Source organism: Struthio camelus, chromosome Z, assembly GCF_040807025.1.
Source record: "Struthio camelus isolate bStrCam1 chromosome Z, bStrCam1.hap1, whole genome shotgun sequence".
Lineage (NCBI taxonomy): Eukaryota > Metazoa > Chordata > Aves > Struthioniformes > Struthionidae > Struthio > Struthio camelus.
In genome coordinates this window covers 3,179,180-3,251,268 of record NC_090982.1, presented here as the reverse complement: position 1 = coordinate 3,251,268, position 72,089 = coordinate 3,179,180, and the positions used below count along the sequence as shown (strand labels likewise).

The 72,089-nt window shown below is 41.3% G+C and overlaps 2 protein-coding genes across 2 annotated transcripts; one reads left to right on the top strand and one right to left on the bottom strand.

Annotated features, from left to right (window-relative positions):
- Nucleotides 1-53,627: 53,627 nt before the first annotated feature.
- Nucleotides 53,628-54,437, bottom strand: LOC104145353 (tetraspanin-36). Its single transcript, XM_009676829.1, has one exon. The coding sequence runs from the start codon at nucleotides 54,435-54,437 to the stop codon at nucleotides 53,628-53,630; it is 810 nt and encodes a 269-aa protein (XP_009675124.1).
- A 10,994-nt stretch (nucleotides 54,438-65,431) lies between these two features.
- LOC138064382 (uncharacterized) lies at nucleotides 65,432-68,891 on the top strand. Its single transcript, XM_068926576.1, has 2 exons — nucleotides 65,432-65,644; nucleotides 66,037-68,891. Exon 2 carries the CDS (start codon nucleotides 67,976-67,978, stop codon nucleotides 68,672-68,674), a length of 699 nt encoding a protein of 232 aa, XP_068782677.1. The 5' UTR covers nucleotides 65,432-65,644; nucleotides 66,037-67,975; the 3' UTR covers nucleotides 68,675-68,891.
- Nucleotides 68,892-72,089: the final 3,198 nt, after the last annotated feature.

Genomic DNA, 72,089 nt, shown 5'->3' with positions numbered 1-72,089 from the left:
GAAGCTAACACAAAAGAAAAGTATGAGTTCATATGTATTTACCTTTGTCTGCTGAGATATTGATAGGCTAGTCTATTGAAAAGACTACTTGCCAGGGGTGTTCTTTTTCTAAGCGCTGGCTGCACACATAACACAAAAGGAACACAAAAAGTCAAGAAAAAACATTTGTTCCAATCATTTCTTATATGAAGTTTCTTATCCATTTCAGTGTAAGTAGTATTAAAGGAAGATTCTCAGTGCAACAAGTTAGGGATCCTAAATCTATAAATTCATGAGCATCTAGAAGGAAGAGATTAATAGCCAGCCTGCATCAAACCAGCTTGACTTCTCATCCAAGTTTCTCAAAGCTCTGTTCTCTCTCATTGTTCTAGTCTCCCTTCTCTTCAGTCATTCTAACTTGTGAGTCACTGACACTTAGCTGTAAAGGTTTATTATCAAAAGCATTTAAACATAATTCTCATTTATTTAAAAAAATTCTTAGAAGGAGAAAACAAGAACTGAAGCATTTAACGCACTTGGCACTCACAAATTTTATATTTAGGGAGTTAACAAATATGAGTCATTTCAACTTGGAGCATAACTGAGACTGTGAGGAGCTTGACACAGCACATCTTCTCCTGGCTAAAATGAACAAGCAAGGGCAGGTGAAGTCAGGAGAGCCACTTCAGCTTCCACTCTCTGAGATTACACCTCTAATCACTATTATGAAAGTAGAATAACCACAGAGTAACCATCATTTTACAGCAGTTGCTACAAGAGTCCCTGGAATAATACAGCATCCAATCTTGAAAGAAATACTGCAATACTCTGCCTGAGGAATAAGAGGAGACAAGGGTTTGGTTTGTATGTTACTTTGCATGACAGCTAAATTTCTTTTCCAAATGGATCATTTGATGAATTTAGCTCAAGGCAAAGAGACTTTATTTCAAGAGCAGGAGAAGTCTTTTTAAAACTGAGGCTTGGTCTTGCCTTGACAAGCATTAGGTTGTAATTGTCCCTGACTGAGGAAGCCAGATATACGGTACCACAGTGAAGGTGGCACTCACGAGAAAGGAGGGTAGGGACCTGCAGGAGGTAATGGGTTATCTATGAAGCTTCCAGGCATTTCACTAATGAATGATGACAGAGACATCTGAGACAGTGAAGCTAGGTAGCCTGAGTGGACACAAGCAACAGCATGGGAGAAGTATGCACTGTGGGCCTCAGACTGAAGACACCACAGCAAGATGTGATACACCACAGTACTGTGTGATACACATCTGGTCCCAAGTGATGTACATTTAGTCAGTCTCCAGAGGCTGCCGAAAGACTGTCTCCCTTCCGGTACACAGTTGCTGCCAAAGTTCAGCACTCCTACTGTTATATCAGAGATCTGAGGCATAACTGCTGATTAAGATGCTTACTGATTAATGACCACACCATGAAGAAATTCATAGAGCAGCAATACAATAAAGGTCTAGGCAGTCACAATTATATAATAATGCAGACTATTATGCTTGACTATGAAGCTATTAATTATAGCTCTTAAGTCTAAGCAAATGAATCAAATATATGATCACTATTGAATTACAGTTCCGTGAGGATGGAAGTGCAGATTTATATCTCCCTGCACCAAGCCTTATGGACATAGAATGGTGGTCTCTCCAGTGTCCTGGTGGGCTGGGGCATGCTGGTCAGCCTCACTGCTGTCTATAGACAAACTTTTTTTACTGATTTTATACCTTATTCCCTATTTTTATGAGCTTAGGTTCACCTTCTCGCCATCCTTGAACTGTCCTTCTTCCTTCAAGCTCTTCCCAACAGCCCACCCCTGTTTGAGTTTTCCCTATTGCTAGTGGTTTTGCTACACCACCTAATTTGCAATATTGGCCATAAGTGGCTTTACTGTAAGGTTTATTTCAGTGTAAGTGGCTCTGTGCCCCAAAGCAGCTCCCCTGTCATTACCCATTTCAGACTGGTTGGATTTAGTTTACCTTATTAAATTACTAGACATAATTATTTCACTTTAATGTTAATTTTCTACATAACACCTATCAAGCAGATTCTCATCATACATGCCAATAGTTTACATTACCAGGGCAGCAAAGTAACTTGTCCATGCTCCTGCTGTGGGCTCCCATGGTTCCCTGTCAGGGTCTTAGCTTCTGTGGGGCTGTGTGCTCCAGCAGGAACTCATACCCATAGAACAGTTTAGACTTTGTTAACTCCAGCAGCAAAAGGAACTCAAACCTTTAAAAGAAACAAGTTCTCTTAGCATAATTCTATCACTGTAACAAACAAAAACTCCCTTTGAGCGCAGCCATGTGCCCAACCCAGACCTACATGCTTCCATTTCCTTCTCCTCCAAGCAAAGCCAAAGTTATCTTCAGACCTTGAAGACTACATTCAAAGTCTGAAGATGTTCCAGACCTTGCACCCTTTTCATGTGACAGGATTTTATCCCTTCCCCTCAAAAGAGGTTTCCCCCTCCTTTGTCCAGATCTGTCTTCCTTCTGCAAGCTATCTTAATTCTGACCTCCATCAATACCTCACCAAATTATTTTCCTTCACAGAATGTCCTTTATTCTAAAATTAGGACAGTTAAGGTTTGTGTTGTTTGATTTTTTTTTTCTCCTGAATTTATCTTTCCTAAGCAACCAGGCTTCATTTTTACAATAAGTTTTAAAGTGCTCATTTTCCTAAGGGATCAATGAATAATACTGTATTATTTCATGGTCTAGTTTTCTCAGGTGGTTGAAAACTGCCTTATTCCTATGTTCTCCCTGAATGACACCAAAAAAGGCTGTTAAGTCATTTTATAACTGTATAGAATAAAAAGATGATTTGTTTAAAAAAAGTTTGACTTTTTTTTAAATTCAGACAACTTCTTGGTGGATAGAGCAAAACAACATAATTAAACTGATCACCCTTTCTTGTGCAATTTCTATGTTTAGTGGTACAGAAAATCATTTTACCTAAAACATGTATTATGCATTGCACATACTCACAGACCAGATTACTGCTTGTAGTCTGCTAGGCAGCTACTGCACCTCTAGAATCTCTGTCAAAATTCTAGGCTAACTTGTCTATTCTGTTTGCTAACTTTGGTATAGAAGTAAGATATATTGCAAGTAGGCTTTGTCTTGAAGAAATAAATACCCTTTTCTTCCCTGCAACCTCAAATAAATCAGAAGCATTTTCTGTTACCATGTCAGAGAAGACTCTTTGTGTCCATTTCACACAGTGCAGGGTAAGGGCATCCCAACTGGGCTCTGCATTCCAGCTGGAGATGTTTCTGAATCTCAACAAGGGGACATGAGAGTGCTTTCCAGGTTCAGAAATATGCCTCATCTGTGTCCCAGATATGATATGGAAACACAAGGCTGGCACTGCTGGAGTGAGTTCAGCAAAGGGCTATCAAATGATTAAGGGACTGGAGCATCTCTCGTTTGAAGAAAGCTGAGACAGCTGGGGTTGTTTAGCCAGGAGAAAAGAAGGCTCAGGGTAAGTGCATTAATATCTGGAGGGAGTGCATAAAGAAGACACTTTTCTTAGTGCACACTCTTCTTAGTGATGCCTGGTGACAGGACAAGAGGAAACAGGCACAAACTGAAACACAGGAAGTGCCACCTGAACATGAGGAAAAACTTTTTTTATTGTCAGGGTGACAGAGCACTCAGAGAGGTTGCCCAGAGAGGCTGTGGAGTCTCCTTCCTTGGAGATATTCAAAAGCCATGTAGACAGGGTCCTGGGAATCTGTCTAGGGAAAAGATATACAGTCTAGATTGGACCTTTAGTCTTGCTAAATATTCATTTGGCAAAACTAGACCTAAAGCTGCATTATAACATGCGTTCAGAAGTTAGCACAAACTCTGTGCTTCTATTTCCTGTCTATTAATTGGGACCATGACTGCATCCTAAGTTAGCCAAGATCTACCTAAATCTCCTCCTAAGGAGGAGGGCAAAAAGCCAGTTCAGTAAGATAGATTTTGTTAAAATGCAATCTGAGAAGTTTAACCTTTTAAGCAAAATGAGAATGATTAGGTCAGACAGTAGAAATACAAAGGGTTCACAGAATCACAGAATCGCAGAATGGTTGAGGTTGGAAGGGACCTCTGGAGATCATCTAGTCCAACCTCCCTGCTCAAGCAGGGTCCTCTAGAGCATATTGCCCAGGATCACATCCAGACGGCTTTTGAATATCTCCAGCGAAGGAGACTCCACTACCTCCCCGGGCAACCTCTTCCAGCGCTCTGTCACCCTCACTGTAAACAAGTTTTTCCTCAGGATCAGACAGCACTTCCGGTGTTACACTTTGTGCCCGGTGCCTCTTGTCCTGTCACTGGGCACCACGGAGAAGAGCCTGGCCCCATCCTCTCGGCACCCTCCCTTCAGATACTTGGACACACTGATCACATCACCTCTGAGTCTTCTCTTCTCCAGACTGAACAGGCCCAGCTCTCTCAGTCTTTCTTCACAGCAGAGATGCTCCAGTCCCCTCATCATCTTTGTAGCCCTCTGCTGGACTCTCTCCAGTAGTGCCATGAACACACAGCTCTTACAGCATAGTCCTTATAAGAAGGGCCTTGCTTCTACAGTCTGATCTGGAACAAAATGCCCAGCTCCTTCCAGCCTCTCTGGAGATTCTATCTATCCTGGCCAAGGCCTCTCTACTTCTCTGCCTCTTACTCTCATCTTGTCTATCACAATCTGACCTCTGGAAACTCTCGCTATGGAATGATTCAGTTTATTTCTTCAGTCTTCTTCCCCTTACTTTACCTCACTTTCCAGATCCAGTTGTGGCTCTTAGAAGAGCACTAAGACTGCAAAAAAGGAATACCATCACCCTCAGTGCTTCTGCATCCATGATCTGACAGGCCTGTTGAGACTGTGTGTTAATCTAGCCTGAAGATAGCTCAAATGGTGGTCATAACGCAAGATTTTATAATAAATATTGAGAGGAGATGTAACCTTCCTCGTCTCTGTATTTTCTTTATTGCTATATGCGACATTTGCAGTGCAAAAAAAGGGAATACTTTTCAGAATTTAGAAGCGGAGAGTCAACTCCATTATGCTAATGGAAAACCAGACCTTAGCAAACAACTTAGGGTCCCAGAACCAGTGTAGGACCATGTTGTCCTGTTCTTTTTAGGCTGTATTAGAAGCATCATCACAATTTATACTGACTCAGGCTGGTCGAACAGTGACATTCTTTTCCTTCCTCCCCTGCTGCCTGTACATTCTTGGTCCCTCCTTGGTTCTCAGTTTGACCCACAGGTGAGTTGCTTCCAGAAGATAAACAAGCTGAGAAGATAAATCCTTACAAAACAGAAGTGAGCATGCAGGACAACTGCACTAATTTAAATGGCCCAAGCAGTCATGGAACTGCAGTACGCACCATGTAGCCAAACTTTCGTTCTGTTGTTGGATTTTATCTCCTTCACCCGTGTCTTTCCTGTTATCTATGATGCCTTTATTTTCTGTTGGACTCAGAGGAGGACTTTATCTTTAGTTTTCCAAGTTTTTTTCCTTTTCAGGAACAGTCTAACTAGATTGTTTCAAAACCGGATAAGCAATTAGTTCCACCACCAAATTTAGAGGATGTAGTGAGAACATCTGTGGAAGATCTGGCGACAAGTAAGTGATTGGCAGAGTACACGGTAATAAGTCCAGCGTGTGAAGCTAGCTACACATTGACCAAATTCCCAGCAGGGCCAGGCATGCCTATTCTGTTCTGTCAACAATGTCTAGCTTCTTCCTGGACAATAGTTTCTCAAGGTTAGCACAGCTGAGATAAGGGAATAACTTTAGTAGATTTAAGGGGTCCATAGGACAAATCTTGCCTGCGTGTCTGACCCATGTGTCCGACCCCTGCCTCCGGCAGCCTGGACCCACTCTATCATTCCACCTTGCCCAGCGTGCACGGATGAAGCATGGGCCTGTCACAGCTGGAATGGATTCAAGCCCTGCATAGATGCAGAAGCAATCTAGGTTGTCCCTTCTCTTCCATTCCTGCAGTGCCAGAGTGGGAACTAATAAGCAAATCGAACTCAGGCCAGAAATAAGAACAAAAATACTGTTTAAAAATATGCTGCTGTGGGCTGAGGTAGCATCATCAATGTCAAAACAATACCTATACCTATAAACAGAGTATCTGATGCTATGTGTCTTTTCAGTGTTATCCTTTTGGTTACAGCATTGGCAACACAAAACTGAGCTTTGAATTTATTGCTTTCTGAGAATAACTTTTTGTGCCATATCTGAGAAAAGCTCAGCAAATTCTCTTTCAGTTTGGTTTTTCCAGAAGAGCTTTTCTTACTCTTAGCTACATTAAAAAGATGTATTAAATAAGGTTTCTCCTGCTTATTTGTGGGCTCTTCCAGTACCCACTGAACTCTCTAATAAGTCTTTGAAGAATATCTTTCTTATCGCTCTTGATTTTGTATCTTTTTTTTGCATTTCTTATCTTAAATGCATCAGGCCAGAAGCTATACTTTGTTCTAATCTCTGGCTCTGTGTGAGTGGAAGTCTTGGGGATATCTACAAGTGGATTATGCCTTCCCAGTGCATAAAAGAAGGACAATATGTATGCAAACTCTTTCTTGTCCTTCTTCCATAGAATTGTTCCTCTGGGGGAAAAAAGCTTTCTATTCATGCTGCTGGGTATCGTTGAAATAGAATCACAGAATGGCCAGAGTTGGAAGAGACCTTTGGAGAACATCTAGTCCTAATCCCCTGCTCAAGCAGCGTCACCTAAAGCACATTGCCCAGGACCCTGTCTAGACGGCTTTTGAGTATCCCCAAGGAAGCAGACTCCCAGGCAACCTCTTCCAGTGCTCTGTCACCCTCACTGCAAACAAGTTTTTCCTCAGGTTCAGACAGCACTTCCGGTGTTACACTTTGTGCCCGGTGCCTCTTGTCCTGTCACTGGGCACCACGGAGAAGAGCCTGGGCCCGTCCCCTTGACACCCTCCCTTCAGATATTTATGCACATTGATAAGATTCTGCTCCAACCCTCCCCCAAGTCTTCTCTTCTCCAGGCTGAGCAGCCCCAGCTCTCTCAGCCTCTCCTCACAGCAGAAATGCTCCAGTCCCTTCATCATCTTTGTAGCCCTCCACTGGACTTGCTCCAGTAGCACCATGCCTCTCTTGTACTGGGGAGCCCAGAATTGGACACAGTACTCCAGGTGCGGCCTCCCCAGGGCTGAGGAGAGGGGCAGGATCACCTCCCTCCACCTGCTGGCAACACTCTGCCTAATGCACCCCAGGGCATCCCATTGGCCTTCTTGGCCACAAGGGCACATTGCTGCCTCTTGCTTGACTTGCTGTCCACCACGCCTCCCAGGTCTCCTCCTCTGCAGAGCTGCTTTCCAGCAGGTCAGCCCCCAGCCGCTACCGGTGCATGGGGTTATGCCTCCCGAGGTGCAGGACCCTGCACTTGCCTTTGTGGAACTTCAGGAGGTTCCTGTCTGCCCATCTCCTCAGCCTGTCCCGGACCCTCTCAAAGGTGGCAGCACAGTCTTCTAGTGTGTCAGCCACTCCCCCCAGTTTAGTATCATCAGCAAACTTGCTGAGGGTGCACTCTGTGCCTTCATCCAGGCCATCGAGGAATAGGTTGAACAAGATTGGAGCCAGGACAGACCCCTGGGGGACACCACTAGCTACAGACCTCCAACTAGACTCTGCACCACTCTGCCATCCAGCCAGGTCTCAATCCGCCTCACCATCCACTCATCTAACCCACACTCCGTGAGTTTACCTATGAGGATGTGATGGGAGACAGTGGCCAAAGCCTTGCTGAAGTCCAGGGAGACAACATCCACTGCTCTGCCCTCATCTACCCAGCCAGTCATTCCATCCAAGAAGGCTATCCGATTGGTCAAGCATGATTGCCCTTCGGTGAATCCGATGGGAGACAGTGGCCAAAGCCTTGCTGAAGTCCACGCAGACAACATCCACTGCTCTGCCCTCATCTACCCAGCCAGTCATTCCATCCTAGAAGGCTATCAGGCTGCTCAAGCATGATTGCCCTTCGGTGAATCCGTGCTGACTACTCCTGATCACCTTCTTGTCCTCCACATGCTTAGTGAGGACCTCCAGGAGGAGCTGTTCCATCGCCTTGCCAGGGATGGAGGGGAGGCTGACAGGCCTGTGGTTTCCTGGCTCCTCCTTCTTGCCCTTTTGGAAGACTGGGGTGACATTGGCTTTCTTCCAGTCCTCAGGCACCTCTCCTGTTCTCCAGGACCTTGCCAAGATGATGGAGAGTGGCCTAGCAATAACATCCGCCAGCTCCCTCCACTGTGGTGGCTGCATCCCATCAGGGCCCATGGATTTGTGGATGTCACGTTTGCCTAAATGATCTCTAACCTGATCCTTCTAGACCATGGGAAAGTCTTCCATGACTTCCTGTCTTGTCCCCAGGTCCTGGGACTCCTGAGGACTGGCCTTAGCAGTAGAGATTGAAACAAAAAAGGCATTCAGTATCTCTGCCTTCTCTATATCCTTTGTCACCAGGACCCCTTCAGGCCCCTTTCAGTAGCTGTCCCACATTTTCCCTTGTTTTCCTTTTGTTTCTGACACATTTAAAGAAGCCATCTTGCAACTAATTCTTCCTTGTTTGTTACTGCAAGGCCCAGCAGTGCACATCTTCTCATTAGTTCCTCTATCACTTGTGTCAGAAAATTACCATCAATGTTCTCCAAGAACCTCCTGGATTGCTTGTGCCTCGCTGCGATGTCCCTCCAGCACATGTCAGGGTGGTTGAAGTCTCCCATGAGAACCAGCGCCCATGATCATGAGGCTACTTCCAGCTGTCTGTAGAAGGCTTCATTGACTTCCTCTTCCTGATCATGGTGTCACCCATGTTAGTCTGCCCTTTAATCCTTACCCAGAAGCTCTCAACCCACTCTTCATCCACCCCTAGACAGACCTCAATACGTTCCAGTTGCTGCCTCACATAAAGAGCAACTCCACCACCTCACCTTCTTGACCTGTCTCTCCTAAAAAGCATGTAGTCCTCCATGGCACCATTCCAGTTATGTGAGCTATCCCACTATGTCTCTGTAACTGCAATGAGATTATGGCCCTGCGACCACGCACAGATCTCTAATTCTTCCTGTTTATTCCCCATGCTGCACGCATTGGTGTACAGGAACTTCAGAGAGGTATTTGAGCATGCTGATTTCCCAGAAGGGATGCAAGAGGATTCCCCTTAGTCTTGTCTTGTAGATATTTCCTTAGCTGCATGCACTTGCTTCAGGTAACCCAACTTGAGCCCTGTTTTGCTGACTTCAAGGTCTTTATAAGTCTCCCCTTCCTCCATCTTTCCTCCTTACCCAGTTGGCCAGCCTGTTGGCAAAGAAGCGCATGCCCTGCTTCGTGAGGTGGATCCCATCTCTCCCCATCAGTTGTCGCTCTTCAAACACGGTTCCGTGGCCATAGACACCAAAGCCCTGTTGCCAACAGCAGCGGCGCAGCCAGCTGTTAACTTGGAAAACTCGTCTACTCCTCTTCCCGTCCTTCTCCCTCACACGCAGGACCGAGGAGAAAACGACCTGGGCCCCCACACTCCTGACCATCACCCCCAGAGCTCTGAAATCCCATTTGATACTTTCAAGCATAAAAAGGCTCAGGCTGGTGCTGGATGGGCTTTTGGAGAAGTACAGGGAAAGCTCCTAAAAAATATCCTTCTGGTTGCTATCCACGGGAAATGAGATAACAAGTTTCCTTTATTCCTGGTTTGTAGAAATGCAAGCAGATTGGGAATGTTTTTCTTGCCAACAGTTCGGTGAGTAGTAGCTAATGCTATCCTTTCTTCTCCTCTTCCCCTCTTCCCAGTTCCTTTTCAAACCATGATTTTCTGAGCACAATCTCATTCTAGACCTTATTTTACTAATGGGAACAAATGACTAAGGAAGAAGAATGAATAGCCTACCAGATTGACCCTGGACAAAAAGGTGCAGTAACTAAAAAACTTCTATTCACTTCTAAGCTCATAGAGACCTAAGAAAGGTACCTGCTTACAAAAGTGATACATATTTTTTAAGGGACAAAAACAAAACAGAGAACCCACCTGAATATGCTGCCATCCAGTCTGGAAGCTGAAAATGAGTGCTGGCTAGTGTTCATCAGGAAATTTCACAGGAAGAGTGGAAAGACAGAGCTGCCTGTCTTTCGTTGTCCATTTTTAATTTTCTTTCCTCCTGTTGAAAACTGCAGTACTCTATGGAACCAGAGGTCTCTCCTTTTTTAAACTAACTCATAGGGAATGGAATTATTTAGACACAAATAGCACATGAGGAGCAGAGAAAGGAAGAAACAGACAGCAAGGGAAAGATGCAGTCCTCTGGACAGAATATTCTAGGAAATAAACAAGACAAAGCTGGAAAAATCTGACTGAGATGAATGCTGTGGATTTCTCACATATGCCTAGCATTTCACTGTTTGATTCACATCTCCCATATGTGACCAAAAAATACTAGGTGATAAAATGTAATATTTCCCCACAAAATTAACCATTGATCTTCAAAAAAAATGTAACTCTTGAAGGGAGAGGGGTTAAAACCCCTTCAAAGGATCACACCTTGTGTTTCCTTGTTGTGTGTGTGGACATCTCTCCTCTGTGTCATACCTCTGTCAAAGCCTTTACCTGCTACGTTCACAGGTTACACTTTGTCCACATTTGTAGATACACTAACAAACTGTAGGTACTTAAATATTATCCCCACTCCTTTGTTCCAAACTAAGCACTCTCCTTGATTCAAATCACTTCATTCTGCCTCCAACTTCCACTGTAGCTACCGCATTTAATGCTTTTTATCTGTTTGGATTGTTTTTGTAGTATTACAAGTTTGTTTCAAATTTTTTATTAAAGGGATTCTTTGGAAGCTGTTTTTATTTGTTTTTCTTTTGCTTTGCTTCAATATAAGCATTAAAACTGCCTTCCTGGCAGCTTGTGTGCTGGTGGTGAGGAACAGCTGAAACTGTTCAGAGCCCAAGGGGTGATTGCTTAGCCTGTTCAACTCTCCAGGAAGAAGGGAAAATAAGAAATGGAACACAGCCTTCCTTCTTTTCAGCTTTTTCTTTTTTTGCTTGTGAATAACCCATTCTTTGCTAGCGCATATAATCCCGCTTTACTGGCTGGTTCTGTTCCCAGAGCGTTCCTAATTCTGCCAAGAATACAAGGGTATATTGCCTCCTTTACTTACCATTTTTTATCCACAGAGAGATAATAGGACACCTCTTTCATTTTTGGAAATTACTCTCATTTTACCCTCTGTGATTTAGTCTGTAAGTCCACCTAAACTTTAAAAGAAGACAGCAGCCCTTAACATTATGCTTTGAACTAAGAAATGCAAGCTTATTTCAGTTTTCCTATATTGGAACACATTTCCTGGTACTCAGAACTGAGAAGCAGAGGGGGAAACAGTCACATTAGGCTTATTTAAAATGTGAATAGTGACTTGTATGCATTTTTATGTCTGAAAGCTCTTTTCATTAAGGCTTGTAACACCATTTGACTAATAGAAGACGGTCTATAATGTTAAAAGTAGCTATTGTAACTCTAGCAATGGCATAGTTTATTGAGACAGGTGTTCTTTGAATGAGCAGGGCATAAGGAAAGAAGTCATTGTTTTGATGCAATTTAAAGGGCAAGCTAAGGCCAGTCAGGATAACCATCTGCTATAGTACATAAAGTATTATTTATAGAGGGCCCAAAGTTGATTTGAACTAACATATTGAGATTTCTTGCTCTAGAATGAGACAGCTTTATATATCCCTTATTAGCTCCTGACTGAAGGGAGCCTTAAGAATGCTCACACAAAAGTCTCAGAACCCTGGCTCAAGTGGTGGGTCACTGATTTAATTTAGAGTAGATCAGCCAAGATCTTTCCTGGATCTTCTACCATGATAGCATTTACCATCTGAAATCTAACAGTGCCAGGTAGCTGTTACATAAACATAAAGCCAGCTACAACTTCTAATTCCTACAAGCTCTAGCAGGGCTCGTGCTGTTTCTCATGGTTTTGCAAGTGCCATGTGCTTCTTCTTGCAGCTAAGTGGTGTATATACAGTAGTATTTCACACAGAAAAATGAGAGACTTCTCTCACATCCATCCAATACACAGACAGTTGAAAAATAATTTTTAAGACTGCTAATCCATTGCCCTCTTTCTGCTTTGCAGTTGTGACCTCAAGGCAGGAAAGGGAGGATTAGATACCAGCATAAAGAAACCCTCAAGGTTCAGGACAGGGTTAAACAGGATAGATTTAATAAAGGATTTGCACTCCAAACTGCACAGGGAGCCCCAGGAAGCACATGGACGCACAGGCAGGACTCGCCTTTTTGTATCCTAAGGGCCCAGAGCTATTTGCTTATCTCAGCTATGCTAACCTTGAATAGCTGCTGGACCAGAAGCAGCCAGGCATTGTTGACAAAATGAAATAGGCATGTCTGGCCTTAATAAGAATTCAGTCAGTGTATAGACAGCACACTCTGGGGCTGCTATCATGTACTCCGCTAGTCCCTGACTCCTCACCAGATCTTCCACGGGTGTTCTCACTATAGCAGTGGAACTGCTGAGGAAGCTCATGAGTTCTCCAGTAAAATGTCATGCCAGTCATATTAAAGAATGTTTATCCTGTTCAAATTCACCCATAGTACAGAGATTGAAACACTAGCTTCACTCACTTTGTAGTATAAATTTAAGACTTTTTTTTCTTACACAGAAAATGAAGGAACACCTCAACAGCAATAAGCAAATATATTAGTGATTCATTCACTCACATGTTTTTTTCCATAGCAGTGCAAATATTAGATGTTTGAAAGGATAGTGCCAGCCTCTGTATTACAATGACAGTAGTACAAATGATATCTTCTGCTAAGCCCGTGCAATTAGTGATAGGTTTATTCTGCAAAGCAGTTTACCTTATATTCCTCCCCATATTTTTATTTTATAATGAATGTTCTCATCATGACGGGAGAGTCTATTTTTTCAAATCCAGCTGTGATTTAGCTGGCAGAAAAAAACTATGGAAAAGAGTTCCAGAGGTTAACATATTTCACATAGCTAGGTGCAAACACACTTCCTTGGATTATCTCTCTGTATATTCTTGCTGTTGTGTCATGAGAATGGGTAGACAATTGCCCATATACAATTGTATACAATGGGTATACAATTTTGGTATATTAGAAGCAACATACCTTTCTGTTTCGTTAAAATAAATTATCTTATTTGCAATTTCTTCTCATATGGCTATAAATTTGGGGGGGGGGGGGAAGGGGAGGGCGGTATTTGCCAATTTCTAAGGTGTTTTAGTTTGAATTAAACACTTTAAGTAACCATAACTGAATTACTAGCATTCAAGAAACTGGGTACTGTCCTCCTGTAGCTATTTATCTTCACTCTGTCCAAAGGAGAGACTCAAAGAGACTGAGCCTTTAGACTTGGTTGATTCTCTAACTTTCCCCCCTCACCAAAGCATTTTTGTGGCTTTCCAGGATCATTGCTGAAGTAGACTGTCTTCTTAACAGATTTCTTTCTTCTCCCTTAATCCTTTCTAAGCAGCTTTTACAATCCTCCCTCCATATTTTGTTGTATCAGTGATTTCATTCTTGAGTGTAAAAGTGGTTGTATTATGACACCAGGGGACTTCTTATAGAGATATAGCTCCCTTTAAGTCAAGGATAAGAGATCATGCCAACAGGTACACTATTTCTTTCAATGTCATATAAAAATAGAAGTAGCAACTGCCACGTGGCTTTACATGTGCTTCTCCAGAAGCAAAAGGCACATTAATGACACAATTTGCAATAAAAATGGGCAGACAAATGTATGTACTAGTAGGGAACAGGAGGGAGGAACCCTTCCAAATATGACAATACTACAAACACAAATAATCTCCTTCAGGAAAGAATGAGAGAGAAAATTAATCTCAGGTGACAGATTGTTAGTCACATTACCTAACACTGGATGGCATTCAGCTACAATAGTGATCCAGTATGTACGTTGGAAAGAACCATTACAGAGTTGTGTGATGTTTTCTATATGCTTTCAATGAAATAAAAGAAAAAAACTAAATTGAAGAGGAACAAAATCAGATCTTGTTACAACCCTTGCAAAGCATGGCTCCTTTGTAAGGTCAATACACTTCAAGAATACTCCATTTCTTTTCATTTCCATTTCCATTTCATTTATTTCATTTCATTTTTTGAGAGTACGAAGCTAATATGCTTAAACAAGTAAGAGAGGTTGAACAGAAGCCTCTTTCATTTTTTGTTAACATAGATATCTATTATCAGGAAATGGCCCATTGCTAGGTTTTGCCTGCAGTATGGTTCTCCAAAAGGTTAATTAATATTCTTTTCTTTGCTGAAATATTACATGATATTTTTCTTAATACTGAATGTACAGGCTTCTATTTAAAGCAAAATTAGGAATGGGAAAGTTAGCTAGAAAAGCTGAAAAGTAGTGAGACTATATAAATGATTTATATTAACATTCATTATTATTAAAAGGAAGTATAAAGGCCATAGGGAATTGTAGGGTTCATATAATTTTCATTCTAATTATTCTAATTTTCTGTAATAATGACATGAAAAAAATATGGTGAGAGAAAACAATAGCATGCTTTCAATACCAGTAAGAGAACAACAGTTTTGTATTTATATAGTATTATTAACCAGAACACTGTGAGAAGGGAAAAATGCACAGAAGGCTTCCTGATTTTAAAATATTATGTATATATTTGCATAGATGCTTATGTAGAAAGAATTTTTTAAAAGTATGCCTGTTTCTTCATTTTTCTGTCCTTTATTGTCCTTATTGTCCTTTATTGTTATCTGTCCTTTGTTGTCAAGGTCATCACCTTCATTAAAATCAAAGGGACAAAAGCCTTTGGTGAATTACATGACGTTCTCATCAGCCTATTTCTCAAGCCTCTCCAGGTCTCTCTGAACAGCAGCCCCGCCCTACAGCATATTGACCATTCCCCCCCCCCCCCCCAGACTGGTGGGAGTGCACAGACTTCTGGGAATTTACTCTGTCACTGTTGTTCAGGTGCTACAAAGATAGCAGTATTGGCCCTGTTATCGATCAGTGAGGGATACTGCTGGGCCACTCGCTGGACTTTGCACCACCAACCAATAGTCTAGCCAATTCTCCACCTGCCTTATAATCCACTTAGGCAGTCCATATCTGAACAAATTTTTCTATAAGGTTACCATGTCTAGGTACCTCAAGGTGCCTAAGGCACCTAAAGTCAAAGTAAATAATATCCACCGAATTTTTCTCACTCACACAATTACTCTTCTCAATGTAGAGTGCAGCTCGGTTGGCCAGGCAGGGTGAATCCATGCTGATTTTTCCCCATCATTTTCATGTCTTTCATCTAGCTGAAAATAGCTTTGATGAAGATGTGCTTCATCTCCTTCCCTGGGCCCGAGATAAGGGGATTGCAGGTGTGCAATTCCCCAGGTCCTTCTCTTCCCCTCCTTGAAGATGAATGTGATGCTTGCCTTTTCCAGTCCTCAGGAATCTCTTGCAGTCACCATGTCTTTTCAAAGATGATAGAGAGCGGTCTCACTATGACACTGACCAGATCCCTCATCATGCTTGAATGCATCTGTATGGTTCTATGGCCTTGCATATGTCCAGTTGGCTTAAGTATTCCCTAACTGAATTTTTCTCTACTGTGGATAATGCTTTGCTCCCACAGACACTGCCCATGTTTTTCTTAGCCTTTCTCTTGCGGTTGATATACTTCTAGAAGCCCTTCTTGCTGGCCATCCCATTCCTCTGTAGTTTACTCCAGCTTTGGAATTCCTAACTCCATCCCTGCCTAACCAATTTATATTCTTTCTGGGTAGCCCGTGCCTTCTTCCATCTCACCTATGTTTGTTTTTGTATGTTAGTCAGGAGTTTTCTGTTCAGCCATGCTCACTCTTTGCCATGTTTCCTTGTCTGTCTGTACATTAGAGTAGACCTTTCTTGTGCTTTGAAGAGGTTGTCCTTGAAGATCATCCTGAGTCCTTTGCCCTCTAAGGCAACATTCTATGAGACCCTGCCAAATAGATCTCTGAACAAGAAGTCCAGGACTGTAATTTTGCTACTTGTTTTGACAGGTCTTCTCAGGTTCTTGAACTCTTCACTCCTGTTTGCTGTAGCCAAGGCTGCCCTTGAGCTTAACCTCTTCAGCCAGTTCTTGCTTGTTTGCAAGTAACAGTTCTAACAAAGACTTTCCCCGACTTGTCAAAATATGTGTCAACAAACTATCTAAAACTATTCAACACACTCCAAAAACCTCCTGGACTGTCATGGCTGGCTATACTGTCTTTCCAGCTGATTTCAGGATTGTGATAGGCCCTGCAATCATGAGGATTGTGACTGCAAGACACAAGGAAAAGGGACAGTCTGATACCAGCATAGAGAGACATTCAAGGTCCATGAGGGGTTAAACAGGACAGATTTAATAAAGGACTTACACTCCAAACTGCACAGGGAGACCTGGGAACCATGCAGAGGGGTCGCTGGTGGGAGGCTACTGGATGCACAGCTCAGACTCACGGGTAGGACTAAACTTGTTGTATCCTGAGGGCCTCTTTTATCTACCAGAACTATTTGCTTATCTCAGCTGTGCTAACCTTGAGTAGCTACTCGCTGGGAAGCCGCTAGACATTGTTGACAAAATGAAATAGGCATGTCTGGCTTCAAGAGGAAGGCCCACACTTTGGGGCTGCTATCATGTACTCTGCCAGACACCTGAGTCCTGATTAGATCTACCACAGGTGTTTTCTCCACAAGGATACTTCCAGCTGTCAACAAGGACTTCATCTACTCCCTCATCTTGATCAGGTGGCCTGTAGCAGATGACTACCACAATGTCACCCATTCTGGTCTGTCTTCTAACCCTTACCCACAAGCCCTCAGCTGGTTCTTTACCTGTCCCAAGATAAAGCTCTGTGCATTCCAGTCCTCCTTTGCACAATGCACAACGATCCCCTGCAAATGTCCCAGGCTGTCATTCCTGAAGAACTTTTATCTATCCCTTACACCTCTCCAGCTGTGAGAGCTGTCCCACCCTGTCTCTGTAATTCCAGTGAGATCACAGTTCTGCAAGTGTGCACTGATTGCTAATTGTTCCTAGCCGTTTCCCAAGATGCATATGTTTGTGCATATGCACTTGAAATGGATGCCCACTCATGCTGTTTTCATTAAGGAAGTATAGGAACCTCCATGTTGTCCTCAAGACACCTCCTCACTGTCCCCCTTACCTTAACTTCCTTTGGTAGCCCTACCTCAGCACACAAAATACAATTCACTCTTTCCCAGGCTGGCCAGCCAGGTGACCTGAATGCTCTTTTTTTCAGGTGGATCCCACCTTTGCTCAGCAATCCTTTTTCCTGAAAGACAGTCAAGTTGTCATAAAAGTCTAATCCCTGGCAATGAAAATAGCTGTGCAAGCAGGTGTTGACCCACAGAATCCATCCGCTCCTCCTTAAGCTTTTCCCTTCACCAGCAGAACCAAGAAAACACTGCATGGTCTACATTTTTGCCTTGCCCCTGAGCCATATAGTCATTCCTGATACCCTCAAATTCTTCTCCACTGCCAGTATGGTTGGCTTCCACAAAGATAATCAGGTAGGAATAATAGTCCAAGGGCTGGACAAGCCTTGGCAGTCCATATCATTCTGGCCCCAAGACAGCAAGGAACCTCCTGAGACACCAAATCAGGTTGGTGGATGGGTGGCTCCATATAAACTTCTGAAATACTTGAATTCTACAATACTTCTTTGAAGAGTCTGAAAGAATGTATGACTGGGAGAGATCTTCATCACAGAGCACAGTCTTGTACCACTGAAAGCAGATACACCATTCAGCATTTCCCTGGGTCAGACTCCCAGTAATTTTCATGCCACATGTGACCCTGGTGATCTGCTCATATAAGGAAATGAAGTACATAACTCTCAGCTCACGGGATCTCTGGTAAATCTATTTGTTAGTTAGCTTCAAGGAAGACAAAATAGTTAATAAGAAGCTAAGATACAGAACATAGAGAGAAATGAGAATAGCAAGAAGTACTTAAATGATTCATACCTGAAGGACAAACATATATGCATCTGGCTGGATACACTTTTCTTGAAGCATAAGCTTTACCTGCACACAGTCTTTTTAAATCTAGATAACATTTCACAAAATAATCCGAGCGCAGCAAACAGAGGCAGCGAACAGACGAACCAGTTTCTCCAGCAGTTCGTGCAGAAGGGCGCCAGAAGGCACCTCTATTTTCCACAGTGGTGTCTCCTTCCCCAGGCATGGTCATGACACGCCGCAGAGCACGTGCCCCAGTGGCTGTTGGAGGTGCTGCATCGGCTGTGTCTGAGGCTTCAACCCAGACGGACCCTCTGGCAGCAGCTGCAGCTCTACAGGTGTCAGGCTGCAGGGAGTGCCTGGGGCCTCTCCGTGGGGCCTGGCTGGAGCGCTCTCCTGCCGAAGGTGTGCTGGGCTTGATCAGATGTATCGCCAGGTAAAGGAGCTAGGCGAGGAAGTCGGGAGGCTGCGTAGCATCTGAGAAGATGAGCAGGAGATTGACAGGGTATTCCCGGAGACTGCGCAGCTCCGGGAGTCCCCACCGCCCCACTGCAGCGGAGCTGCCGGAGGGCTCTGTACCGTGTGCAACGCTATAGCATAACGCTGTTGAAGAGGGCTGGAAACTGGTCACCTCTCGTAGAAGGAGAAAGGCTCTTGCTCCTCCTCGGGATTTGCCTGTGAAGAGCAAGTTTAGCGCCCTCCAAGCTGAGGAGGAGCTGGGCATGGCTCCCAGGGAGGCAACTGGCCTGACAGACCATGTACCATGCAGGAACAGCCGGAAGAAGCGGCGAGTGATTGTTGTGGGTGACGGCCTGCGGCAGGGGACAAAGGCACCTGTCTGCCGACCTGACTTCCTGTCCAGAGAGGTTTGCTGCCTGCCAGCGGCTCCAAGAACAGATGTCCTGGAAAGACTGCCAAGGCTTGTCCATGCATCGGACTACTACCCTCTGCTGCTCTTCCAGGTGGGCGCTAACGACACGAAAGGCAAATTGGAAGCCATCCAACAGGACTTCAGAGCCCTGGGAATGGTGGTCAAGGGTCTGGGAGCCCAGGTCGTTTTCTCCTCGGTCCTGCGTGTGAGGGAGAAGGACGGGAAGAGGAGTAGACGAGTTTTCCAAGTTAACAGCTGGCTGCGCCGCTGCTGTTGGCAACAGGGCTTTGGTGTCTATGGCCACGGAACCGTGTTTGAAGAGCGACAACTGATGGGGAGAGATGGGATCCACCCCACGAAGCGGGGCACTCGCGTCTTTGCCAACACGCAAGCTTGGCCGGCCTGGTGAGGAGGCCCTTAACCTCGGAAAGATGCGGGAAGGGGAGCGGTATAGTGGCAGGGGAGTCAGTAGAACGCCACTCAAGTCAGGATGCCTCCAGCGGCTGCATACAGCCGGGAGAGACGCCACGGCACATGGCTATGGAGGCTCCTCTTGCACCTCTCCTGGGAAGCTTGCATGCTTGACCGGCTCTCTGAAATGCCTGTATACCAATGCGCGCAGCACAGGGAATAAGCAGAAAGAGTTAGAGCTCTGTGTGTGGTCGCAAGGCCATGATCTCGTTGCAGTTCCAGAGACATGGTGGGATAGTTCACGTGCCTGGAATGCTGTCATGGATGGCTATGTGCTTTTTAGGTAAGACAGGCCAGGAAGGCGAGGTGGTTCAGTTGCCCTTTATGTGAGGGAGCAAGTAGAATGTATGGAGCTCTGCCTCGGGGTGGCTGCAGAGCAAGTTGAGTGCCTATGGGTAAGGATTAAAGGGCAGGCTAACATGGGTGACACATGGAAGTAGCCTTATGCTCACAGGCCCTGCTTCTCATGGTGGACTTCTACCACCCTGACATCTGTTCGGAAGACAGCACAGGTAGGCACAAACAGTCGAAGAGGTTCCTGCAGAGGACCGATGATAATTTCTTGACCCAGGTGGTGGAGACGCCAAGGAGGAGAGGTGCAATGCTAGACATTGTACTAACGAACAAAGAAGGTCTAGTTGGAGATGTGAAGGTTGGGGGCAGCCTTGGCTGCAGTGACCATGAGATGGTGGAGTTCAGGCTCCTACGAGGAGGGAGTAGGGCAAGAAGTAGGATTGCAACCCTGGATTTCAGGAGAGCTAACTTTGGCCTCTTGAGGGACCTACTTAGGGGAATCTCCTGGGGTAGGGCCCTAGAAGGAAGAGGGGTCCAAGAAAGCTGGTTAATATTCAAGCGTCACTTCCTCCAGGCTCAGGATCAGTGCATCCCTCTGAGGAAGAAGTCGAGCAAAGCGGGCAGGAGACCTGCCTGGATGAGCAAGGAACTCCTGGCAAAACTCCAACAGAAGAAGGAAGCACACAGAATGTGGAAAAGGGGACAGGCCACTTGGGAGGAATACAGGGACGTTGTCAGAGTGTGCAGGGAAGCGACAAGGAAGGCTAAGGCTTGGAGAGCAGTGGATGTTGTCTCCCTGGACTTCAGCAAGGCTTTGGCCACTGTCTCCCATCACATCCTCGTAGGTAAACTCACGGAGTGTGGGTTAGATGAGTGGATGGTGAGGCGGATTGAGACCTGGCTGGATGGCAGAGTGGTGCAAAGTCTAGTTGGAGGTCTGTAGCTAGTGGTGTCCCCCAGGGGTCTGTCCTGGCTCCAATCTTGTTCAACCTATTCCTCGATGGCCTGGATGAAGGCACAGAGTGCACCCTCAGCAAGTTTGCTGATGATACTAAACTGGGGGGAGTGGCTGACACACTAGAAGACTGTGCTGCCACCTTTGAGAGGGTCCGGGACAGGCTGAGGAGATGGGCAGACAGGAACCTCCTGAAGTTCCACAAAGGCAAGTGCAGGGTCCTGCACCTCGGGAGGCATAACCCCATGCACCAGTAGCGGCTGGGGGGTGACCTGCTGGAAAGCAGCTCTGCAGAGGAGGAGACCTGGGAGGCGTGGTGGACAGCAAGTCAAGCAAGAGGCAGCAATGTGCCCTTGTGGCCAAGAAGGCCAATGGGATGCCCTGGGGTGCATTAGGCAGAGTGTTGCCAGCAGGTGGAGGGAGGTGATCCTGCCCCTCTCCTCAGCCCTGGGGAGGCCTCACCTGGAGTACCACAGTACTCCAATCCTGGGCTGCCCAATACAAAAGGGACCGGGAGCTCCTGGAGCAAGTCCAGCGGAGGGCTACAAAGATGATGAAGGGACTGGAGCATTTCTGCTGTGAGGAGAGGCTGAGAGAGCTGGGGCTGCTCAGCCTGGAGAAGAGAAGACTCAGAGGTAATGTGATCAGTGTGTCCAAGTATCTGAAGGGAGGGTGCCGAGAGGATGGGCCCAGGCTCTTCTCTGTGGTGCCCAGTGACAGGACAAGAGACACTGGGCACAAAGTGTAACACCGGAAGTGCTGTCTGATCCTGAGGAAAAACTTGTTTACAGTGAGGGTGACAGAGCGCTGGAAGAGGTTGCCCGGGGAGGTAGTGGAGTCTCCTTCGCTGGAGATATTCAAAAGCCGTCTGGATGTGATCCTGGGCAATATGCTCTAGAGGACCCTGCTTGAGCAGGGAGGTTGGACTAGATGATCTCCAGAGGTCCCTTCCAACCTCAGCAATTCTGTGATTCTGTGATCCCACAGTAACCTACACTGTCCCCCTGCTTGGGGCCACTGTAGGAGTATATGAAATCCCAGAAGAAAATTGGATTGGCTGAGAAACTGCAAAATCACAAATGGCTAATTACAACTTAAATTCATATTTCAAAAATTCATACCTACCATGATAAACAAACTTTTAAAAGCAGAAAAAAAGACATTCTCTTCACGTTTTTATTCTCCTTGAAGACAAGTTTTCTTCAGAGAGAGATACCCTTTTCCATTCGTCCACAAGCTATAAAACAGTACAGTGCAAAGTATGGTATATTCAATTCCTTATTCCCTTGATATCTACTCCTCCTTCTCAGCTCTCTTATATTCTGTACTTTCAGCCCTCCTACCCACACATCTGTTTTGTCAGCAACTACTTCAAGAGCAATATAAAGTGAACTGCAGTGAACTGAACCAAATGTTCACATTCCAGCCCCAAATAGATCTAAAATAGAGGCAACAGAATTTCAGTTGTCCTTTCTATTCCTCTTGAAAAAAAGATCTTGGAGGCTGAGAAAGATGAACTTCAAAAAAATATGTGTTCAAATTTACAAGAATGTCTTTGATACTGTTAGAGCCTGCATCTGGGCTCAAAGCCATCATAAAGCATGCACGCTTGGTTCCCAGCTGCCAGGCTGAAGTAGGTCAGACACCAAATGTTGTGCAGGTGACTTTCATGTGGCCAGCAAGACTAATACATTAGCTTTATTATACATGCATTGACTACCTTACCTCACCTGTGATCTCAGATCCTCTATGACTGTATTGAACTTGCTCAAGGTGCTGTTCCCATTTGAGTTTGCTCAACATGACTTGCCTCCTGAATCATTTAAACAGGTCTTCTGGGGGTGCAGATTTTACCTGAATACTAAGCAGGTAGAAAAATATGTCCATGAAGTTTAACAGCTATCGGCAAGATAGAGAGAAATTGCAGCAGATAGTTAAGCAGGAAAGGAAAAGTGATACAAGAAGAGGTCTATATCTTTTTGACATGGTTTATGTCCAGTAATTACAAGAAGATTCTTTCTCTCTCTTTATCTCTGCTCTTAGCCCTTTTTAGTACCAGACAGCTTACATGTGACATGTGAAAAATGAAAATGACAACAGATAAAATAGGATAAACTATACTCCAGCATAGTGATGTCTTATCTTCAGCCAAGCCAAGTGGACTTTCGGAGGGGAAAAATTGTTTACAAACTGTAATCCAACAGCCAATTCTATAGTCTTCAAGCACCACAGACCTGCATATCACAGTTTGTCACAAGACAGCAAACATCATAAAGCATGCCTTTAGAACTGAATGAGATAGACATAGAAACAGGCTGCAGCTTGCCAAGTCTAAAGCAACACATTTCAAGAAGCCAAAGTCAATCTGTGTGAGATTGTTCAGATGTTTAGGAAAAGATCTACTTTTTTTTTACCCATTCCAAAGGATTTTGCTACATATTACTGGCTTCTGGTACACCCAAGGCCTGAGATTTTAGGGAGACAGGAAGAGATTATCACATTTCTGCATTAACTTCAGCATAAAATTGAAAGGTTATGTACTTTGCAAGCTATTCTTAAAGGAAAGAGAATGGATTAACTCTTTAAGCTAGATTTTAAAATCCCAAATACAGACTTTTTTGTTGTTATAGGCAGACCCTGACTGAAACTAGTATGTCTTGAGGTGTTACCACAAAATATCTCCATATCCATAACCCATTATTAGTCCTACATAAAGATAAGGGGATGAATGCACGTGTTCACAGACACACATGCACTCAGAGTGAAAAAGGATACAGAATACTAGCAATGTATTTTATCATATCGTTATGTTTTCTCACTGTCATTTTTCTCATTTATGCACCTTTTTTGCAGAACTGATTATGAGACACCTTCAGGAAATGATATTTGTGGTAAAGACAGGCAAATTGAAAAGCAGCTCTGACCCTGGCAACACTAAGGTACAAATTTCCACCCATTCGTGGTGCCCCAAGGGTTCTGTTAAAGTTTACTTGGGTGTGTTATTTCACGTTGCTTCAGACTGGGGTCATGCTGCTAGGATGCTTAATCCAGACCGTTACCAGTCTTAATATGGAGGCTGATTTCATACTTACATATGCATGTATAGGGCATATGATATATTCTTTGTATTTTGGGCTTTAACAAAAAAAACTTTGTTATTCTTATGCATATGTCTCAGATGGAGTAAGAAGGAAGCATGCACTTCACTCAGCAGAGAGAATCAGCAATGTTTTAGTGATTTAATAGAGTACAATCATGATTTTTATTGATTTAAGAGTACAATCATGATTAAGACAGTAACTTAACAAGGATAGAATGGCAAGGTTCACCTGGGTTATTTACTGCATGAAGGACAGGGTCAGGTGAATGTGTCAAGGAGGCCCTCCCATTGAGTCATGAGGTTCAGAAGGGACCCAAGTGGATTCAATCCTAGTCCCAGACTTGGTCAACGGTTTATGTCTAAGGAGTGTATGTACAATCACACAATCACCCAGAAATCTAACCTAGCAAAACTTGCAAGGCAGAGGTCAGGGAAACCCAGACCTAGTCTAAGGTTTGTGTTCCTTAAATTCTGTGTTCCCTAAGGTTTGCGCCTAAGAGTTATGCCTAAAAATTATGCAGACAATCAATCAGAAAGGTAACTTAACAAAGTTACAAAGTTTTAGCATGCTATCAGTGTCACTTACCAAGGATCTGTTACTGGTAAGGAATCTCTCAACCTCAAGGAATAACCTTGAGAGGCATCCCTACTCAAGAGGAGATTCTGCAGTATGACCAACCAACATGCCAGAAAGTTAAATGGGTCCTTGACCACCCCCTATTTATGGGGATAAGATGACTGACTCATAGTCATATTGGCATGCTAGACAGTGCTCCATTAGTCTGTGCCCAAGTGAGACATATGAGATGGGCTTTAGTTGGTGGAGCGTGCTCACTTAGCCCCTGTCCAAGTATATTTGCATACTACATGGGTTTTAGTTGGTGCATGCTCAGCTAGTCCCTTTCCAGGTGTTGTTTACAAGGAGATGATGTTTAGGCTAACGGGGAAGAAGATTCCCATCTCAAGGTGATATTTAGGCTGAGGCAGAAAAGCAGTACATTGAGGGGAGTGGAGGAGGAGTGCACTCTCACAGCATACTACAGCAGTGACATTCTTATTCAAGAGAACACCCACTTCAACTCTAACAGGTTTAATCACATAAGATTGAAAGATATGAATTAAATTATTAAGTTATAATCTTTCATTCTGAAAACAATGGATGCCAGCTGCTTGAAATTCATCACAAACTCAGGTTGAATTAATGTGGCTTTGGAAAACTTCTAATTGACACCTTTTTATGGTTTTTTTTTTTCAGGTGGAGGTTTTGTTTTTAATATTGAAATAATGTTTCACTTGCTTCCATGGAATTGAAACAGAAAGGATGAAAAAACATTTATTTCAAGTTCCACTAACTTCATTGAAAAGTTATTGAAAAACTACTTATTAAAAATATTTTACCCCAAATACTATTTTTTTAAGAATGAAAGATGTAAATGTCCACACAGCTCTAAATTCTAATTCAATTAGAATTACTGCTTTGAAGTGATACTAAAAGTTTTTAAATGCAATTGTATGTGAAATACATTCTAATTTATACTGAATTTTGATATGCCTTGAAGTAATCTGAGACTGAGCTATACAAATGCATAAGAGAGAATTCTTGAGACTAATTACTTAAGATCTAATTAGCCCAGGCAATGGAAATGTTAACCTAGTTTTACAGAGAGGAAACCAGCAAACCAGTTTAAATGGCTTGATTGGGATAGCAATAATTCAGTTCTTTAGGGACCACAGTATTAGTGTGGTCCACTGAAAGTTTTCCAGTACTCTGCAATAGCTTTGTGAAAGTCAGAACTTTATTTCAAGGTTTCTGATATAAAATATGCAGTTTAATAAAATAAAATAGCTAGCTTAACTGCCTGGAATATGCTTTATGCACTTTGCAGTTACTGGAGATGGCAGAAAACAGTATTAATTGATTAAAACATAGCAAGTGCTTTATTACTTCCCAAAGCTTTTCAGAGTCTTTTTTTTTCTCATAGAGCTTTGAAAACAAAACTAAATAAAAACAAAACCATTCTAGAAAGGTGGCTCATCTCTGTGCACCTTTTTCACAGAGAAAATTGATAGTAATCTGCATAGACAATTTTATACAAAAGAACAGAATTAAAACTGGAAATTGGTTGCAAGAATATAAATAGAGTTGTTTTAAAAACTAATTTACTATGTATGACTGTTATATTATTAAGGAGTGAAAAACACGTAAAGCATAAGATAGAAGTCTGAAAGGGTTCAGGACACTGTTGTGCTGTTTATCAGACCGACAACATAAACAACTTTAAAAAGCACTGGCTGGGGAGCCTAAAAACTCAAGGCAGAAGTTTGCTGTATTCACAGTTCTTACAGATTTCTATGAAGAGGAAAAGCATCCAACACCTTTTTTAAGCTCTCTTCTTTATTATGGACTAAGTCGGTGAAGGGAGAACCCATCTTCAAAAGGGCCGGGCAAAGAAAAATAGGGCAGGCAGAAAGAATTCGCTACATTACTGCTCAGTTATTCTACAATTACAGTACTGGTAGCACTGGTAGCTCTGAAAAATCTATTTTTCAAATGAAAGCCTTCTATTCATAATATTAATTCTTGTTATGTTTTTACAAGATGAAACAAATTAATAAACCTATCTGACTGAAACGTAATCATTGTCCCTTCACAGGTTCTAACAGTCATATAGCAAGCTAAGCGCAATAAGAAGGACCATGCAGATAGGGCCATTTTGGAAAGTGCCAAACAGGCACTTAGGGTCTTTTGCACAGTCACAGAATTGCTGAGGTTGGAAGGGACCTTTGGAGAACATCTAGTCCTAATCCCCTGCTCAAGCAGCGTCACCTAAAGCACATTGCCCAGGACCCTGTCTAGACGGCTTTTGAGTATCCCCAAGGAAGCAGACTCCCAGGCAACCTCTTCCAGTGCTCTGTCACCCTCACTGCAAACAAGTTTTTTCCTCAGGTTCAGACAGCACTTCCGGTGTTTCACTTTGTGCCCGGTGCCTCTTGTCCTGTCACTGGGCACCACGGAGAAGAGCCTGGGCCCGTCCCCTTGACACCCTCCCTTCAGATATTTATGCACATTGATAAGATTCTGCTCCAACCCTCCCCCAAGTCTTCTCTTCTCCAGGCTGAGCAGCCCCAGCTCTCTCAGCCTCTCCTCACAGCAGAAATGCTCCAGTCCCTTCATCATCTTTGTAGCCCTCCGCTGGACTTGCTCCAGTAGCACCATGCCTCTCTTGTACTGGGGAGCCCAGAATTGGACACAGTACTCCAGGTGCGGCCTCCCCAGGGCTGAGGAGAGGGGCAGGATCACCTCCCTCCACCTGCTGGCAACACTCTGCCTAATGCACCCCAGGGCATCCCATTGGCCTTCTTGGCCACAAGGGCACACTGCTGCCTCTTGCTTGACTTGCTGTCCACCACGCCTCCCAGGTCTCCTCCTCTGCAGAGCTGCTTTCCAGCAGGTCACCCCCCAGCCGCTACCGGTGCATGGGGTTATGCCTCCCGAGGTGCAGGACCCTGCACTTGCCTTTGTGGAACTTCAGGAGGTTCCTCTCCACCCAGCTCTCCAGCCTGTCCAGGTCCCTTTTAAAGGCAGTGCAGCCCTCTTGGGTATCCAGCACTCCTCCCTGTTTTGTATCATCAGCAAACCCCAAAGCTCTTTCGTTTGTTTTTTGCACAGAGCACAATGAAATCTAGTCTATTTTTTGCAGAATAGCTAGCGTATTTTTGTGCAGAATAATCAGTGCCAAATACTCTAAGATCCTACTGTTTGGATATTCATGAATGCTTAGAGACAGAAAGTGTAGATTGTTTTGCTTTCGTCACTAATTAAAATACAACTCCACAGACCAAATTAGCTGTCATATACCAAGGTCCAAATTCTCCAGTTATACAAATATCATTTTTAAAAGTTTCTGCTGAATTTGAGGTTTTGAATTGGGCATAAATTACGTTTGCATTCCCTTGAATGCTCTTTTAGCCTGCTGGAACGATGAAAGTTGATTTAGCAAAAATGAGAATTAGGTTCCCCTGAAATTTTTTACAATACTTGGATTAGAGCCTTCTCAGCGAAGCCAGTTTGCTACAAAATATGTCACTTCACAGTCTGTGGCTGTTTTCTGTGCATCTCTCTGAAATTTAACCTCAGCTTGTGGGAACTTAGCCCCCCCCCCCCCACACATTAACAGTAAAACAATATTTCAAATACAAAGGGCAGTGGAAGAGAAGCTGGAGATCATTGAAATAACTTTGAGATTGAAACTTTGAGATTTGACTATCACAGAGTTCCCTATCATGGACAAAATTTCGAACAAAGAAAAGGTACCCCACTATTAAGTTCTCTCAAGCTTTTATGATCAGAAATTGGACTATAGTTAACAAGGTGAAAACCTTAGTTGACTGGTTAGGTTTTCCTCACCAGCCAGCTCATGCTTCCAGAGAACTTTTTTATTCTTGATACAAAGCAAGGATAGATAATTACGCTGTTGCTCTGCTCCCATGACCCAATACTAGACTGGCCTTATATACAGACTCCCCCTCTCATGTGCATATATTCCTTTCACTGCCTATTAGATACTCATTAACCAAATTCTGTATTAATTTCCTGAAAAAAAACCTAGGTCACAAACAGTATATATTTAACATGAGAAATAGTCTTTTATCCTCTTTTACTTCATGCATCAAGTTAACAGATGAACCTCAACACAGTGTATATTTTCCATATCCCACCCTCCTCTATATTCTTCCTATATTTTGCTATGTGAAAAGATTAGAAAGAACGACATGGCCCTGTATTTATTAATAATAGTAAATACTTGCAAATATAGTCCTTTTGTCTATGATTAAATGATACCATCTATTAGGCTAGCAAATGTGAAAAATCTACTTTTATTTAGCAGAAAGCCTATTTAGTTCCATTAAGTAAGAAGCCAGGTGTTTTGAATGACTGCGTTTATGCTAGAATAAGCAAACAACTTACGGTTAAGATTCTTTTTCAGTAATTCCCCTTCTTAACTTTTAAAATCTGAAATTTTTAAAATCTGAAATTTGCATACAAATAGATCTGAAGCAATGCTCCAAGGAGTGCCAATGGAAAGGTGGCTATGTTCTGTTAATACCTAGGCCTAACCAGAACTGCTGAACAGGAATATGTAAATAGAAAATGTGTTTTAATTTTTTTTCTTTGCTACTTCCAGCAAAATCAATTTTTTTGTGTCTTTTTATATATATATTTTTAACAAAACAGTTCTCAAAGTGATTAGCAGTTGTACTGGCTAAAAGCATGGGTTTTTAACATTAAAAGAAGTATTTTGCTAAAACAGCTAAATAAATAGTGGTTTGGATGGTAACGACTACATCCCTTATTTTATTCCTAAAAACAAAAAAAGTAAAAACAACCCATACAAATTTTTTTGATTGATTATGTCCGCTATGACATTCAAAAAAATCTCAAAAAAATTCCATATATCATTCCTAGTTTGAACTTCTTCTAGCCATAAGATTTCATTATGCTTTTAGCTGTGAGATTAAAGAATCCTCATGTATTATTAATATTCTCCTTCCAGTGGTGGTACTTATCCAGCCCCTATTATCCAAGACAGAGAAGAACAGACTCAAGGTCACAAAGACACCATATGATAAAGCAGAGAATGAAATTAACTTCTGTGCTAACACATTAAGCTGGATCATTCTTCCTTTGTGGAGTTCACCACTATGCTACCTACTCAAATTATCTCAAATGACAAAATAGAAAGAGCTTCACCTATTTCTCATTGGATCATGTTTTATACTGACTTTTACAAGGATACAGTGCCTGATCTGGGCTTGTTGTATCTCTCCTGTGTTATACTGACACATATAGTCAGAATGTCTGTCAAAAAATTAGTTCATTAGGGTCTTTTGCATAGGTAATGTTCATGTGGTGAAATGAAGCTTTCAAATAGTTTGGCCATTCATGAGAGAAGGCTCCATTGCAAGCATCTTTGTGACAGCATCTTCTGGTGGATTGAATGAGACACTCCAAACTGTCATTTTGGTTAATTCGCATGAACCAGCTGGCCTGTGGGACTGCTCCAGCTTACATATGATCTTTTTCTATTGATTATCTCCAGCTAGTCCTCCAGGAGGACTATCCTGTGGGAAACCTTCTGCATAAGCAAGAAGAGTTTCCACAAAGCGCTTATAGTTTATGTATGGCTTGGTCATATCCTTTCTCTATACGAGCAGCAGCCTGGGTGGTTCCCTGGGACTGCCCTGGACTCCTTCATCCTGGGAGTTAACACACAAAAAGTGCTTATCAATGTGTCTAGGCACAGCAGGGCTTCCAGGTGAGTCTCCAGAACTGCTTGAAGTCCTCACAAGCTCCTTTATCAATTACTTTCTTGTGAATGAATGTTGTTGTGCTATGAATTCAGGCATTTCATCTCAGGTTGACCCACTGCCTCAAATCTGCCCATTGTCTGATCTATGCAGAGAAAGGAAGCTAATTACTAACAGCTCTGGGTGGGAGCACAGAGCCCAGGTACTCAGCTATGTCACAGCTATAGCTATTGGACAAACTTTCACCCTTATATCACAGTTATAGCTCAAATCCTACAGATCTTGCCCCACCTGACAAAAGCAGTGTGATGTATTCCTAAGAGCACTTTTCCTTGCCCCTTATAACAACACCTGCCACAGATTTCTAAATAATGTTTTGCAGGTTTTGCGGGTTCATGTTTTTATGTTAAGGAAGTTTTGATGGATGACTTCTTGTAAGCTAGGCAGTGTGACTGGAACAATAAGAAAGATATGAATGGAAACTGAGATATGATCCAGCTGTTTTTCCCATCTCTGCTATCCATCTATCAATGCTGCAGAATTTTTCCATTTTCCTCTCATCATCCTCAGAAACTGTATTCCAAAGAATGCCAACACTAAGAAACTAGATGAAGTTACCATGATAGCCAGTATCAAGAAAAGTAAGACCTAAATAATAAAGATCCTAAGCTAATGGGGAAAGGAAAAGCAGAAGATGTACTAAGGAAAGTACAGTTTTGCTCTACCACTAGAAAAAAGAACAAGGTGGGGGAGAGGGAAACAAACCCTGCTTCGCAAGACTGCTAGGGAGTGGAAGAGCTATGAAAGGGGAAACAATGAGCATGGAAGGTACATTTGTTTTCTCAGGAAGTAAATATAAGGACACTCTAGGTAAGTGATTGGGAATAAAATGTAGAAAGGGTTGTATAATTAATCTGAGTTTGCTTCAAATGTACACAATATCTCTCCCCTAACTTCAGGTATTTACGCTATTGGCTTGTACATTTGCCTGACTTATCTTCTTTACAAGTAATGAAGAGAATTGGACAATTCCACAGTGTGATGTATCTTGTCTATTTTAGATATTCAGATTTTCATATTTTTTTAGCATGAGACGCATCATTGTGTGTACCATGTGCCACCAACAAAGATACACCTTATATTTAGGTTGTATAGGACTACATTGCAGGTATTTGAAATTTGTCAGGATGAAATCAAGCTCCTGATGGGAAGATTTTATCTCTGAGGGAGACATAATGAGAAAAAAACAAGCCCTTGCCTTAAAGCATGGATTCTCTGAGGAACTGTTTTAATAACTTTACACTGAACCTATTTCTAATCTGAGGAGGGATAAATGCAGACTTAGAAAGTGCTTAACTTTGAACTGGCTAAGGTACATACGTAAAACCATTGATATGACACATGTACTAGACACCTCATGTATCTATTGTTAATTAACATCATAGCTTCTCTTTCATCAGCTTTCTTCAATACAGGTGAGATATGTTGATCTACTGTGCTGAGAACTTTAGCTACTGTCAGTGATAAGCTGCTATTTTAAATACATGGCTGCTCTTTCCAACATAGCATTTTACCACTACAGGTGAGTTGCCTTTCAAGGGAAAATACATTTTCCTAATTTTAGCAGACTGGTTATTTTAACTTTTCAAGTTAAATTGTTGGTTTTCACATATTTTAAAGCAAAAGTTTTTTAATCTCAAGCATTCTTCAAAAGGTCAACTGTTTATATGTGCTTTGAGTTGTATTCCACAATTTATTCATGCTGAGAACTGCTTTTTTTCCTTGAAGAACTTCAAACTGATGAGCTAAAGAGATTTATCCAATTTACCTTGAAGAAGGTATTGCCTTTCCAACATCCTCATCAAAGCAGAAAATTGTTCCTTATAGTTTAAGAAGATGGAACTGTAGTCAGTTGTTCAAAATAATTCACATGATCAGACCACTACAGATAAGATTTACAATAAAAGCTGTCCATATAAACCCTTGCAAGCCTAGCAAATGAGGCAATACACTTTTAAGAGTCACTGAAACTTTGTTGAAGTAAAAACTTGTGATATACAGCTTGAAATAAGCCTATGGAGTTTTTGACTTTACTAGTAACATAAGGCTTGTTTACTCACTTGAAATTTTCTCTCATGTTGCTTTATCTGTTGCTGGAATCTAAAACCAGCATACTGTAGAGCAATATGCTCTACAAACTGCAGTACTGTTGTGTTCAGCAGGCATGCCATGGATACAGTGAAATGAGAAGGTTGTCACATAAGATAGGGTAGCAATTGCCTATTTTTCCTCTTTTTTCAGAGCCTAACACAGCATAGTCTTAGCCTAGCAAAGAGTCCTCTAGGCATGCCCACAAACTGCAAAAGTCAGACCATCACGTCTTCATTCTCTCAGCTGAGATTAATTACTCGGAGATACATCAGGTTTACAGTCAACAAAAATATGTATTTATTTATTGTTAACTGGGCCACAATGAGATTGCTAGAACATTCAGCTACTCTCAGGAGGGGAAAAGGGATGGTCTAAAAGAAAAGGGTAAATCTAGCTAATCATTGCAAATAGCTCCACCTTCAATTGAAAATGACCAAGGAACAATGGTATTATTCTTCTTTTCCATTTTTCTTTTCTCGACTCACCTGTGAAGTTTCCAGACCCTCAGTTCTGATGTTTGTCAGGCAAGGAGGTGATTAGAAGAAAGGTAGACAATTTTTCATATAACCAATTTCAGATGATCCTACTTGCTGAACCCTAGCTCACCCTCCTAAAAGGCATTGTGTAAAAGGAAAGAGAAAGAGACAAAAATGCCCATAATAAAAAATAAGAAATAGGAGAAAGTGCTAAACTCGAAGCAACCGTTCAGCAGATTAGAGGCCGCAGTGAACTTTAATTCTCCAAAGTAAAATTCTGGAGTCCATGGTAAAATAAAATCCCTCCTCTGAATGAAATTACTTTGATGGTAAAACAGAGAAGAGGGGGAAAAAAAAGACTCAGTACCAATACTAACTCTTCAGTCCTACAGGCCAAAGCCGTGCACTACATAAGTTAATTTCAGATGGAACTGGAACAAAGCAACAAAAAGGCATCTTTTACCTCACTCACCCTGACAATTTTTGCACTTCACTCTCTATTTTTCTAACAGTTTTAATGTAACCAGCCTATTCATGGATTCAGACATTGATCTAGTCTGAGTGATGCTGAGAAATCAGTTTACAAATTAGCGTGCGCTGTGCTTTACATTACTTTTCGCTTCTCCCTCTACGCAGCAAAAACAGCTCAAGGATTTCAGGAGCAGTATAGCGGGTGATGTTATTACGTATGGTGGCAGAATGAATTTCTCCCTGTGAGGTGTTTAACACCAATCATTTGCCCAAGAATTTTACTGTGAGTAGATTTTTCCCTTTCCAGCTATATTTTCAAAGTGGGAATATGTTGAGTGCAGCGAAAGGAAGGCCTAGTGGAAACTGTATGTCAGACCTCCGGAGACAGGAAAGGCTGAGAGATAAAGCTTGGAAAATCCAAAGACTTTTTGATTATCAAAACATTTTGAACTGCTACCCTCTCTGCTTAAGTGGCCTTAGCTGGAACTCCTCCAATACCTCTGCAGTATTCCTTTGCAGAACGGCTGCAGAGGGTTACTGGTTTGGGCTTCTACTTCAGGGCTGTGGCAAAAAGAAAGAAAGATCAGAGACAGGGACCAAAAGGAAGAAAATGCAAGGTCTTGCTGCAACAGTGCTAGTCTAAGACTTTGCAGGTCTGAGTTTCCACCAAGCTCTCCAAACAACCTGGTGTGATTTTGAGGAAGTTATTAAGTCTCCATGCTGCCCTCTTCCCTATGCAAAACCAAAGCTGTGAGAGTAACTAATAAGAAAATTCATCGAGTCCTCCCTAAACCTTACCCCAAAAAGAAAGCAATTTTGAGTTAACTCTAAAATACTCTTTTTCCTCTTCTCCCGCCATTTCTCTGCCAAGATTTGTGTATGAGGAGACGCTGAGAGAGCTGGGGCTGCTCAGCCTGGAGAAGAGAAGACTTGGGGGAGGGTTGGAGCAGAATCTTATCAATGTGCATAAATATCTGAAGGGAGGGTGTCAAGGGGACGGGCCCAGGCTCTTCTCCGTGGTGCCCAGTGACAGGACAAGAGGCACCGGGCACAAAGTGAAACACCGGAAGTGCTGTCTGATCCTGAGGAAAAATTTGTTTGCAGTGAGGGTGACAGAGCACTGGAAGAGGTTGCCTGGGAGTCTGCTTCCTTGGGGATACTCAAAAGCCGTCTAGACAGGGTCCTGGGCAATGTGCTTTAGGTGACGCTGCTTGAGCAGGGACTAGATGTTCTCCAAAGGTCTTTTCCAGCCTCAACAATTCTATGATTCTGTGAAATGCTTTCACTCTCTCCTCAATCCATCTCAGAGCTCACAGGAAGACTTCTGTATAAGACATGTATGCTGAGTTCAGAACTTGTCAGTTACTACCACTGTATATTTGTGGAATCACACAAGAGAATATGCTAATTAAGGCTCCATAAAGTTTAGTAAATCCAACAAGAAATATTGCTGCTTTCCCCTCAAAAGCCTGCTGCTAAGTACACTCCAGACTAGACCAGCATGAAGGTGAAGCATCCTGAGTACTTTTTATTATGAGACAGGATGGTGACATTCTCCACAAAAACTAGATGCAGGTTTTATAATTATTTGCAAGATATTGATGCAATAATCAAGGTAGTATTTTCTCAGTCTTACAGAGCAAGAAATTAGTTTTGCACTTAGCTCATGAAATCATGAAATACTTTGCTCTACAACTATTAAAAGTAGAATAAATACAGTTTCAAATGAATTTAAAACAAGAAAATTAAGGCTCAGCATAGAGTCTCTGTGAGAAATGCTTATCTGTGTGTTCATCTGTCCTAACAGTCCGTATCCACAGCAGTCAAAAAGGCTCCAGAACTACATACACAGGCATTGAGCTTACAAATCTGATTGGCTGACAAATTATATCCTGCTCAGTGTCTGATTACTGCACAGAATACAAGAGGCTTTACATTTTCATTCAAAATCCCTTGAAAGTGATAAGGAAAGGGCTACTGCTAGAGGAAGATTTTACATAGCTTTCACTTAATTCTGTATTTTTTTTCTCTTTGCTTGCTACTGCTTGATGCCAACACTCAGAGTAACAAACAGTTATGCCAGGAGACAAGACACATGCTTACTTCATTTCTAACCCTTGCAAGCCTTTAAAGTACATGGATAGGAAATATCAGGAGCGTATACCTTTAAATGCTACATATCCTAGACAGAATCACCTCTTTCTGTAATTAAGTTGAAAGAATAAAAGCTGGAACCCTGTGCATAGCTTTGTTAGGCTGAAGGACTGACCAAAATAAAAAAGCAATCTAATGAACTACAAGCCAAACAGTCACAGTAAGGAATATTCTCTCTACCCCCTGCATTTTTTTCCCTACATTTGATACCATTTCTTCTGATTCTGAGCTTTGACTCTCATGGCTGGAGTGCAGTTCTGAGAGCTACCTTTGTTAGTGCAAACCTCCAACACAATACTGTTTCAGTTTAGGAGGTGGAAATAATACAAAAGGCTATTGCTTCCCATTCAGACAACTGCCTAGGTGGTGGTGAAATATTTGCTGTACAAAAGCAACCAGAGCATTCAATACATTGTTAAGCTGCTTTTCTCAAGAGGAATGCCACCCCATTCAGAGTATCTGGAACCAGTATAACCTTTTTGAGATTAGGAACAAATTCACTGTTTCACTGTGCCTTAAAAAGTCAAGCAATATTTACTATTTTGAGGCACTTCACAATATTGGAACAAACTCTCCTCATGACATTTGCTTTGACTAGTTGCTATTGACTGTTTTTAATAAATAAGCTTATCACACTCAATATTTCAGTCCGCACTAACAGATATATCACATTCTAATTTTAACACTACGTGTAGATTGCTCACCATTGGAGATAGTTTTTCCTAGAGAGCTGCTACTTCTATGTCCAGCCTAGAAAATAAGATTTGCATGATAATTATCATATTCAAACTACCAACAGAACTTTAGTCTCCAGATCCCTTAACATTGGCTTTGATCCTTCGACCTGAACGCTGCAACTGGAGTTGACGGTGTCTGAAAAGCTAATTCAAAAGGTAGTGACTACTTTTTTTATTCTTTATTCTGACTTCTCAGAAATAAATCAGATTAACATGTATCTGTCACTTGTCTTTGAGGCAGGTCAGTCAAATTCCTTTCCAAGAATGTCTGTAATATCTAGACAGAACCATTCATAACACAAGCCATTGCCCCAGGGACTGCTTCATTAATAGCAATTATCCACACCAGTGTGCCACACAAAGGCTGAGGTTACTGGCTGGGTAGCCTACTGTGCAGGAGAGAGTTTGTTAATTTCTGAAAACTGACTAACATTCTGCTCTACCTTTGAAAGCGTAGTATATTTATGGAGTTATCCTTGGCCTTAATTATTATTTTGCCTATTTTCATAATTCAAATAACCAAGTTATGACTGTAGAAGATTTTCCTAAGCCCAGATCTACCTGACTGTCTGTATATAATTCCAACAGCAACTATTACTCAATTTCTCTTTTTAATTACTAGTGACAAATTGCATTTTGTGATGCTGCTATATGCAATAACTAATCAAGCTATATGCTTGAGACAGGCACTTTCTTTGCAATAAGTAGCAATTTCATAAATATCTATGTGTGGACGCACAATCATTATTAAAAATTGAATTATATTTGAAAATCCTTTGTAGTACCCCTGCACTTTTGGTACCAGTATATCATTGCCTACAGGTAGCTGAATTCTCTGGTTGTTCCTGCACCATATATGGCACATTATCCCCAGGTCAGCTACAAAACTGCCCATCAACAATACATTAGCACAGCTGTGCCATCTCTTGGACTAGTACGCTCAGTATCACTCTGAAATCTGCTCCATGGTTAAGACTGGGATCTCTAATGCAAAAAGTTCAGAAAGCATCTCAGGTATTTGGACCATACTCTCCCTTTCAACTCTCATCAGGAAAAAGTTTACTGCAATAACCTTTGTAAAGTCTGCACGCTCACTTTCAAACTATGTCTTCATAAACTACTGTTGCCAAGGGAACGGCTCACAGGTTACAAATGAGTGAACTAGTGTGCATGTTGCTCTATAGTTTAATAGAAACCAGATCCTTCCCTCTTAGCCTCACATGTAGTCCAAAAAAATAAATCAAAAAATACAGATATAAAAAAACCTCACTGCCCTGCCAGAATAAACCACATGATTCTGAATTAGGACTAGAAGGTGTTTTTCTGTCTCTTCATGGAAATTTTCACTTCTTAGTGGGGAAAAAATGGCTTATATGAACATTTCAGAAAAGAAATGAAGGCAGCTAGTAAAAGCCAACTCTATTTGACACATCAAGCATAAAACAGAGGTAAAGGTCTAGGTGACAGTGGTCACCTAGAAGCCCTTCTAAGTACATATTGGTGATACTCTCCCATGAAATCAATAGACTTTAGTTATATGAAATACCATCTTTTACCACACCCAAAATAGTGTTAATTCCCCCCAGGAGAAATAGGATATGCTTGCAGAATACTTAAGAGAATTTTTTTCTAGCCATGGAGAGAACAAATGGAATGGATCCAAAGCTCTCATCATTCATTGAGCTTTTAATAAGCATATCACAATTTAATCTGCCAGTGTCAGAATGCTGAATTTATCAAATCAGTGATAACTTATGACAATATTCCCTAAAAACAAGTTAGTCTGAGGAACACATAAAAGCATAAAACAAGAAATATTTTCTCTTTATTTTTCCCCACCAATAACAGCGCAGATCATTTTAATATCGTAAACGAGCCTCTGTCAACTTACTTAAACAAGAAACATAGCCTTTACTCACGAAGAAATAGCACAAAGCTCAAACTGAAATACTCAGGCTCTTCACCTGCGAACAGTAGTTCTTCACACCCCGCACTGTATCAATGAAAGATGATGCTCTAATTATTTCTACACAGAAAACTTTAAACGAATATCTACTCCTACCCCAAAGGAAAACTTCCTTTAACGATGCAGACCTGGGTGAATTTACTGTTTCCAACTGCCTTATTGAGTTTTGCTTACACATGAGGAAAATAGGAATAAGAGTGACAAAAGGGTAACAAACATTTGATACTGATAAAAAGATCTCTTTAAAGGGAAAAGCTGAATATAATGTTTAGTGTAGGCTTTTAGTCTCTTTCAGGTAGCAATGTTACTTGAATACAGTAATGAATCTTCTACTGACTTTCTGTTGACTGAATTTGATTTTTCATCTTGGACTCTTCTAGATACAAAACCACACACTGAGGAATATCTTACTACAAAAGTTATAATGAAAGAATGGTTTCTACCACAACTAAAGTCAACAGGAAATGTGAAGAAGCCCTAAACACTACTTTTTAAAAATGACTGAAGATGCAGTAAAGTGAAAGGATTTAAGATTTAAGTTTTTCCAGATGACTACAATGTCTTCTATTTTGCAGTAAACAATTTTGCAACACCTCCTCCTTCATCATGAATGGTTTTGTTACAGAGAATATTTTGGGAACATTGTTCAAACATGTGACATTTGCCTTTTTACAACATGAAATATTTCACTCGTGTGAGCAGAAATAACTGTTTGCTCAGCAAAAAGAATCTTCTCTCCACTCTCACCCCCCAGCATTGAAGAGCTTGCATTATCTTTAAAAATAAGGCTTATTCAAATTCAGTGTTTCAATGTGTGTAATGCTATATTCTTGATAAATCTTATTTTAAAACATGTGTTTGATTTTCCTTGAACAAGGGAGGTTTCATGAACAAGGTTTCACATTTTCCTAAACAATTGACAAGTTTCAAAACACGACTTTACTGAACTGAGACAAGCTCTTTGTTCAGCAGAATGCTGTCAACAAGATGACAAGAAAAGGCTTCTTCCCATCTGCTATAACATGTTTGCAGATTAAATTTTTACAGGCTGTTAGCACATCTGATTTCATTTCTTGGAGGTAAATTAGATAGAAAATCCCAACCAACACTGCAAATGGACAAAAAAATGACTAGACTTAACCTCCCTACAGTAATAAAAAAGACAAAAGCACTTTCAGCAACTGCTGTCTCATTCTTTCTCTGGCATACATGCCCCTGAATTCAGAGTATGTCTTTGCAGATTTACAGCAATAGATTACAGTTGAGAACCTTTCAGCTGCAAGAATTTATCCTTCTCAAAGCCTTAAAAGGTAATTTTAAATAAATAAATAAATAGATGGTCCTAAGTGATTTAGGGGCTTCACTCTAATTTTTCAGAGAGATAGTTTCTTAAATGACATTTACAAAGTGATCTTAGACTCTAAAGTCACAGAAACACTTTTGCAAAAATTTTGCAGGATTTTCATTAATGGAAAAGTACCTATGTTAATGTTATTCCCTTTATTAATGTTAGGTACCTATTTAAGAATTTTAGCTAGCAATATATGATACAGTAGAAATTATTAGTTTTTTTAGGCTCTGTGTACTTACACTGCTACATTTCAGAGATTTGTATTTAACTGAAAAATGAAATATGGAAAATTTTGGGGAGTAAAGTAAAGGTGGGAGACAAATAATGGTGTTACTAATGCTTTCCACTGCTCCAAGGTCGTTAGCTGTTTGCTAAAAGTATCACTACTGAAATGAGCAACACTGACTTCGTAATCATCATTAAGTTTATGTCACTGTAACATTGTGATGCTTCTGATTTCTATAAACTTAGTCTTATCCCTATGGCTTTGCAAAAATACTCTTTGAAAAAACTGCAGCCCTCACATACTGAAAAACAAACCAGCCAGTGATGGGTGATGGTTTCTTATCCCCTCAAGCAACCGAATATAATAAATGTCTCTATATAAGTAGCCTTATACACCTAAGATAATTCTCTCCACAGAAAAAAAAAAAAGAGGGGGGGCACAAAACACAACAAAACCATTGCCTCAAGCTCCCTCAGTTCAGCTGGTGGATGATGTTATTTCAAAGTTCCCTGACAACTGTATTCCCAGTCTCACCAGCACACACACACAATCTGCCAAACATTGTTAGTTGATCTGAAATGCTGCAAAACCACATCTGCAGAGAGATAAAAAGCCAGTCCAAACTACTTATTGCTATGTCAGCCTAATGCTTTCACCCTTGAAAGAACTTTAATACGATAGCCAGGCCACATCAAGCTGAAGATGCAAGATATATCATCAGAGGAAACAACAGAAAAAGTGCTGAGGGAAAAAAACAGTCACAATGGAGAAGTAAAGTGCAGTGTTTCATTGTGAGCCTCTTACAGCACTGATCTATCAGGGCACTGACTTGAATGCATTAGAGCACAGGGTGGTTTGGGTTCTCTATGGCTCTGAGTCTTTCCTTGTTCTTCATCACCAATACTCCTCCACCGCCTTCCAGTATACTGAATTCTCCTTGTCACCACTGAAGCATTGAGCTTAGAGAAGACTTGCTTCACCTGCCTATTTAAGTCCTTTTTCTTTTCAATTACTTGAAAATGCTACGGGTTTGTAGTGGCTTGGCTCATTTTTCCATTTGCTTTGCCTTAAAACTAACTACTGTCTCATTGTCTCCGTTCTTTCTGTTTAACTTAATCATTTCATTGTCTTGGTTCTTCCCCTTTTAACTGTTGTGGGGGGATGCTCCCAGCTTCCCCCCCGCCCCGCATCTAGTGCCATTACAAAGACTCTGCATTCCTGTGCCTCACACTGCAAAGGGGAGGTTGTCAAGACCTTGAGATAAGGCCTGCTTGGAGGTCAGGACCTTAGGAAGCAAAGCCTCCGCTCACTGCTGGGGCAGTGTTAATTATTGCAGGCTGGAGTTAATTCCTTCTTCACCAATGCAAGAGTAAAGCAATCATTCACAACTCCACCTCCCCGTTCCCCTGGAGGGTACAAATAGGTTGGCCTCAGAGGCCATCTTTGGCTTTTTGTGGGTGACAGTGGGTCTGCCAACTTGTGGAGGCCCTCAGGATGGGGATGCCCTCCCAAGTTACTTCCTGAGGACATGTTGGCCATGGAGGTAATGATGGGTAAGATCAACCAGAATTGGTTTGCCTAGTTCATTCATTTGGGTATTTACAATTAATATAAATTAGCTAGATTTGTCTGTTTACTAAGTAGTTATTGTTAGCATAACTTTTAGTGTAACTAGAAAATAAGTATCCTAGTTGAGCTAAGTTTCTGTTAATAAGAATTGTTGCTTTGTACTGTTGTAACTTTGTGTAGTAAACTTTGATCTTTAAAATAAGTTGTGGAGTCATGCAGTAAACCTCTTATTCTTTCTCTTGCCCTCCCTCATGCCACACAAAACCCACATGGTCTGAGACTGTAAAGTAGTCAGTCATCCTATGACAACTGTACCTACTTCAAAAATGTGGTAAAGAAGTTTCACAATTAAGTAGATTTTTTCTCTAGATAAAACTTATGTAATATTCAGAATGTATTACCTAATGCTCCTCTGTACCCCAGCATTATATTTAAATTATTTTCCAAAATTACCTTTGGTTATGTACAAGCTGGAATTCCAGATCCAATTTAGCCTTAGATTAGTGAAACATCTCCTCCTCGGAAAGGTGTCAAAGAGCTAACAAAAGTCACTTACTGTACCTATAAACATTGTGAGCATCAGTATGCTCAGCTAGATGCTACAGCTTACAAACCAGGTACTGCATTCCTTGTTCAAAGTTCCAGGAAACTGGATAGACAGGAAAAAAGGAACCTTCAGAGCAAACATCATGAGAACATGCCTTTACTGTACCAAAGAAAACAGGAAAAAAACATATGCCACACTGGACTTGTTTACATAGTCTGTTCATTTGAGGCAGTTCTACCCCTTTTCCCTCTTCTCGCTGAAGAGGTAGAAGATCAGATGACCAAAAAGAGGTCTGGAGTGCCACAACAGAAAATCAAGCTGAAGCCCATGCCTCACTGAAAAGAAATAAAGACACAAAAGCCTCACCAATTCCCATAACTAGAGGCAAGCATGCCGCAAGTGGTAAGCATGATGAGTGGTAGAAAAAAATACAAATCGGTCATTTAATGCAGGTGGTGATCAGAAGAGAAACAGCACTTCTTATTATTCAATGCATGCTTTTTCAACAGTCATTGCTATAGGTTCAGAAAGCTCCAAAGTTATATAAAAGTTGCCACTTATTGGTCTGCAATAATACCATGCTGCTTCCTGAATATGTATGTAATGCATCTGACTTCTCAAAATCTGAACATTTATTGGTATACATTTTTTCTGCTTTCTGCAGAGCAAATCAGAGAGCTGTAATACTTGTCTCATACGGAACTAAAACCAAATGAACATACAAAGCAGACAGAGAAATACATATGCCCGCATGCTCATGCAGGAAATAGCTTTGAGCATGAACTATATGAGTATAGTCTCAGAAGCAAGATTATGAAGGCATATTCTCATCCAGCTAATGAAAATGCTGACAGAATACTATATGAATGATCTAGCTGAACAGTTTCATGATATGCTTCTGTATTGGGTTAAAATTGCAGGAAAGTATTCTCATCTGAGCATGTGAAATTGCCAGCCAGAATAACCTGTCAGTTTCTAAAGGCTGCACAGATAACAGCTTTTAATGTTTAAAACACAGGAGTACTCATATTAAAAAACAATTAAAAAAAACCCACTCTTCTACTGATTTGATTTACTTTTTTATGGTTTAGTTAAATTTCACATACTCTAATTTTACAGATAACTGACAAAATCCAGTCAGGTTCTAATGCCTTCATAGCAGGGTATTGAGACAGCCTGTCCTTGTACACTCACAGCATGAATCCTAGAGCTGATTCTCACTGAATCACAAAATGAGGTGTGACAGCAAAAGGATAGCAGTATGCTGCTCCACTTTTAAACCCTCAGAAGTACTTCCAGACACCCATTCTGTCAAAGTTTCATTTACTCTGAAACTTTTCTATGTTGTTGAGTGTGGAATGCTGACTCTCTCAACTTCTGTGCTTCAGCACCACATACCTCATTAAAGGACATTCACAATTTACGATGTTATAAGGACAACTTCTTTAGTTTTCTGTCAAGGGCAATAAATTTCAAGGAGTCACAGGTTCATACTTCTGTTTAGTCTTATAACAAGGTAGATGTTTTTTATCAGTAGTCATGCAATACTGAAAGACTCACAGGGTATGAGAATTAATTTGGCTGCCGTACTAAAGATGTAAATTACACAGAAAGTAGTGTATTTTTAGCATGCTATTGAATACCCAGGCTCTGTGTTGATAATGCCTTCACAGCTCACTTCCATTCCTTCTCAACAATAAATAATAGTAAATTTAAAGGATATGATTCTGCTTATGCAGCTGCATCAGGTCTTCATTTATGACCAGCTGATTGTTGCAGGTGACCAAGTACTTTGTCTCCATAGTACTGTTCCTGATTCCAGGAAGGAGCTGCACAGTCCTTTATTCAATCACGAATGTTGATTCATATAAATAACTATTTGTGCATGCATCTATTATTGCAATTTGAGGAAACGCTCCCCTTTAGCTGTATATAATCAGAAATCTTACAAAAGGACATGACTGCCCTTTCTTTACCTGCAGGTGCAAACTCACCTTGAGATTTGGAGTACTTTTATTCCTAGGTGCATGGAAAATAGATTTTTTTGCTATCAGGTATGAGTTCAGAAGTAGGGAAAAATTCCCCTGAACAGGTAAAACTAATTCCTATTATGACTCTATTCTGGAAGAGATCAACAGGCCAGTCAGGCCACATAAGATTTTTAAAATTGCTAGCAGATATGAGACAAATGCAGGTTTCGATTATTTTACATCTAGAAGACACCAATGTGATCTGCTATGTCAGATCCTTTGCGTAATACAGAAGATAAAGCCTCATCCATAACTTTACAGAATCACAGAATGGTTGAGGTTGGAAGGGACCTCTGGAGATCATCTAGTCCAACCTCCCTGCTCAAGCAGGGTCCTCTAGAGCATATTGCCCAGGATCACATCCAGACGGCTTTTGAATATCTCCAGTGAAGGAGACTCCACTACCTCCCCGGGCAACCTCTTCCAGCGCTCTGTCACCCTCACTGTAAACAAGTTTTTCCTCAGGATCAGACAGCACTTCCGGTGTTACACTTTGTGCCCGGTGCCTCTTGTCCTGTCACTGGGCACCACGGAGAAGAGCCTGGGCCCATCCTCTCGGCACCCTCCCTTCAGATACTTGGACACACTGATCACATTACCTCTGAGTCTTCTCTTCTCCAGGCTGAGCAGCCCCAGCTCTCTCAGCCTCTCCTCACAGCAGAAATGCTCCAGTCCCTTCATCATCTTTGTAGCCCTCTGCTGGACTTGCTCCAGGAGCTCCCGGTCCCTTTTGTATTGGGCAGCCCAGGATTGGAGTACTGTGGTACTCCAGGTGAGGCCTCCCCAGGGCTGAGGAGAGGGGCAGGATCACCTTCCCTCCACCTGCTGGCAACACTCTGCCTAATGCACCCCAGGGCATCCCATTGGCCTTCTTGGCCACAAGGGCACATTGCTGCCTCTTGCTTGACTTGCTGTCCACCACGCCTCCCAGGTCTCCTCCTCTGCAGAGCTGCTTTCCAGCAGGTCACCCCCCAGCCGCTACTGGTGCATGGGGTTACTCCTCCCGAGGTGCAGGACCCTGCACTTGCCTTTGTGGAACTTCAGGAGGTTCCTGTCTGCCCATCTCCTCAGCCTGTCCCGGACCCTCTCAAAGGTGGCAGCACAGTCTTCTAGTGTGTCAGCCACTCCCCCCAGTTTAGTATCATCAGCAAACTTGCTGAGGGTGCACTCTGTGCCTTCATCCAGGCCATCGAGGAATAGGTTGAACAAGATTGGAGCCAGGACAGACCCCTGGGGGACACCACTAGCTACAGACCTCCAACTAGACTTTGCACCACTCTGCCATCCAGCCAGGTCTCAATCCGCCTCACCATCCACTCATCTAACCCACACTCCGTGAGTTTACCTACGAGGATGTGATGGGAGACAGTGGCCAAAGCCTTGCTGAAGACAACATCCACTGCTCTGCCCTCATCTACCCAGCCAGTCATTCCATCCGAGAAGGCTATCACAGAATCACAGAATGGTTGAGGTTGGAAGGGACCTCTGGAGATCATCTAGTCCAACCTCCCTGCTCAAGCAGGGTCCTCTAGAGCATATTGCCCAGGATCACATCCAGACGGCTTTTGAATATCTCCAGCGAAGGAGACTCCAGCACCTCTCTGGGCAACCTGTTCCAATGCTCTGTCACCCTCACAGTGAAGAAGTTTTTTCTCAGGTTCAGATGGAACTTCCTGTGGTTCAGTTTCTGCCCGTTGCCTCTTGTCCTGTTGCTGGGCACCACGGGGAAGAGGCTGGCCTCATCCTCTTGACACTCCCCCTTCAGATACTTGTACACGTTGATGAGATCGCCTCTCAGTCTTCTCTTCTCCAGGCTAAACAGGCCCAGCTCTTGCAGTCTTTCTTCGTAGGAGAGGTGCTCCAGCCCTCCAATCATCTTGGTAGCCCTCCGCTGGACTCTCTCCAGGAGTGCCATGTCTCTCTTGTACTGGGGAGCCCAGAACTGGACACAGGACTCCAGGTGAGGCCTCCCCAGGGCTGAGGAGAGGGGCAGGATCACCTCCCTCCACCTGCTGGCAACACTCTGCCTAATGCAGCCCAGGATACCATTGGCCTTCTTGGCCACAAGGGCACACTGCTGCCTCATGTTTAACTTGTTGTCCACCAGCACTCCCAGGTCCTTCTCGGCAGAGCTCCTTTCCAACAGGTCAACCCTCAGCCTGTACTGGTGCATGGGGTTATTCCTGCCTAGGTGCAGGACCTTGCACTTGCCTTTGTTGAACTTCATGAGGTTCCTCTCCGCCCACCTCTCCAGCCTGTCCAGGTCCCTCTGAATGGCAGCACAGTCTTCTGGTGTGTTAGCCTCTCCCCCCAGTTTAGTATCATCAGCAAACTTGCTGAGGGTGCACTCTGTGCCTTCCTCCAGGTCATGGATGAATACGTTGAACAAGACTGGACCCAGGACTGACCCCTGGGGGACACCACTAGCCACAGGCTCGCACCATTCACCACAACCCTCTGAGCTCGGCCATCCAGCCAGCTCTCAATCCACCTCTCCGTCCACTCATCTAGCCCACACTTCCTGAGCTTACCTAGGAGGATGTGATGGGAGACAGTGTCCAAAGCCTTGCTGAAGTCCACGCAGACAACATCCACTGCTCTGCCCTCATCTACCCAGCCAGTCATTCCATCCTAGAAGGCTATCAGGCTGCTCAAGCATGATTTCCCTTTGGTGAATCCAGGCTAACTACTCCTGATCACCTTCTTGTCCTCCACATGCTTAGTGAGGACCTCCAGGAGGAGCTGTTCCAGGGACCTTTCCAGGGATGGAGGGGAGGCTGACAGGCCTGTGGTTTCCTGGCTCCTCCTTCTTGCCCTTTTGGAAGACTGGGGTGACATTGGCTTTCTTCCAGTCCTCAGGCACCTCTCCTGTTCTCCAGGACCTTGCCAAGATGATGGAGAGTCACCTAGCGATAACATCCGCCAGCTCCCTCTGCACTCGCGGATGCATCCCATCAGGGCCCATGGATTTGTGGATGTCAAGTTTGGACAAAAGATCTCTAACCTGATCCTCCTCAACCAAGGGAGAGTCTTCCTTTCTCCAGACTTCCTCTCTTGCCTCCAAGGTCTGGAATTCCTGAGGACTGGCCTTAGCAGCCAAGACGGAAGCAAAGGCGGCATTCAATAACTCTGCCTTCTCTGTATCCTTTGTTACCAGGGCACCCGCCCCATTCAGCAGCGGGCCCACGTTTTCCCTAGTCTTCCTTTTGCTCTTGATGTACTTGAAGAAGCCCTTCTTGTTGTCCTTGACATCCCTTGCCAGATTTAATTCCAAATGGGCGTTAGCCTTCCTTGTTGCATCCCTGCATACTCGGACAACGTCCCTGTATTCCTCCCAAGTGGCCTGTCCCCTTTCCCACATTCTGTACACTTCCTTCTTCTGTTGGAGTTTTGCCAGGAGTTCCTTGCTCATCCATGCAGGTCTCCTGCCCACTTTGCTGGACTTCTCTTTGCTGGATGTAGTTACCAAGCCAACAAACTAAATATCTGTCTGGAAGTATCATTTATGTGCTAGCAAGTAGTATTTACTTAAAAAATCAAATTAAAATTATCAATCAGTGAAGTGACAAGAGATTCATTATAAAAGAAATGAGAAACTAAGATTTGAATCGGAAACCACCAATAAAGCTGGATGAGGAAGCTTCTATGGAAGCTCAAATACTTAAGCATTTTTCCCCTCCTGCTATAGCCCACAGATAATAGCAACAGCAATGTCACTTTCCATATAACGCAAGCACATTATTTAGACATTCTGGGGAGGGAGAACAATATAACTAGACCTGAAATTGGCAAGCCAGCTTTCCGTTAAGCAACAGAGCCCCAACAGCACCAGAGTAGATGCATGCAATTTTGACAGCAAACCCTATATTTGAAGTGAGTCTCATTTTCCCTTAATTCTCTTGCCTACCAAGCTCATCCCAAAACTTTCTAGTGTTGTAGTAACATGTAAGTGTGATGAATTAGATGGAGTTTTGATGTGATTCCAAGTCAGAACAACGATTCTGCAAAAACACTGAGAGTATGTGGAGACTGTATGCCAAAACAATTTCAAGGTCTGTCCCATGGAGGGAGCAGTCCCCAGACAGGAGCTTGCAATGGTTGATGGACTAGCAGAGAGGCAAAGCAGTGTCCATTGGGCATGCACAGTCCTTCAGAAATCACTGCAGGCTCCTTCCTCTTTGTACACGGCAGGTGCAGGCCCTGATGTTTCAATTCCTTCCTTTATGAGCATACAAAGGAATTGTGTGTGATTCTTCTTGTGGTCACTCACATGAGGACAACCCCCACCCCAGCCTCTCCTCTCAGTGAGGAAATACAGAAATGCTTGTAAGGCAGTCTTGGGATGGCAGGCTGGGTCTGCAGTCCTTTCCTCAGTTTTATCAAGGACAGATTGTTCCCCTGCCCCTGAAGAGGGGCTGCACACTAAAATATTCCTATTGCCCTGAACTCTTTCTTAAAATGCTGTAGTCTGCTTGGTTTATGCATTTTGGGAACCATTCGTGGCCATTCTGCTCATCTGGTAAGTCTATCCAGAAGAAAAATCACCCAGACAGTGTCTCCAAGAGTCCACAATGAGCTAGCCAGAGGAAATAAATATAAAGAGACGACTTGGTCAGCAAAGACTTTGCTGCTGACATTAGAAATTTTTTTTTCTTAAGGGGTGAAATAGGCTTTTATTGCTAGATTGAAGGACTGTCAGGAGCAAGGCAGAGATTAAAACCAAAACCAGTATTCAGCCCTGCTATGGAAACAGAATACTGTTTTGTTTTACTGCTTTTGTTTGTTTGTTTGTTTGTTGTGGCCATGTCTCTGTGCAAAAATTCATTTCCAGAAATATGGATTCCTAACCTCCCACCCTGATGATCAGTGAGCAGCCTTGTGGTCTGGAGGTAAAAAAACAGTCTGCATAGTCCGTACTACCTAACTACTCAGAAGGATATGCATTGGTTTGATGATTAGCCTAGTCTACCTGCTTGCCTCTATCTTCATAATTAAAGCATTATTAACTATATAGCACAGTTTTGTCCTTATGTGTCCTCAGTTCCACCTTACAGCTTTCACCCATTTTTATATTTAATACATTTTCTCCTTCTTTTTTGCCTTCACAGCCAAGAACTGAAATAATTCATATCACAGCCCTCTTTTCTCACTGTGTTTCTAATACCTATGTGCATTCTAAGCTCATCCATCATTGTTTTCAGAGATTCAGATTTTTAATCAGGTCTGTACGTATATTGGTTTGAGCATGTGGCAGTTTAATTATCCTCTTGAATATGAGAAACACATCTTTGTCATATCTACTTATATCTGAAGAGATCCATCCTATAACACTAATTAAAGAGAGATGATGACAATTTTTCCATACTCAAGTTATATACCATCTGTCTAGTCATTCTCATGTTCACTCTCTGGATTAATTAAGGGTGGGGAAAGGTTGTTTCCCTGGAGTTTTGCCTAATGCAGGATGAAAAGTCCATTTTAATGAAAAAAATGTACAAAATTCCTTTCTTCTCCCAGAATAAAAAATATAATCAAACAGAACTAAGTCCTTCATTTTCCTGGTGTCAATTTAAGCAGCTCTTCATATATTCCACGGCATTAAAGGTCATATAGCTTGAATTGTTTACTGAAGCTAGCAGCTGGTCTGAAGTGACATGCAGTACTGCCAACAAATCACAAATATTCTGTGTCCTGAAATCTAGACACAGAGTTAAAACCAATTGTGTGCTAATAATATTATTAAAGACTAAAGTGACATCGAACCAAGTGGGTATGGTTATGAACATACATTAGTTTTCACCGTTGCTTTGTATCAGTCTGAGAGTATTTTGCTCATAGACATTTTCTTCAGGTAACCTGTGACATTTATGTAGAATGTAATGCCCTCCAGTCTCGTCCGATTTTAAAAGTTTTAAAGAAATTATTGCTATTAATGATACCAGTGGTCCCACCCGAAGCGAGCTACATTTTCTGTTCCTTTTGAAACTACTGTACATCGAAGCTGATCTCTTCTATGCCTGAACCATTTGCTTTGATCTAGATATCAAATCCAAAGGTTTTTAATACAGTAAGCAATGGAAAACTCTGATGAGTCTGAATTGTGTGTCACCAACAAGGAACAAGTTGCTTACCTGTACCAGAGGCTATCATAATGCCAGGGTATTTACTGAGGAAAACAGAGGACATGAACCAGCTGCAGTCACATGCTAAACAAAAATCAAAATTAGGTAAGGGAAGCAGTATCAGCAAAGCCTCAATTTTCCTACTCTTTGTTACATAGATAGTTTGAATGTGAGAATCATTTTGATCCACTCTAAGCTTAAAATCTGTTCTACTGCTGCTAAAGTGTCCCTTCAGACTTCTTCTCTCAGCTGTCTAACTCATTTTCCATTTCCTAGACTAATTCCAGAATCCTTTCCTCAGAATAAGGTACAGTGACTGAAGATTTTATTTGCTCAGAGGGTGAAGGTACTCATAGTATGCTGTTTTTCCCCTTTTCAAACAAGACAGCAAATATACTACACTATTTTATAGATATAACTGTTTATAGTACTAATTTAGGGTCATCAACAACTGAGAGTCTAGTCTGATCCTCTGGTTAGGCCAGAAGATAAAAGTAGCTATAAATTTGCATAAAAAAGCGGCAGCTAACTGTTGAAACTTTTACAATTTATTTCTTTAATAGCAGTCATTTTTCACTGTCACTCTTCTTACACACTATACAAAACTCACTCATTCATTATTTCATTTCAATATTCTTCCTGCCTAGTACACTTTTTTCTATTTTTTTATTTCATTGGCCAAATACAAAGTTAAACAGTGTTCTCACAAACACTTTAATTTGTAGCTTATTTGCCACATGTTAATCCATTTTTTAAAATACGTTATAAGAAAAATGTATTTTTCCACATATAAAAACATATCAACATATATTTTCTTAACAGAAATTTGAGGTTTATCATTTTAAAGTCTTTTTTTTTTTTTTGAAAGCTAATTAACATTAACTCATATCCTACTAAACCAGAAATACAGCCTGTGGCTCAGTGTCTCAGCAGCTGGTATGGCAGTAGGTTAAATAAAGTCTTTTATATTCTCGAAAGTTCATTTTGGTGAGGTTTTTTAAACTTGAGTTAGCAGCAAGACCATAATTACTGAGGGCACTGAGGTAAAAATATTTCTCCCATTTTTCAGTGTTTTATTCTACATATTTGTTATTATTTTACTTTTACTATTAAATTTCCTATTTCTCTCAACAGTTCCTCCTCAATTAGAACACAACAATCACTAGTCATCACACAAATCCTATTTTGTCTTCACATGAGCTCTCCATCTTTAACAAACATTTAGATTTTGTGTCACGATCACATCACCCTGGAAAGAATACGCACTCTTCTGTAAGTGGGATGACAAAGCCTATCTCACACATACATACCCTCCAACTTTTGTATCAAAATCCTGGAAAAACTCAAATTTTTACTTCAGCCAGCCAAGGGAAATATTCCAAGTATTTCAGATAACTCTTCCAGACTTACTGACAGTTGCTGTCTCTTCTATAAGCATAAAATTTTGTGTCAGTTCTGTGATAACTCTTACCTACAGTTTGAAGTGCTGTTTTCTCTCACATAGCTCTGCAAATAATCTGCATCTCTCATTTTGTTTTTTTATGATTAAGTTGCACAATGAGACTGATTAGGAAAATCTATAAACTCCAAAGGATTTTGCAACTTGGCACACCAAGTAAGAATATATTCTTTGTGGCGTTAAAAAGTTCTGGCTTTAGGATAGCTGAGTTTCAACAAAAAAATTGGTATCTGACTCCTCAGAGAAATATTCTCTCACTAAGTATTGTGAGGAGATAAGCTGATTTAATAAGGGATGTTATTTCTAATATTTTTCATTAATTTCAACCCAATTCTACAGCACGAAAGATGTGATAGGGTGGGGTGCCAATCTGAAGAAGAAGAAAATAAATAATTTTCTTATTCCAGTATGAATATGAAAAAAAAGGCTTTAAAATGGGCTTTGTATTTTGAAAATTCACTAGAATCTTTCTTATAAGCTTGTGCTTCTAGTGTCTAATTCCTCCCTTTCTCTTTCCAAGAGAAAGAGAAGTTAGTTAATTATTAGTCATACTCTTTACTTCCTTGTTTTTGACTCCCTACAACTGATGTTTACAAAGTTTTTACCTATAAAAAAATGGCTAGCATGTTACATTAAAATCTCAGCTTCCACTTTGAAAGAAATAGCTGCATTGTACCAATAGGCCACTCTGGAAGAGAAATATGAAAAGGCATTGCTTCACTTACACACTGGTGTTTTAACTAGTATACCATTACAAGCATTTCCACTAATTTAGTAACAGCATTGATACCCAGTATTTTGAACTTAATGTAATAAATGAAAGGTGATCACATTACCCAGCTTAAAAAGATGTTTTACATTATCTTATCACTTGCTTGCTGTTATTTAACTTCACTTACACCATTTAATGAATGAATTATAATCATTTGATATAACTGAAGACGTAGTTTAATTTATTCTCTGTTGTTCTTAGATCACAAAACAGGCTGCTTTTTCTCATCTTCTAGAATAGTACTGCGAGATTTAGGAGCTGAGTTTCATTTCTCATCTTAGATTCTTTATTACCAAGTATAATTCCATCAAGTAGAAAAAGAATTTAACCTAACGTTATAGTCTGAGTTTTTCAAAATAATTACTTAAATTAGTAATTAAGCCCTATAAATTCCAGATATGTTTCTGTTTTCTATGAAGTCAATAAATGCAGATAATATAATGGTTTTCTCCATCTTCTGTCCAAAATGGACAGGGAAGCACTTACATGTCTTTTTTGAGCACCTTGGAGCAGATAGGAAGAAAACTTTCAAGTCTCCTAGGCGCTTGCCAAGATCAGACCACCTTCAGCTCAGTAGACATTGAAAATCCCTCACAGATGGAAATCCCTCACAGAGTCCTAGCAGGGAGGCAGGCATGCTTCCAGAAGGATTTATGAAAAAGCTTGGAATTCAGTGGAGGATTTTTACAAAGGAGGCCCCAAAGGCCAGCCTTTCAGTAACACTATGCTTATGAGTGACTGGCTGCTAGTTGGCCTAGCTCAGCTTGCACATGGTCATGCAGGAAGCCTGTGGAGAAGGACGGACTAAGCTCTTCCAGGCTAACAGCATAACGATATTGCTCTGCTGTAAATGAAACACATTAACAAGAAAATCCTATTTGTCTCCATAACAAAGGTCATCTGAAGATTTAAGGCCAGTCTCATCTAGTGTAAGTTGCCACAGCTCTGCTAATATCAGAGAAGCTGAGAAACTTCTCTGCTTGTTTGTAGATAGCCTTGCTCAGCTATCCCAAAACAGCTTTCCACAGGGACAGACTTAGTCCAAAGGAGGCAAACTACTCCAAAACAGAAGTGTTTCAGAATTGCTGCTACTTCTCACAGCATAGTTTCCCAATGTACACAAATCCTAAATTCGCTCTGGCTAGCCAGAGATTAGTTATGATGTGCTTGTGGATCTAGCAAATAGTAATCCAACAGTTCAGGTCATAACCTTACACTATATTCCTATGCTCTTGGGCAAGGCATGCATCTACTTACAACTTTTTTATTCCCCTCAGTAGTTTCACATTTACACATATTGAAGACTTTCCTGACTGCATTGAGGCTTTTTGTGGGTTGCTTATTGAATAAGATTAGAAGAATGATCTTTTATTCTAATATTAAATTAAAAAAACCAGCAGTGATAGAGTAGTTTGGTTTATACACAAATATATTTAAAAAAGAAAAGTTTGCTTTCAATACAACTGTAAGTGATACAAAACCAAAGAAACCCACATCCAGGTCAGTGGCATCAGCAGCATATGAAGGCCTATGAGAAGGTAGCTGAGTCGAGAATTCGGAGGTCTTGGAAAGGCTGATGCCTCATGAGGATGCCATTGCTGAAACCAGCCAACAGCTCCAAGATACTTAGCACAGTACAGCACCAAAACACATAGAGCATAACAAAGTGTAACTGGTCTTCCAGCTTCCTCAGACAACCCTCCTGAAAAAGCTGCTCCAGCTGGCATAAGTCTCCCCTGCAGTGAGAAAATTTCTCCTTACAACAGCTTTTAGGGACACATGCTTTCTCAGCTGGAAGATCCCAAGAAACAGTTGCTGCTGTTACCCAGTCTGTGTAGTTTTGCACCCCACAACACTGCAGCTTCCTCTGGATTTTGTCCACAGCCCTGCTGCCAGGATTCTCAGAATATGGCCCACTGTACTGATAGAAGAGGTGACCCATAGTACTTTTCAGCTCAGAAGCCATCCTAGTAGAGTAGATTTGTGCCAGAACAGCTGAAGACATTTCCAGACAGAGAAGTATCAGCAGCAAGTACATGAGCACACCTTGCCGATAACGGGAGCTCTTAGCAGAAATAGAAATAGCCAAAATACCAGTGGGCAGCAGAACAATTGCAGCTGCAATTGCCAGCCAGCCTGGAAGAGGCAAGAAAGACTCCTGAAGAAAACATTCATAGTTCTTGTACATCAGAATCACAAAGGCTCCACCAAAGGCTAGAGCTGCAGCAGCACCCCATAAAACAAGACCAAGGAACATCAGCAGAGTTCGAGCAAAGGATCTAATCCAGGAATCCTCAGAGCAATGAAAAGACACCACAGCAGCTCTAACCCTCCTCATTCTGCTCACCTCCTTGGAGCCCAAGGCTCACTACCACCATTTAAGAAGCCTCCACCCTACTCTCCAGGTGTAGCAGATAACACCTCCACCCAAAACAGGTATAAAGCCATTTAATGAGACTTCCTCAGCACAAGGATGTTGCAGCATGGACTATTCACATCTTAGCTCAGCTACTGCTTGTTCGGTGTAGCTTGCAGAAATCAGAAGGCTAATGAAGAGCTTGCTAATGAAAAGTTATTTATTCTGTTGCCAATAGAGACATATTTGTTTGAAGGCTAAGCATAGCTACAAAATGAATACATCCCTTACTTTGCTTACATTCACGTAATAGAGCTAAACAGAAAGAAATAATGAAAGTGTCAGTCAGCAGCATGGGTCTGGACTTAAACTATGCAAGTGACAGGGGTAATCCAACTATAAATCCTACAGCAGCAGACAAGATGGCAACAAACATACAGGTCAGTGAGGTTTGGGAAGTAACAGTTTAAGCAGAGCTATTCAATCAAGGAGCTTCATAGGTAACGTTTACCCAGATTCTTTACCCTTCACAGAATGCTTATGGTTCATTAGATTTTTATGAGTGATGTAATGATATTATGTTAATACTTTGCCCTTATTTACTCAGCAAGTAGAAAGCTTTTCATGTAGAAAACTTCAATTACTCAAGACACCTGGATGAAAAATCCCTACTATTTTGCATTTGCATCCCCTCAGTTTGCACTAAGTGATTTGACTAAGGGCTATAGTGACTATACAAACAGTAACCACTGTATTAACTTTTCTTTTATGCTTGGAGAAACTGAGTTGTACACATACTAAAAGACTTGAGACTATTAACATCACTCATCAGCTAACAGAAGAAAGATATTTCCCAAGCATGTGATACAGAAGAGCCAAGTAAGATAGCAAACCTATGTACAACTTGCCAGTGCCAGAAACTCCAATTCCAGGTCTGTCAATGGCTCCCTGATTGTCTTCACGAAGCCCCATAACATCTTTCTTTCTCAAGATTCAGAATAGGACTAATGCTATAGACAAACCTACACAAGTGAGAATAAAGATAAACCATCCTAATTTTCAGAAATGTAAGCACCTGCAAGCCCTTCTAAAAATTAAAGTTGGTGTTCAGATACCTGGAGCCCTTAAAAAGTCTTAGCAGAGCTGATGAGCCCACAACTGTTAGGCATTTGGTAAGGTCTTACTATTGTTGTATGTCATATGCTTACACAGATGTTGGGCTGATCCACATTAAAATGTGTTTCTATATGCTATATAAACATCTAATTAAGGCTAATTTTTTGGAATGAGAGACTTGGGTTAAATTTTCAACCTTGCCATTAACAATAATTAATATGCAGTGATTGACTTGTTAAATGTTCTTTCAAAGCTGTTCTAGGATGTGTGTTTTCCTACAATTCTTCTCTGAAATCTGCATCCACCCTCATTCCTTTTCAGCTTCCTGCTCTCCCTAACCCTTGAGCTTTGGTGGTTTCAGTACCATTTACATATTCTCTTGAATGTCGTTTTCTGATTGCTGTGATCTGTATCTGGCAGTAGCAGAAGGGAGGAACAGAAAGGATTTCCCCTCATAGCTTCACACATAGACAACTTCACAGATTTAACGTTTCCACAGTGAATAAGAGTTTAAAAAAAAAAGTATGAAAAAATATTGTGAGGAGTAATGGCAAGCTGGCTGCTTACTGCTAGTTTGTAAGCTTTGTGAAAACAGTGCACTGACCTGTCTCTTTTACTTTTTGCCTTCCGTCATGCTTATAAAACTTATTGAAATATTTCAGAATTGAGTCAAACTCAAAGTAAATAATGTTGTATTATGCAAGCTTTTAAATACATTAGAAAGGCTCAGACTGCCTACAGGAGAATTTCTCCGCATCTCTTGTTCCTTTCAGGCAGTGTAACTGCCAACACCTTCCTGAATACACAGAAGAAAATTTCAATGGTTATGGAAGCCTAGAGGCTGTCATATTTCCCATTTACCTGAATCTGACTCTGTGAACCACTGTAATGCCTTTCGTTACTTTTCTCTTACAGCTGCGGGAGAGAGCAAGAGAGAGGAAGCCGCTTTGTAAATGGAGGTGTTTATGTTGCAACAGGCTCCAACACATCTACTCATATCTTTGGGCTCACTCAGCCCTACATGGAGAGCTGTGAGATTACTTGCAAGAACGGGCAGCCATGCATACAGAGCTTATTCCAGAGGTCAGGACTTCCATGGAAAATAAGCAGACAGAAGTATCCATGTTCCTGCTTATCCTTCAGAGGAATCAGAAACAGCAACATTAAAAATTAACTTAGAACCAGTCTCCAAGGCAAGAGCTCTCAGTGCCTAGTGCCACCTGGGAGTTGGAGTGTACTTAGCATGATGTAAGAAGAAATTGCCACGGTGAAGATTAATATTGGCAGGGTTGTCCAAAATGCAGTCAGTAAAAGAGAGCTTCTGCTCAACGTTTTTGTTGTTGTGTAAAATAGGCAATATAAAAGAAGAGCAAGAAAAGCAAGGAACTGGGCCCTGAAGTGCCCAAAAGACATAACTGGCACCTTTAATAGCCCTGCATTTGTGCTAATTTTACCTGCATGTGCAGCCAAAACCTTGGCAAAAGCAGTGAGCAGAGATACCCATTAAAAGGCAAAGAGAAGGTAACATGACAAAGAGAATATTGGTAGAGTAGAATAGGAATGCTCTTCTGTTTTCTTTCCAGTAAAACAGGGTAAATGCTGTGCTTGCTTTTTCTGAAGTTATATCTGCTTATGAACTGATGAGTATTGAAAGTCAAATGTAGGTGTAACAGATAATACATCTTAGATAAACTACTTTCTCACACCTTACTGAAAGTATAATCCTTCAAGTTAATAAAATGCCAAGTGTGTACTTTTTGCATTCATTGTTGTAGCAAACTAAGATTAATATTGAACTCTTCTGATGAGCAAAGAAATTCAGAGGTTTCTTCCACACAGGTCTGGCACCTGGGACCAGAGATGTGTCAAGTCAGCACTGTGTTTTTGTAAATGCAACGTAGGTAGAAGATTAGGCTCATTTTAAATGACATGGACCGTCATATGGATTGATCAGGGAGCACATCTGAGGTCTTGTTGTACCCATCGGTAACAGTTCAAATTAGGATGACGAGTTGCTCCATTTGGATTTGTGTGAGCTAGAGGAGATCAAAAGGCAACAGCAGGAAACTTACATGGGATCAGAGTGCAGTTAGACAAACCCATCTAAGTATAATATGAAACTCATACAAAATAAGATAGTGTCTCAAAGCCAGACCTCAGTCAATACATATATTGTCACAGTAGCAGAAAAGAACCATAAAGCTGCCTTAAAACAGCTGGCATTTCCTCAGAAACCCATGCAGAGATGAAGTTATTGTATCTGGACCTTTTCTGTCCATTGCACATTTGTTTGTCCACTTCACAAAGTTAAACTGCCCTTGAACAAGCTGGGCTTGAGGATTTAGAACATTTTTTAGAGCTTTTGTTAGATTAAACCATATCTGTTTCTAACGTCATTGTAGTTTATAATAAGCAAGGGTGGAGTGCTTTAATCCCAACTATTCAATGGGATTAGTGGTGAGAAGTCAGAAAGTAAATAGGAAAACAAACACAGTTTTTCTGTCAATCTCACCCAGCTCAATTTTTTATATTAAACTTGCCCTGCTACCCTGCACCACTTCCCTTCCATCTGGCAGCTGGAAGCTACTGTGCAGCTCAAGAGGGTCAGCAGATCAGAAAAAAATTATTAAATTGTTATCACTGGTATCATTTTCTCCTTCACTGACCCTGACCTCTGACCTTGGCTGTGTATCTTTCTAGAAGAGAACAGAGTCCTCATATTATTTATCATGATATTCCAGTTTACAAGGAAAGCCCTGGCTGAGTATAAAAGTACAACAAATAAATTGTAATATTCAAAATTAAAACCGTTGAATCTTCCAAATCAAACCATCTGAACTATTGACAGACAGTCAAAATGCCATATAACAGGATGACTTGGTAACATGCCGAAAGCCATTTTTATAAAACCTGAAAGCTCCTAAAAATTCTACTGACTCTTTTGGAATAAAAATTTATCTTATGAGACATGCCATATTACAAGATCATTCTGACAGCCCTGATGTGAAGAGGCTGAGCAAATCTGATTTGAATCTTGATTCTACAGTTTCTGCCGTACACAATTGATTGCCTTAATTACCAGGGTCAGGTGATGATGCATTGCATGAGACTAATATCTTTCACGGAAAGCTCGAAGCAAGCAGAGAAGGTATGATTTCCACCTCCTATTCATGGAGAAAATGTACTCTTCACAAGTACCGGATTACCATTGTGCATGTTTCCGCTAAAGCCAGTCGGATATTTACCCCTGCCTGCAATTTCTTTACCACAACTGGCCTTTTTCATAATTGAAGAACATCATCAAATGCTTTCAGAGGTTTTGTTCAGTTTTGCTTTTAATATGGTAGATTTCCACTAGTATTGAAAATATTGAGAATCAAATGTCAAAGGTTTTTTTTCATGCTTCCCTCTTTTTCCCCTTTTTGAAATAAACACAATATGGCCTATCAAAAAAGAATTAAACAAAAAATCAAAACTTTTCTCTGCATTTCCATCATTTGGAACTTCGGAAGTTGGAGAAGATTTTTAAAGATAGAGAATGGAAAAAGAAATTAAAATGAAAAGGGATAGTGTTTTTTTGACAGCCTTTATTTTATTTCAGTTGATAGTAACAGATTCAAGGAAAAAGTACTTTGTAAAATCTTCAAAAAATAAAGAAAAGACAGAACAGTGTAAAATTCAATTTACCCTGGCATTTCAAGTGTTTAGTGAGTTTTTTATTATTTTCAATGATCACTAGCTACAGTATTTTTTTATGTGAATGCAGTGTTCTTATTTGTGTTTCACACTGTATGCAAGATATCTGGGCACTTTTTGAAGTTTTAAAAAGATTCTTAGTAGAAAGCAGACACTTTAATCAATAACTCATGAAAACAGTTTACATGATTCTCTGTAGGGAGAAAGTCAGAAATGTCTGAAAATATTATTTGGAAGTTAGTAAACTCTGTAAAAGCCAGACAAGAAGCCTATATTTGTCAGAACTTCCCCAGAATTAAGCAGGGATTCTTCTCTGCTGAATCTCCTCAGAGAAAGGAATCCTTGTAGGATGCATTTTTCTCAAGAGGAGGTTTTCATCCAAAACTTGGACTCCAGCTGGGTTAGCATTCTCTCTGCTGTTACCCAAGAAACCCCCAGCAAACCATGGCAATGTTGTGGATGACACCCATGAAAACTCCTATTTGTGATCAGTTTGCATCATGTTGTGAATAAATCTAGTTGCACAGCCTAAAATCTCTGCCATAATGTAGTCACTTCCAGGACACCTTAGAAAGAACAAAAGTGAGAAGCAGAGATCAGAGAAGCCTTGCATGTTATCAGTTTGCTTAGGTTACCATCTCATTCCTCACTCCAATCACATTGCTGTTCTGCTCTCCTACATAATGAGGAGAAATCGGGATGATAACGCTCCTTGATGAAGCAGTTGCATTCCTGAAATAAAAGAGCACTGAGAAAAATTGAGAAAATTAAAATCCTTCTTTTAGGTTTATGTTTCTCTCTGGTTTTGATTCTCAAAATTCAGTAAAACCAGAGTAGGGACCCATGTATTAGAAAACCAGAAGGAACCATAGTAATTAGGTAATTTCATCACAGACTTTGCAGTGGGAGCAACCTTCACAAAGAAAGGGGCCAACAGCTGTAATAAAAGACCTTCCAGCCTCACTTGCTTCACTGATCTTAAATTACTAGTATCTAGCTGCAGAGTTTAGAGGATCTAGTCTATTTTGCCCACATTTCTGCACTGTGCAGAAGCAAGGGAAAAGGCAGCACACAAAGCAGAAAAGAAATTGTGAGGGTCCACTTTTTAAGAACAGGAAAGTTGTTAGATGCCAATAAATGGGAACTTCTAGCATGGAGCCAGTATAGAAAGTCTCAGAGTTTTGCATGCAGTGGGAGTGGGAACATTTTAATCATTCCTATGAGCCTCGAGTCAGCTCCTTCACAAAGTATCCCTAAAGGCTTAAACCAAAGTTGTAGACCAAACTTCCACACATCCGGGGTAGGAGGCGCTCCCACAGACCACCCTTAGAAAAATGGCCCAGGTAATAACAGCTGGTAAGACAGAGATATCAGTGTAACAGTGTATGTGAAAGGACATCTAAAACTGGTGGGGGGGGAGCGGGGTTGCCCAAACTGGTCATGTCTAAGAGGAAGATTATTGTCAAACAGGTTCAACAGTAAGAAGGCAATTAGAAGAAAGGGACATCCTAAAAAGCAGTATGAAAGAAGCAAGAGCACTTGTATCAGTGCAGAAGAGAGCAGCAAACATGTCCAGCATGACAGCAGACACATGGTCAAGATGGAACTGATGTGAGGTCGCAAACATGGCACTGTAATCTGGAGCCAAAGCCAATGAAACAACCTCAACTGTTATACCAGCCTGGGATTTGTTGCATGACCACGCAATGCTTTGGGAAGTAAGTTTTAAACAAATAGCTAAACTGGCATTGCTAAAAATAATACAGCAAAACACAAAGGAAAAAGCTATGAGAACGTGGTGGACCTTCCCCAAGTCTACTTTGTTTCATAATTTTCCAACAGTAAGAAAATCCTCATTTGAAGCTACTGTAATGTATGCAGTACTTTAAGGAGGGCGTTAAAGCCCACTAATTAGGGAGACCATCTTTCTGAATGCAGTCCTCTAAACCTAGCTTTTCATAAAATCGACAGAGACAGAATGATGAGGAGAATAAGTAGAGGGACAGGTGTGTTAAAATCCTTGCAGATTTTGTTTAAAACAGCATCTTTTGAACTAATCTTCGTAGCATATTCTGTACCCACTTTCTCTGAAAAAGTTTTTGTATTCTGAGCAGTGTAAAGTTCACTAATATAACTAAAAAAATCGACCTATCCAAAAACTTTGCGTAGTTCCTGACTTCATCCTCATCACTTTTACACTAGCCTAGCCTTTTTGGGGCCTTTACTGGTTTCAGTGAGATTTTAGTAGAGTAGGCAAAAAGGAAATGCAGCACGTTAAATTTTATTTCTGCTGTGAGATTAGCGGAGGCTGAAGCAAACATGATTAGCTTGTACAAAACATGAGCTATCTTGAAGTGACCTCTGGAGTTTTGGATAAGAACAGGCAAAAGAAATGCTTTTCTCTAATTAATTAGTGATATTTTGTGACAGGTTGTTGCAGTACGAACTTAATAGCCTCCATCATGAAAACTGCCAAACACCATTGCAACTGATACTAAGGTGCTTATTTCATTTATGGACTCATTAACTCCCCCAGCTCAAGAGCTTGAGCTATAGTGCACAGACTTTTGAGAAAGATAACCAGTCTAATGAAGATACTGCATTTATTAGCTCTATTTTTCTGGTTTTTTCCATTTAAATTCCCATATTTTGGTAAATGGACTTTCTTCTAAGCATCAAGCCCCAGTCAAAATCTGCTTGTCAATGTAACTTTTCTTCAGAGAATCACAACATTAAGAATATAAAACTAAACATCAACTAATAATCAGGAAATAGATATATCTTCATTTTAAAGAGACTTTGGAAGGAAAGAATTTTAAAATGTTGTATTTATATTTATATTTCAGTTAAAACCAAACTTGTATCTTGCTCTGGCAGAAACAATCACATCAGTAAAAGTAACAAAATATATATATAGATTGACTTATAGCAACCAGAAAGTCTTAGATGAATCATTTAATTGGGGAACATAGATAAATAACTCCAGCAAAAGAATTCTACATCAAAAATTTTATATCAGGAACTTTTGCCGTTGTGACATTAACTGCATAATTACGTCACGTTCCTGCCCAGGTTTTTCCGCATGCACAGATGCTCAGTGTGTATGCAGTATAAGATGCTTCTGGGGCATACCGGATCTGCTTTTCAGGTGCACTTCAACTAAAGTGTATGTATGCAATAAGTCTAACATTTCCCAGAAGCATCAGATGTCCTGCGTGTGAAGGATATAGCTGACTGGAGCACACACTGTAGCAATACAGAAGATTTCCAGAGGGTTTGTCACACAGTGAGAGGCAAGGGAAAGAAGTACTGCTTCCTCAGAGTTTCAGATGACCAGAAATCTCTTACCCAGACATATGGTGACGCTAACTACATATGTGCTACCAGTATTTTCAAAGTCGCAAATCAGTGTCAGTTGCCAGAAGTTCTAATTTCTAATCCTAGATCTTGTCCTTAGAGAACAGAGACTTTTCCATAAAACTTTCTTAATTTCACTCCCATTCAACATTAATTTCACTGCACATTTCATCACACATGGGGAGGAGAAAGCTTTAGGACTATATGCTCATATCAATATGATGGCCAATGCTTGATGCTAAAAGCATCTATGATTGCCTTTAATTGAACACCCCTGACACAAGAAAAAAGTCATACTAACAGATGTCTTTTCATTTGGTGAATTGTCAGTTATTTCATACATGATTGAACAGCTTGAATAAGCTAGAGTGAAGAGCTATCTCAGTCCTGCAACTCTTCTCTCTCTCCATAAACCTGGACGTTAGGTTCCATCTCTCCAGAGGGAAAGATACAAGTCTCAATCTTGTCTGGATGCGAAGACAACTGTATCCAGGTCTCACTCAGCCTGGATGAGAACTGTGGGAAGGAAACTGCTCTCTTCCATGTTGACATCACCAAGCACACACATAGGTGGCTTAAAAGATAGCTTTTGCCGCTGCCTTTTGAGCAGAGCACCAATGGTCATGTTAGTAACACTTTCCAAGACCACTGGCTGGTGCTTTTATTGGTTGGTGCCACACTGTGACCCCCAAATGTGCGACATTTTAAAGGTCAACTGGTAGCAATGTTTCACATCCCCTGGGGATATTTTACCTTCCCCTGAGGTAACAGTTCCCATTCCCACTCCTGCTTTCCCCTTTCACGCATATCATCCAAAAAATCAAGTTCCTTGGATGGGTCCCATTCAAACGCTTCATTAATGCCTGCAGATAGAGTAGCTATTTTTACATTTTGCATACTAATCTGCTTTTGCAGGTGTTTAATTTCCAATTCATTTTTACTGCTGTCTGACCCCTTTAAGGTCTGCCTATGTTCCTTTGAAGTCTGCTGAATTACACAGTTAAATCCCTTCATTTATTTTGTAATATACCTTTTCCCTTTCTAGCCTCCACTCTGTTCTGCGTCCTGCTAATTCTCTGAAACCTCCTTCTGGGCTACTAAATGGTTTTGCTTTTCTAATGGCAGATCAGTTTCAATTTCCTTAAGGGCCTTTCTTAATCCACTATTTCCAGACTGCAGCCACTCATTTTTCTGCCATTACTTCAGCACAGTCAGCACAAAATATTTTAACAGCTTACCATAATAACCCACTAACAAGGGAAGTCTGTCCTTAGGTTTCAGCTCATGAACCCCAAAACACTCTGGAAAGATTTGTAATACACTACCCATTATTCCATGGACTGGAGTGACATTTTTCTTCTTCAATGGAGTTGTACCTACAATCCATGCCATTTTCTGCTGCACAGTCATGGTTTTCCTTAGCTTTTAACATTCCCTCTTTCTTACAGCTTATATCCATCCTGTTTCCCCTTAAACATGACACATAAATTATACAGTCATCTTTCAAATATGACAGGAGTATTCCAAAAGATTGCTTCAAGAAAGAAAAAAAAAAACATTTAGCCTGGTCCATGCCTCCCTGGGCTTCACCCTCCAATAGAATTTTATACAAATTAAAATTTTTTGATATCTTACAGGCAGACATGAGCAAGGACCAAGAGTTTTAGAACATTATTCTATTTTGATCTACCATTGTGTAAAAATATGTATCAACTGACCCTCCATTCTTTTATTCTGGTAACCATTTCTCCATTCATACCCAGACAATCCATTCCCCATAAGGATTTTAAAACAAAAACAAAAAACACTTTATCTAACATAATATATATATATACATGTGTATATATACATCTAAATAGAGAGAAAGATTTTATATATTACTGCACTCATACCTAAAAGATAGATAAACATTCACACATAAGTCGTTCACAGATACAGGAACAATACTTGGAAGGCCAATCTCAGTTATGTACTCTAAAGTAGCGTTCTTAACAGCACATCAATTGCTTTAGATACTTAAAAAGTGTGTTCTTTGGCATTTAGTTTTTTCTAGGTTTTACACAATTCTGAAGTCTTTGCTTACTCAAACTACTGACTACTGCCACTTACAGACAGGACCTGATTAACAAGATCCTTGATGTTCTACACCTATTTGTTTCTCAGTTTCTTCTGTTGGCAAATTCAGCAGAACAACCAATCTTTCAGCATATCAGCCAGGGCTCTGCTGGAGAACTACCACCTCTTTCGACCTGTGGCTTCTCAGCTAGCCTCTTTCAGAGAGTTTGCCTGTATGATTCTTATGTCCTTGCTTAGAGTCCTTTGAGTACCCTCAACTCTTTTCCCCGTCTTCACCCTTTTATCCTGGGGACTAGATGTATGCATTCCTATAAGGTTTGAGGTTTTGTTTTTACTTAACTCCTTATCAAGCAAGATAGTCAGAGAAACACTTGTTTGGGTACCCAAGGGAAACACCATCCAGGTTTCAGGTGCTTCCAAGCATTCCTAGAAATCACAATTTAAGTTCTGCGGGATTTTAGCACAAAAATCTTAGGACTTCAGTTAGCAGAAGAACTAAAGTATTGATGTTCTAAATTTTGGGCTACATTCTGCTGAGGTCTCACTGATTAGTGAAATGTGTCCCACACCTTTTGCATAACTATCCCTTAAGCTTCATGAAGACAAGATGTTAAATTCCTTCATACTCCACTGACATCAGTGTGAAGGGTGGAAGCTTGTCTGTTTGAAATTCAACAGACGTGTTTAAGGAAACCTGGTTTCCACTTTATCAATGTTGCTTTAAAGTGACTAGTCAAGCAAAGAAGGAAGACAAGTCAGACTCTTTTTCAGCAGGGGCACTAAGAGCACATGAAAATTCTTATTTCTACTTCTGCTACAGACACCAATACGATGCTGTGGAGAAGATGCTGTGCGCTGGTCTCTGTAGAGAACTGACAGCACATACAGAAGATAATCTTCCAAAAAACTGAGCTTTGTGACTTTTTAGTACTACCTGAAGAAAGGTATGTGGGACTGAAGGCTAGTATTTGTTTTGTTTGCTTTTGGAGGGAATGTTTGCTTGTTAATACTTGGGAACATATTGCTGAGGTTACTGCAAGTTTGAATAATTTTGAAAAGGAAAAGTGTTTTTTTCTATCTCTCTCTCTCTTTTTCTAGAAGTCCAAATGTGCTCTGCCACCATTGCTAAGAGTGATATCCCTGAAGGCACACTGCAGCTAAAAATGCACAGCCCTTGAGGGAATCTTTATGTTGGTCTGTTGTTTTGCTATGCAAATTCAGATTAGATGATTGACAAAAATTTATTAAATGAAAGAGAGGGCTTTATTTATTTGCTTTGGCTATTACATATATGCATATATGTATATATATAAAATCATATTATTCTTACCCACAGGGAGAAGCAACTTCTGTTGAGACAGTCATCACGTATTGCTAAGTCCAGAGAGTGTATGCCAATAGTCAGTACTATTAAAAGTATCTTAAACTGAGTCTAACTGATCTGAGAAGTTTAAGACAAGGGAAAGAGAGATTAAGACAGTAGAATTGGAAGTAAAGACTGCTAGACAACATGGATCAGTACAGCAACCCTCATCATCTTTCAAAAGAATAACAAAAATTAGAACTCTGTTGGTGGAGAGTAAGACTATGTCTTGTTTTATGCATGCATGCAGTGGACAGATCTGGTGAAAATGTTTTGTTATCAGCTTTGCAATGTGTACAAGACTACTGTGTAGTCTTCTCTTGACAGGAGAGTCAAAGGAGTTATAAATCATCATGGACTGTTTTGATAATGTATTCAGGCACTTAAAGCACCCAGTGAACTCAAAACTATGGTGATATTTAGTCCATGAATAGGTGTCTCATTTCAGTATTATTAACACTGTGATAAGTGAAGCACTTCTGATGACAAACATTAGAATTGCTGGTAGTTTTTTAATGATAGATCTACTGGCTCATTTGTCAGCATAGATACTGACTCGGATAACTTGGCAGCCTCTCTCCACATTCAGAAAAGGGAACACTAGGCAGGCATCTGTGTAATTAAGACTGATTATCTTATATTGCAGAAGGGCTACTCTTCTAGCCATTCTGGTAAAGCCTGGTCTGTGAGTATAGTTCTAAGTTTGTTTACATAATGAACATCTGCACAGAATTCTGCTATCATGGTTTGCCAGGAATTTTTTTCTGGGAGGGAGCTGAAATATTTAGCAATTTGATCAGTCTGGTTTTTTTTGCCCCAGGGAGGATATGAAATTGTGTCAGATTTTTTGTATATCCATATTTAGGTGCTGATTTGGCAATTCAGACAAACTTATATATAGCTTAAATGGGACCTTGTGATCCTGCTTAAAGTTTATCAGCGCTTAAGAGCTTACCTGCTAGTAAGGTTCTTTAGAACAAGCCTCTACTCACAGAAAAAACAGTCAACCAAATTCAATCAGTACATAAACGGATACTATCTTTGGAAGTTTATATTTCTGCATGTTAATATTATATAGACCAGTGATATTTGTGCTTTAAGTCACTGAGGAGGGCCTTCATACACCAAAAGGTGGCTTGCTTTTTCAAATCCATGTATATCTTCTGTAGATGAATCCTAAACAAACACTCCTTTTGGTTTTCTTCTCTCACTTGGAGGCAAAAAGGAATAACTTGAACCTCTCCTTCCAAATTTCCTGTGAGTAGTTTCACTGAAAGGTTTACCAGCAAGTCACTGTATTCACAGAAGTCTCAGGAAGAAATCTGTAAACAGATAGGTAGCATAACTCTACCCAACGCCACCACAAAAAAGTTCTTGTTAGTGAAATGCTTGATTTGCGACTGGATCTACTCCTATCAGCACTTGGATACTGGTGATCTCATGTTGGTTGTACTCTGCGGTCAGCCTGAAGAGTTACACTAGCTAGTAACCATAGGAAAGAAGTAATGCTGAGGGAACTGTGCAGTGGGTGTTGTCTGCGTGGATTCAGCAAGGCTTTGGACACTGTCTCCCATCACATCCTCCTAGGTAAGCTCAGGAAGTGTGGGCTAGATGAGTGGACGGTGAGGTGGATTGAGAAGTGACTGGATGGCTGGATGGCCGAGCTCAGAGGGTTGTGGTGAATGGCGCAGAGTCAAGTTGGAGGCCTGTGGCTAGTGGTGTCCCCCAGGGGTCAGTCCTGGGTCCACTCTTGTTCAACGTATTCATCCATGACCTGGAGGAAGGCACAGAGTGCACCCTCAGCAAGTTTGCTGATGATACTAAACTGGGGGGAGAGGCTAACACACCAGAAGACTGTGCTGCCATTCAGAGGGACCTGGACAGGCTGGAGAGGTGGGCGGAGAGGAACCTCATGAAGTTCAACAAAGGCAAGTGCAAGGTCCTGCACCTAGGCAGGAATAACCCCATGCAGCAGTACAGGCTGAGGGTTGACCTGTTGGAAAGGAGCTCTGCAGAGAAGGACCTGGGAGTGCTGGTGGACAACAAGTTAAACATGAGGCAGCAGTGTGCCCTTGTGGCCAAGAAGGCCAATGGTATCCTGGGCTGCATTAGGCAGAGTGTTGCCAGCAGGTGGAGGGAGGTGATCCTGCCCCTCTCCTCAGCCCTGGGGAGGCCTCACCTGGAGTCCTGTGTCCAGTTCTGGGCTCCCCAGTACAAGAGAGACATGGCACTCCTGGAGAGAGTCCAGCGGAGGGCTACCAAGATGATTAGAGGGCTGGAGCACCTCTCCTATGAAGAAAGACTGCAAGAGCTGGGCCTGTTTAGCCTGGAGAAGAGAAGATTGAGAGGCGATCTCATCAACGTGTACAAGTATCTGAAGGGGGAGTGTCAAGAGGATGAGGCCAGCCTCTTCCCCGTGGTGCCCAGCAACAGGACAAGAGGCAACGGGCAGAAACTGAACCACAGGAAGTTCCATCTGAACCTGAGAAAAAACTTCTTCACTGTGAGGGTGACAGAGCATTGGAACAGGTTGCCCAGAGAGGTGCTGGAGTCTCCTTCGCTGGAGATATTCAAAAGCCGTCTGGATGTGATCCTGGGCAATATGCTCTAGAGGACCCTGCTTGAGCAGGGAGGTTAGACTAGATGATCTCCAGAGGTCCCTTCCAACCTAAACGATTCTGTGATTCTGTGATTCTGTGATCTTTGATGCAAAAAGACATCCTTTCACACTGTTTTAGTAGTTTTCAAATCAAAACAAGGTATCTGAGTGCATGGGAAAAAAGCCTACTGTTACAGGCACTTAATAAACATTAGTTTTTTTGAATTATGAAAAGATCCTTGGCTGAAGTCAGTTTATGAACTTGTATAATATTCCATGTTACTGAGCAGAATAAGATTCATGCTTTCCTGTGTGGCTGTGGTGTCTTGATATAGATATAGCTCTTCTCTTAATTTTTCCAGGTTTTATAGATGTAACAACATGAACCTCAGTGGCATAACTTTGGATTTTGGACTACTCTGATATGGTATGTCCCCTCCTTTATTCAAAATAATTCATATATTTGAACAGATTTCTGTATAAGTTGGCAATTGGATGCGTTACCTATACAGCAGAGACAACAAGTGGTTTTGTTTCAAAAAACAGTCAATTCTCTTTCCTTGCAGTGCTCAAGTCAAAAATGCACACACTGGAGGACCTTAAAGCCTTAAAGTAAAGTTGTTCAAATCTTGTGATCAAATCTTGAACCACTATTTAAGACTTCCACCTGCAGTTCTTAATGATAGCCCAATGTAATTAGTTTCTTTAACCAAAACCTTGCCTCAGATCACAATATGTTCCACTTACACTGTAGAAGCAGTTGCTCCTTCCTTTGTTTCCCAAAGGGAATTTTTCAGTTTCCTGAACAGATCAGTAACAGTCAGAATGAGAAATTACGGTCCTTCTAACTATTTGCAACATTGGCAGCAGTATCTAGAACCTGCCCTTTTTCTTAAATGAACAAACATAAAAGCTAGTGGGAAGATGAAGATGAAATCTCCCTCTTATTTGCTTGGAATAGTCTGTGTAAAGTCTATATAATCTAAAGCAGTCAAGACACTGGCCAGAACCAGACTACAGAACGTGCAAAGATTGCTTGAAAGCCCTTAGTGCTGCCTACGTACCTAAATGAATGAAGAAAGATGGCTGCCTCATACTCCACAGTGTAAACACCTGGATGCTCAAGATCTCAACTGAGAGTCAACCTGTACTCATCTGTATTTGTATATTCTTACTGAATTGCTAGTAGGCACCTTCCACATTTGGACAAGAATATGACTTCTCAGCATACTTCTTCATGTTAAATATAAATCTTCATTACTGCCAAAGACTGCATATTAATTTCATTTTATTTGTCACTCTTACAAAATATATATGATGGACATATAAGGTATCTGAACAGCTCTAGAATTTAGGAATCTCCAGCTCTAAAATCAGAGGTTTTTACCAGAAGATGCAAGGATGTCTCTGCAGTTTCTCACTGACTTAAGCACATAAAGTCCTCATGAACTGATATGTTTCTATCTAGGTGCAAAAAGACCACCACTACATTGTAAGACCGAGAAAAAAGCGTTTGTAATGTTCCTTTTTAATACTGGACCTCTCCTCTCTCTGAAAGATTTGTCATTGTGTGAGACTGCTGTGTAAGGCAGTGCAGGCCTACTGCTCTGTTTGGTACCTGCTTTGGATCTGGCCCAGGGATTAATGTTGGGACTTGATCAGAGAAGTGAGAGAAACAAGCATCAGACTACTTTGGAAAGCACTTTATCTCCTGACAACACGATAATCTTCAATTATTCTGCACACTACTTGGAAAAAATCTGTAATTGTGTAAGATTTCAGCACAAATCAAGTATTTGTCATGTCCTGCAAGTGCAATGACATTTTACCAAGTCTAGGTGTTTCTATCAACTCATAAAAATAATATTTAACTATTTGGTACAGTTTTGTCACATTCCAGAGATACTTCCTCTTTCAAATTATCTCTCTGATTTACAATAATGAGCTCCATATAGTGGGATTGCAAAGGAGAGACCAGAGGGGAAACAGTGCCACCCAGAAGAGATAAGACACAACTTTAATCAGCAGGCTGTGCCATTCCTTGGGAGGTCTGTGCTGACCCATGTGCATCTCAAATGCCTCTAAGGCTTTCCAAACCATTAGAATATTAGAGCCTTATGAGAAATTAAAATATTCCGTCCTGCCATTTCATTTTGATTCTGACATTCATTTTAAATTACTTTGTCTCTTGTGCCCTGTTAAATTGATTTGTTATGCTAAATTTGTGCCAAATAAATAATGAGCTTCCTAATTAGCTTATGCTGAATCAAGGCAAGGATGAAATTATATCCAACAGTCTCAGTGTCTGTGGCCCTATAGAGAAACAAACTAAAGATACTAGAAAATGTGCAACTCCTCAACTCATTAGAGGCTACCATGTTGATTTCCAGTGCTCTGATGCTGTAGTGAAGTCATTGCTTTGAACACTTTTGAGAGCACAGTTCTCATCACAGTAGTCTCACAAATAGCTGCAAAATCTAGGTGCAAATTTTCCGAGTAGCAAAGGAAAAATATATGTTGTGAGATACTCACAAAAGTACACCTGACACACCACTCTGATTTAATAATTATTTTATTTTATTTTCGCTCTAAGTAATCTGTAACCTAAGCCAGCATGTGGATTTAACTTAGGAATGCTAGCACCTTTTGACTGCCAAGGTGCAGTGGGTAAACAGCAGAAGACTGGAAAGGAGATAGGAGCATGCTGACTGATCAATTATTCCAGCTGCTAAAGCACTCGATGTGCAGAATCCATGAGGAATAACAGGTTGCAACCTTTAGACTTGCACCATACAGGTCTCAGTCTGGACTTGTATATACCTAAGGAATTACTGCTTCCCTTGTTATCTGTATACCTAAAGGATTCCTGCTTCCCTTATCTATCTGAAGCGCATGCGTGGTACTCCACACTGTAGTCTATTAATTCACCTTAAGCACCATGCCCCCTCCCCACCCCAATCTTGCCATGTGCCAATGCTCTACAGTGCCTGGGACAGCCTGGTTGCTTCCCCACAAGGTTTCTGGGGTTCCCCTTGCAGTTAAGGGATTTCAAGGTAATAAACATCTAATTACTTTACTCCAGAGTGGTGTCTTCTACCTTTGCATATTCTGAGTCAATTACCACCATTAACGCAAGGGAACATAAGAACCTACTGGTCTTCTTTAGGACTGAAATAAACTGGAAAATTTTTTCTAAAAAATCAAGGAGGAATCTCAGGTCTCCACCTAAGTTAATGCCAAAGTTTCTGTTGACCAAAATCAACTCAGCCTTTTAAGTTAAAGGTCACATAGATCACCTGATGGAGGAAAGAACCAAAACCACGTCTCTGGTATATCTATCTGCTCCCCTAGGCCAAAGAATAACTCTCAACACTATATTATTATTACTATTACTATTGTTTCTGCTATCATTGACTTGCTAATAAAT

What these genes read in the sequence shown, in the direction of transcription:
- LOC104145353 (XM_009676829.1), bottom strand. Translation starts at nt 54,437, where the DNA reads ATGAGGAGGGTTAGAGCTGCTGTGGTGTCTTTTCATTGCTCTGAGGAT.
- LOC138064382 (XM_068926576.1), top strand. Translation starts at nt 67,976, where the DNA reads ATGAAGTTCAACAAAGGCAAGTGCAAGGTCCTGCACCTAGGCAGGAAT.